The sequence below is a fragment of the Mustelus asterias genome, chromosome 7 (assembly GCF_964213995.1).
Source record: "Mustelus asterias chromosome 7, sMusAst1.hap1.1, whole genome shotgun sequence".
In the NCBI taxonomy this organism is placed as follows: Eukaryota; Metazoa; Chordata; class Chondrichthyes; order Carcharhiniformes; family Triakidae; genus Mustelus; species Mustelus asterias.
The window spans coordinates 51,733,131-51,797,451 of NC_135807.1; the positions used below are offsets into that span (position 1 = coordinate 51,733,131).

At 41.6% G+C, this 64,321-nt stretch overlaps 1 protein-coding gene across 4 annotated transcripts; it reads left to right on the forward strand.

Annotated features, from left to right (window-relative positions):
• The first annotated feature begins 22,524 nt into the window (after window positions 1-22,524).
• snx16 (sorting nexin 16) lies at window positions 22,525-54,410 on the forward strand. Of its 4 annotated transcripts, none has more exons than XM_078216052.1 (8): window positions 22,525-22,586; window positions 25,724-26,173; window positions 37,415-37,501; window positions 39,279-39,427; window positions 40,752-40,821; window positions 48,566-48,702; window positions 50,400-50,516; window positions 52,504-54,172. In XM_078216052.1, exons 2-8 carry the CDS (start codon window positions 25,802-25,804, stop codon window positions 52,607-52,609), a joined length of 1,038 nt encoding a protein of 345 aa, XP_078072178.1. In that variant the 5' UTR covers window positions 22,525-22,586; window positions 25,724-25,801; the 3' UTR covers window positions 52,610-54,172. The 4 variants fall into 4 exon arrangements, with proteins under 4 accessions (XP_078072178.1, XP_078072175.1, XP_078072176.1 ...); XM_078216049.1 differs by having other exon boundaries at window positions 22,529-22,627; window positions 52,504-54,410; XM_078216050.1 differs by having other exon boundaries at window positions 22,574-22,926; window positions 52,504-54,179.
• Window positions 54,411-64,321: the final 9,911 nt, after the last annotated feature.

Genomic DNA, 64,321 nt, shown 5'->3' on the forward strand with positions numbered 1-64,321 from the left:
GAACAGAGGAAAGTTCAAATTTTGGGCCATGGAAAATTACTATTTAAATCTGCATTATACATGCTTATAAATGTTCGTATGTTTTAGTTTAGAATATTCTAAATGTGGAAAACTATTTAAATGTGTATTATATTATTATAAAAGTTATATAAGTTTTTGTGTGTTTTAATTTAGATGATGGAAACTGAGAAGTTAATGGGAAGGTGAGAGGTCTGAATGTCTTGAATCATGATTTGGATACCTGCATGAGATTGATCAAAGGAGAGTTTACATTTTGGGCCGTGGAAAATCTAGATGTCTTTATCATTAGTATTCTTCTGCCTTGATTACTTCATTTATAATTCTAATATTTAACTGTTCTGTATATTTCAAATAAGGCATTTGTATAATTTCATATTTAAGTGTTTTGTTTCAATAAAGCATTAGTAGAATTTTGTAGTTTAATGGAAAATATTTATTAACAAAAAATGTTGTATATACAAAACTTTGATACAATGTTAACATTTAATAAACATTTTACTTTAGCAGCTGAACTAACATGTTCATTTGCCTCGTCTTTTCAAGTTTCTTACAAAATATATATTTCTCTAACAACAATCAATAAAACATCTATACATTAACACAACAATTCTCTAAACTAGGTGAGGGAGGGATGTCTCTAAACTAGGAGGTGAGAGAAGGATGACGAGGGGTCAGGAGGAGAAGGGATGAAAGGAGGAGGAGGAGGGGGGAAAAGCAGGGGGAAAGAGGGGGAAGGGTTTGGATTTTACACGTAACCTGACTCTTCCATGCCTACATCAAAGTCTGAAAAAGAACTTCAGTTAAGAATCAAGCAAAAAGCATGATGTTCTGGCGATGGTGGAACATGGCTCCAGATTTTCAAGCTGCACTGGATTCTGTAATACCTGTCAGAGAGATAGTTCACATCAGCTTAGAGGAGACTTGCAAATGTCATCTTAAGGGATACTCTTTCTTAAAGCATTTGAACTAGCCAAGTTGCATAAAGATCAATGCTGTATCAGGAAGACTCTTAAAATTGGGATAAACATTACAGGAGAATTGTATATGTTATCTTAAGGGATACACTTTCCCGAAGCATTTAAACTATTCAAGTTACACAAGAATCAATGTTGCATCAGGGAGACTCTTAAAATAGGATTAAAAACTGCTTAAAATATATTGCAAGATCCAAATGCTGAAATTAAATCCAGACACTAAAATCCACTTTGTTATATATGAAGGAACTTTTTTTACTGGAATTAGTTGTCATGACAAAGTTGTAAAACAAAATAAAAAAAATAATTCTTTCACTTTCTGTGCTTTACATATATGTTAAATATCTTTTTAAAATATGTACAATAAAAGCCACCCAAAGAATGTCTGCTGCCTCTGCGCGCTGCAGCTAGACCAAAAAATGAAAGTGCAAATAAATAAGGACAAAAACTCACCTAACAACAACGCAAGTGACAGAGGTTTTGGCACAATTGCAGCTCAGCGCTTCAATACCAGCAGCTTTCAGAACCTTGATCGGAGGTTCCCATGTACATGTGTGGCGCACAATGAACTTAACCCGGCATTCAGGTTGGAAGTTACACCCCATTGTTTCTTGCGCACTATACAGGCAAAACATGCCATTCATAGAGTAGATAGTGGAGAAGGAAAGGATAGCATGCAGAAGATAGTGTTGCAGTTACGGGTAGGGTGAAGAGAAAGATCAGCTTAATGTGTGTTAGGACCATTCAAAAGTCTAATGACAGCAGGGAAGAAGCTGGTGTGTGTTTTGAGTTTTGCATCTTTTTGCCGACGGAAGAAGGTGAAAGAAAGTATGTCCAGGGTGCGTGGGGTCCTTGATTACGCTGGCTGCTTTCCCAAGGCAAGCAGGAAGTGTATACTGAGTCAATGGATGGGAGGCTGGTTTGTGTGATGGGCTAGGCAACATTCACAACCCTTTGTAGTTTCCTGTGGTCTTGGTCAGAGCAGGAGCCATAACAAGCTGTGATACATCTGGATAGGTGCATCGGTAAAAATTGTTAAGAGTCGTAATGGACAGGCCAAATTTCCTTAGTCTTCTGAGAAAGTAGAGGCATTGGTGGGCTTTCTTGACTATAGCATCGGTGTGGAGGGTCCAGGACAGATTGCTGGTGATCTGAACATCTAGAAATGTGAAGCTCTCAACTATCTGCACTTAAACTGTTTAAATTGTGAATTAAATTAATTAAGGTGTGAGCAGAACGCTAAATGCTGCAAGCCTAAAATGAGCAAACTTCAAGCAAGATTAAAGATTAGGGGACTATTTTCTACAGTATAGACAAGCAAAAACAATACAACCTTTCTAGTCTCCCTCTATCTTGCAGCACAACTAGATTCTAATCTACTCTAAATGTTCTTATTCTTACTTCTAAACTCCAAATATCATCTTGAACATGTGCACTCATTTTGCAAATTCAGTCTTTCCCAGGATCTCAAACTATTGCAATTTTTTTACTTCCTTCAGCTTTTCCTTCCTCCTAAAATCTTCTAATTTTTAAAGCCCGAACTGGGTACTATTTAATCACAACACCTTAAGTAACCTTGCCTGCTTTACAATTTTTTTCAAACATGATGGTGGGAATGTTATATATTTCCTTTGGCCCTGCATTTGGTTTTGTAATGCAGCAACCCTTTTAAAACTGATACATGGGTTCAGGAAATATTTGATTCGATATTAAGCAAATTTCCTTAACAAATGTTTCCCCAAGATACTTAATTCCTGTTTCAAATGTTATCAATTCATCAGAGCCTAATGACTTCACAGGTTTGTATAGCGCAGTACTATAATGGACAATGGAATTACCCACTGACAAGAGGGCTCTTGAGTATATGCTCATCTTTGATGCTCTGGAACACTTTCAGCTGGCAGCAGATCGAGTACAGGTCTGTTTGAAACGTAGTATGTTGCTTCTTACATTAAAAAGCAAAAAAATCATGAATTATCAGTGAAGTTTCAATAGTGTCTAAAATGATAATTGTTTGCAAACTTGGTCAATAAGTGTCATTATTAACCCTCATCAAAGATTCTTCCCCCACTTCCCACCTCCACCAACGCCCACCCCCCCCCCCCACCCCACCCCCACCCCCCCCCCCAAGAGTACTCTGGCTGGGAAGTTAAGATGGTTATCTTATTTTCAGATTGTCTTAAATGTGGGGACATATTGTAGATCAGAAGCTGCATCAGCAATTCGTATACTAGGGGGCAAATCTTGTAAGATGAAGCTCTGCCCCTGAAGCCTCATCTTGCAAAATGTATCCTTATAAATCCAAAGGACAGCAAAGTGCTAAACAATGTACAGCACATACATACTTATCAAGAATACTATGACTTGAATGATAAAAGTTCATACATTTAAGGGCGATTTCCATGATATAAACATCCCAACCCTATAAACAAATCTTTGTACTCTTCTAGAATTGTTCTGTTGTCACCGTTTTTGCATGCTTTCACATGTTGTAAATCTTTGTTGGCACATTCAGGGTTACTGAGTCCACGTTTTAGACTTGCTTCAGCTGAAATGAGTAGCCTTTGTCTACCATCTATAATCTTGAAATCTAGAGCTTCCTTCTTGCCATTGAATTGGGCTTTCAGACTAATTGTCCTCTCAGTACGAGTATCATTCCATCAAATAGCCTCAACCTTACCTTTGAAGGTTTCATTTTCGGAGCCACTTATACAGTCATAGAGTCATAGAGGTTTACAGCATGGAAACTTGTCCATTTTTTTTTTAAACCCCTAAGCTAATCCCAATTGCCCACATTTGGCCCATATCCCTCTAAACCCAGTCTTACCCATGTAACTGTCTAAATGCTTTTTAAAACACAAAATTGTACCTGTCTTTACTACTACCTCTGGCAGCTTGTTCCAGACACTCACCACCATCTGTGTCAAAAAACTGCCCCTCTGGACCCTTTTTTATCTCTCCCCTCTCACCTTAAACCTATGCCCTCTAGTTTTAGACTCCCCTACCTTTGGGAAAAGATATTGACTATCTACCTCATCTATGCCCCTCATTATTTTATAGACCTCTATAAGATCACCCCTCAGCCTCCTACGTTCCAGAGAAAAAAGTCCCAGTCTATCCAGCCTCTCTTTATAATTCAAACCATCAAGTCCCGGTAGCATCCTAGTAACTCTTCTCTGCACTCTTTCTAGTTTAATAATATCCTTTCTATACTTCACATAAATCTGTGAAGATATTTGTGTTGCATGACGCACTGGAGTATATCTCACTCTTTGATATTCTCCCTGTCGTCATTGTTGTAACAGTCACTAACCATTTGTTACCTATGGACTTGACTGACCCAACCTGTTCTATTGTGTATAATTCTTTATCAGGCTCATCTACTGATATCTCTCCTATTGCCATCTATGTAGCCTTGTTTTGTTTCTTTCTAAACAAACACGTGCACAAAATGGTTTTGCTTCCAGTAGTTAAAACTGCTTTCCCCACACTAAGCAATCCTTCTTTTCCTGTGTATGTTGTTCTCTGCAGTATCTGCATCTTGCTCTTTGTCTGTAATTGGTCTATGCTTTTGGCGTGGACTGTCGCTTAGCAGATGTATCTCCTGGTCTGCCTGCCATATATGTGCTCCAGCTGACTTTTCACAACTTCTGTATTTCGACACATCAGTTTCTCATCATTCAGTAGACTTGCTCTCAGCAAGGAGTCTCTCACACCTAAGACTAATCTATCTTTAATCAGATCACCTTTTAGCTGTCCAAATTCACGTGATTTTGCCAACTGCATTACTGCTGTCATGTACTGTTCAATGCTCTTTTTCACTCTGAAGTCTAGTGTTGAATATGTATTGTTCATATGTAACGTTCACTCAGCATGCAAATTTTTGTTAAAGTAAAGTTTATTTATTAGTCACAAGTAAGGCTTACATTAACACTGCAATGAAGTTACTGTGAAATTCCCCTAGTTGCCACACTCCAACGCCTGTTCAGGTCAATGCACCTAACCAATGTGCATTCAAGGCTTTCAAAATCTTTGTTGTCTTTTTTCTTTGCTCACCTGTTAGGCTTAGAGTGGTGTGCACTTTGTAACAGTCCCTCCACAGCAGTGATAAAAGTGTGGCTATTCTTGCAGAGTTCAAGATTGCTCATTAAGTCTGTTGCAATCTCAGCTTTGCCATTGTCAGTGGAAAAACGATCAATTTTGCCATGTATCACTTTTCATTTTTACTGGAGAGGGGATTGGAACATTTACAGAGTTTGCCATGTTCACTCACCCACCATTTTTAGTAGCTTTCTGTAGATTTGTATTTTTCTGTGCGCCTTTCTGAACGGGGTCTCACTTGCTGCCTTTGGCTGTTTTCTTTTCTCCTTTTCAGCAGCTTGTTTACATATTTCCTGGGTTCTCTTTGTTGCACCTTTTCGAAGGTTCAAAAATCTCTCTTTTCTCTACTTCTGTGCTCCGTTTCATGTATGAATACAGCTTTACTTTTTCAGTGTGTACTCAGTGAGAGTCTTTATTGAACTGGTCATAAATGGTATCCTGCAGGCAGCCTGGTTCTTGGCAGAGTTCCCATGGCAATGACAAAACAGTAGTACACTGGTAATATACTTAGTAAGGTTGCATTTCCAAAACCAAAACAGTGAATAGCATATTTATCAATGATAAGGAGCACACATTATCTGCATGATAACCAAGAGCAGCAAAAGAAATCCTTGAGAACTATATGGAAAATCCATATGAAATTTAAACTATATAAATTATATAAATTTGAAAGTTGAAAAAGGCTCAGATAGTGTTCATAGACGACTTGTGTTTTATTCTCATGGTTTGTGACAGCATCTGCACCCCCAGATTGCTGTTTTGTAACCATTCACTGGTATTTGCTATTCATTATAAAATGTCAAACAGATTTATGGAACAAGAAAAAATAACAATTAGACACTGATAAACAATTAAAAACTACCACTGGAATGCTATCCATAGGGTACACCATTGCATTCATAAACATATACCCATTTGAGAAATAGAGCACCTGTTTATCAGCTTAACAAATATAACTTTAAAGATTAAATAAAAACAGAAGATGCTGGAAAAAATCAGCTGGTCTGAACTCAGGTCACAGACTTGAAATGTTAACTTTGTTTCTCTCTCTCCACAAATACAGCCAGATATGCTGAGTATTTTCTATATTTATTCAAATTTCCAGCATAAGCAGTATTTTGCTATAAAGATGAAGCCGCTAGCAGAGGGTGGTGACGTTAGGACACTGGTTTGCATATTCTAATACAAAACACATATTTACAGGGAAAATTTCTAGGTTCTACTTTGTCAATTTTGCTCACAGACTAAGCCTCTTATTATTAACAGTACCCTGCAAATTGCTTCTGAACCACATTTCATAAGCATTGCAATCTTCTCCCATTACACAGCTGTCTGAAAGTTCATGTGGAACATTCTATACTTCCAAAGAACGCCATCATGTCATTTGTTCTGGGAATGGTGACACTGGTGCTCTACAGTTGTGCTATAACGCTTCCCACAGAATCATAGATCATGAAACCACAGATGTCTTCTTACATAGAATGGTGGTGAAACTTTTGAAATGGATATAATGCATCCTCATGGAATATACTATCAACTTAAGCCTTCAATTTGCTCCTTGCAACATAAACTTATGTCTTATTCTAAAAGAACACATGTTCAGAAGACATAATAAAACCAGCCACACAACCTGCATGCTCAGTATGACAAGAGGGGATTTTGGGAAACTGAATGAGGTTAGGTGTAGGAATCACGTAGCTTGACCAGGAACCAATATAGGTCAATAAACACGGGGGTAAAAGGTGAATAGGACTTGGTGAGAGTTAAGATATGAGCAACAGAATTTGGAATAACCTCAATGGAATCTGGGAGTGCTTTTGAATAGTTGAGTCTAGACAGAAAGGCATGAAAGAGAGCTTCAGCAACAGATGCGCAGAGACAGGACTGAACCCAATTGATGTTATTGAGATGGAAATAGATGGTCTGAATGATGGTGCATACATGAGGTTGAAAACTCTTCTCTAGGTCAAATATGATATCAAAATTGTGAATTCACTGTTGTCAAGGAGAGAAATGGAAATGGTAGCTAGGGAATGGAATTTGGAGAGTAATCAAAAACAATGACTTCAGTCTTCCCAATATTTACTTGGAGGAAATTTTTACTCATCCAGTACCAATGTTGGATAAGCAATCTGATGATATAACAACAGTGGAGGAATTGAGAGATCTGATGGTGCAGCAGACTTGGATGCCATAATGCGAAAACTAACACTGTGCTTTCAAATGATGTCATCACAGAAATAGATGAGAAATAGGAGGGATAGATCATAGGGCTTTGGGGGACACCCAAGTAACAATGCAGGAACAGGAAGAGAAGCCATTGCAAGTGATTCTCTGGCTACAATTAGATAAATAAGAATGGAACTGGGTGGGGGCAGTCCCACCCAGCCGAATAACACTGGAGAGACCTTGGAAGAAGATGCTGTGGTCAACTATATCAAAGGCTGCAGACAGGTCAAGAAGGATGAGGAGGGATAGTTTATCCTTGTCACATCTACACAGGATGCCATTTATGACTTTGATCAAAGCTGTTTCCATACTGTTGCAGGGATAGAAACTTGATTGGAGGGATTAAACTAGGGAATTCCAGGAAAGATGGACATATATTTGGGAGGCAGCAACATCGAAGACCTGGAGAGGAAAGGGAAGTTGAAAATTTGAAGGTAGTTTGCACAGTGGTGGAGTCAAGTATTTTTAGGAAGATGACAGCAGATTTAAAGAGAGAGAGTCAACACTGAGGACAACCATTAACAATATCAGCTTTAGTTTACATGGGGAAGTTAGCTCAGTTGGTGCAAATTGGATTAAAGGAGCAAGAGATGGGTCACATGAACAAGATGAGCTCACAGAGGGCATAAGAGAACATAGGGGAGAAACTAGAGAAAAAATGTGAGCTAAGGGTTGAGGACAAGGAATTCGAAGTTTGGCCAAATCTACTCGTAATAGGGAGGAGTATATCAGAAGCAGCTGATTGTATGGTCTCAATCTTAGTAAGGAGTCTAACAACACCAGGTTAAAGTCCAATAGGTTTATTTGGTAGCAAACGCCACTAGCTTTCAGAGTGCTGCTCCTTCGTCAGGTGAGTGGGAGATCTGCTCATAAACAGCAAACAGGGCATATAAAGACACAAACTCAATTTACAGAATAATGAATAATGATTGGAATGCGAGTCTTTACAGCTAATCAAGTCTTAAAGGTACTTTATCATAATCTTTGGACTGTGGGAGGAAACCGGAGCACCCGGAGGAAACCCACACAGACACGAGGAGAATGTGCAAACTCCACACAGACAGTGACCCAAGCCGGGAATTGAACCCAGGTCCCTGGAGCTGTGAAGCAGCAGTGCTAACCACTGTGCTACCGTGCCGCCCCACGGAATTTTTATTAAGAATTTGTTAAGAATTTTATTATAACAAACCAACTAAAATCAACACTAACTTTACTTAGTAAGCAACTAATACACTAAACTACAGGAAAGGTATCAAAAAGCAGAACACTAAGGATTCTGGTAATCTGAAGTAAAAACAGAAAATGCTGGAAATACTCAGCAGATCATAGATGTATCTGTGGAGAGAAAGAGACATTTCTGGAAGAGAGGTGGCAGTGAATTAGGCATTAATCACAAAAGAGTTTTTAAAGTGCTGGAAATCTGAAATAAAAACAAAAAAAAAATAGCTGCCTTTCAATTAGTGTATTGGTTGTAACTGAGTCTTTTGGTTTCAAATGAATGCTTTCCTTTTTTCCATCATCTGCCTTGAGTACTTCTGCTATCTGCACTGACAACGCTCTTGCTTTCATTCTGACTGCATATTTATTCCAGACAGCCATTAACCTTTTGTTTTTACTCTAATATCCCTTTAACATTGGCAGTTCAAGCTTTTGAGACTTTGGACACCTCTTTAGCAGAAACAGTCATTTCCAAGCAGGATTGCAGATAATTACAGATTTTTGCACATCTCTTGATTTCATCTGCATATTTTCAGTTTTAACAACTTCACTGGGCTTTCCTAACATCACTAGAGATGGCCACACCTTTACTCCAGCTGGATAATTTCCGAATAGAAAGTCAACACTTTAATAGGTGACTTTGGCACAATCCCTACAATTACAATAATTAATTGAAATTAAACCACATTTTAAATGAACTCTATACAATGGAGTGGATTAACAACCTCTATTAATACCCTGTATCACTACATTTTTACATAGCAAATTTTCTGGAGAGAAATTCCCGACATTAATCACCATCATCATTTCAGCTAACTTCATATATCTTCAGCAGGTGGAGTCTGAGTCAATCTTTATCAGGGAAGCAAATGTCCTTATTTGTGTGATTGGCCACGACTAGAAAAGTTACCTTAATATGCCTCATGCCCGACTTTACCAAGTTTTCGCGCCGCAACTTGATGATAAAATTGGGCCCAGGGTCTTGCTTCTACACAGTGGTTAATCCCAAGTTGCAGAAGTTGTATCTCTTCATTTTAGAGATTCTGCTGGCACTGGTCATCCTTCCAGTCATGTATTCCAAGAACAGGCACTAATCAATCACTGTCTTTATGGTCACAAATATTGAGAGTTGTGCCTCTATCGGGGGATCGTAATTCTCTCAGGAACATGACACAGAGGGATCTGAGTTCAATCACTGTCTGTTCAAAGCATAGCAACAGCCACTGTCCAATCAATTCCTGTGTTTGTTCTATTGCTGTACATCCTGTTCTTTACTGCTCCCACAGTCCTTAGCCTGATACAGAGTGAGCCCATTTAACTATCAGGCGTTGCTGATGTCTTTATGAATATCCATCAGGGTATATGCTCATTTCTTCTTCCATGCACTTACCTGAATATCACATACTTTTGCAGTCAGTTACTATTGTCAATTCCTGCTCGTTCTTTCCATAATCTTAATCCTGGTGGTTTTATGAATAGTTGTGTTTGCAGGTCTTGAGTTCATTGTTGTTGTTTGATGAGGGTGTGCTCACTTATTAAGAACAAGAACAAAGAACAAAGAACAATACAGCACAGGAACAGGCCCTTCGGCCCTCCAAGCCCGCGCCGCTCCCCGGTCCAGGATTGAATCCTGAATCCAGGATCCCCGCCCAATTTTCCAGCCTATCTACATACTAATATCCTATCCATCGAGCTGTCCCTCACAGCTACGATGCTTTGTTCATCACAACCTATTAACTCACCCCCAACCCCCCATTCCAGACCATGTGATCTCCAGGGAGAGGCAAAAACCCAGAGTGAAAACCCCAGGGCCAATATGGGGAAAAAAAATCTGGGAAATTCCTCTCCGACCCCCTGAGGCGATCAAAACGAGTCCAGGAGATCACACTGGCCCTGATCGGAAAATGCTTCCCAACCCTATTCATTTCCACTTCCACGAACACCATATGAATTCCCTGCCCCCGAGACAGGTTCCCAACTATCCGCAGTCTCGCTCTGTACTGGCACCAGCAAGATGATCATAGAATGAAGCCTTGAAACGAGAAACAAAGAACAATTAGCCCGCGCCGCTCCCTGGTCCAAACTAGACCACTCTTTTGTATCCCTCCATTCCCACTCCGTTCATATAGCTGTCTAGATAAGTCTTAAACGTTCCCAGTGTGTCCGCCTCCACCACCTTGCCCGGCAACCCATTCCAGGCCCCCACGACCCTCTGTGTAAAATATGTCCTTCTGATATCTGTGTTAAACCTCCCCCCCTTCACCTTGAACCTATGACCCCTCGTGAACGTCACCACCGACCCGGGGAAAAGCTTCCCACCGTTCACCCTATCTATGCCTTTCATAATTTTATACACCTCTATTAAGTCTCCCCTCATCCTCCGTCTTTCCAAGGAGAACAACCCCAGTTTCCCCAATCTCTCCTCATAACCAAGCCCCTCCATACCAGGCAACATCCTGGTAAACCTCCTCTGTACTCTCTCCAAAGCCTCCACGTCCTTCTGGTAGTGTGGCGACCAGAACTGGACGCAGTATTCCAAATGCGGCCGAACCAACGTTCTATACATCTGCAACATCAGACCCCAACTTTTATACTCTACGCCCCGTCCTATAAAGGCAAGCATGCCATATGCCTTCTTCACCACCTTCTCCACCTGTGACGTCACCTTCAAAGATCTGTGGACTTGCACACCCAGGTCCCTCTGCGTCTCTACACCCTTTATGGTTCTTCCATTTATCGTGTAGCTCCTCCCTACAATATTTCCACCAAAATGCATCACTTCGCATTTATCAGGATTGAACTCCATCTGCCATTTCTTTGCCCAAATTTCCAGCCTATTTATATCCTTCTGTAGCCTCTGACAATGTTCCTCACTATCTGCAAGTCCTGCCAGTTTTGTGTCATCCGCAAACTTACTGATCACCCCAGTTACTCCTTCTTCCAGATCATTTATATAAATCACAAACAGCAGAGGTCCCAATACAGAGCCCTGCGGTACACCACTAGTCACAGGCCTCCAGCCAGAAAAAGACCCTTCCACTACCACCCTCTGTCTTCTATGACCAAGCCAGTTCTCCACCCATCTAGCCACCTCCCCCTTTATCCCATGAGATCCAACCTTTTTCACTAGCCTACCATGAGGGACTTTGTCAAACGCTTTACTAAAGTCCATATAGACAACATCCACGGCCCTTCCTTCGTCAACCATTTTGGTCACTTCTTCAAAAAACACCACCAGGTTAGTGAGGCATGACCTCCCTCTCACAAAACCATGCTGACTATCGTTAATGAGTTTATTCCTTTCTAAATGCGCATACATCCTATCTCTAAGAATCTTCTCCAACAACTTCCCCACCACGGACGTCAAGCTCACCGGCCTATAATTACCCGGGTTATCCTTCCTACCCTTCTTAAATAACGGGACCACATTGGCAATCCTCCAATCCTCTGGGACCTCACCTGCGTCCAGTGACGAGACAAAGATTTGCGTCAGAGGCCCAACGATTTCACCTCTCGTCTCCCTGAGCAGCCTTGGATAGATTCCATCAGGCCCTGGGGATTTGTCAGTCTTTATATTCTCTAACAAACCTAACACTTCCTCCTTTGTAATGGAGATTTTCTCCAACGGTTCAACACTCCCATTAAATTGTGCTTTTCAGCAAAGCAACTGAAGTAGTGACCATGTGGTCACATGACTAAAACTGACCATAGATAATGCCTGTTTTTACCCCAAGAACCAGGGAGAAACAAGTCTATCTGCAAATAACACAGCAAGAAATAGCAGCAAACATCTATGTCTTAAAACTAGAAACTGTAACATTGTAAGGTATCTAAGGCTGTGCATTTTCAAGGACACCGATACAAAAAATTGACCTCCTAATAATAAGACTACAACCAACCAAATTAATGACCTGCTGAAAAATCCACCTCTTTGAGGGAATCCTGCAACAATTTTGATATACAACTTTATTTTTGAATTCACCTAGCTACACATCAAGAGTGGAAAAGAACCATCTTTTCCCCGGGCCTGCACTGGAGATGAACCAATCATAAAACTTAGAAGTTATTCATTTGTTTGTAACTTGTAAAACTGCACTATTCTTGTTTAACTGTATTTTCCTCAAGTGTGTATATGTGGCTGTGTGGGTGATGCAGCATTATATTTTCAGTGTGAACATGTGAATAAATAATCCTTTTATTTGAACCCACAGAAAACATGCTGCTGGTTATGTAAACCGACCGTACACTCAAGGGTTAAGAAGCACCACATCTTCCTTTTCAAAACCACACTAATTACAGACAGTAAGGAAAGGGAACAGGGGTTTTAGTTCTCTGTCATCCCTGTCCATAGCACCATATATAAAAACAAGACAGACCAAGTCTAGGAAACTATAGGCCAATTAGCTTTGATAAGTGTAAGAAAAATAATACAATGTTTACTCAAAGATGTAATAGAAAAAATCTAGAAATCTAAAATATTATAAAGAATAATCAGCACGGATTTCAAAAAAGGAAGGTCATGCTTAACCACCCTTATTAAACTATTTGAAGAGGTAACAGAAAGAATAGATAAGAGTAATGCAGTACATGTAATACATTTGAGTTTCAAAAAACCTTCACAAAGGTACCACATAATAGATTCACGGCTAAGGTCAAAATATGAAAAATCAGTGGGCAGTAGCAGAATGGATAGCAAACTGACTACATAAAAAAGCTGGAGAAAAACAGAAGGTTGGGGTATTCAATGTATTCGAGGCGGCTAGATATAGCACTTGGGGCTAATGGGATCAAAGGTTTTGGGGGGGGAAAGTAGGATTAGGCTATTGAGTTGGACGATCAACCATGAGGTATACATGGGGAGGTAGTAAACGATCAACCATTAGGTATACATGGGGAGGTAGTAAATTGGATAAGATACTGGCTCAATGGAAGAAGCCAGAGAGTGGTTGTGGAGGATTGCTTCTCTGAGTGGAGGCCTGTGACCAGTGGTGTGCCGCAGGGATCGGTGTTGGGTCCATTGTTGTTTGTCATCTATATCAATGATCTGGATGATAATGTGGTCAATTGGATCAGCAAATTTGCTGATGATACAAAGATTGGAGGTGTAGTGGACAGTGAGGAAGGTTTTCAAAGCTTGCAGAGGGATTTGGACCAACTAGAAAAATGGGCTGAAAAATGGCAAATGGAATTTAACGCAGACAAGTGTGAGATATTGCACTTTGGAAGGACAAACCAAAGAAGAACGTGCAGGGTAAATGGTAGGACTCTGAAGAGTGCAGTTGAACAGAGGGATCTGGGAATACAGGTACCGAATTCCCTAAAAGTGACGTCACAGGTGGATAGGGTCGTAAAGAGTGCCTTTGGTACATTGGCCTTTATAAATCGGAGTATCGAGTATAAAAGTTGGAGTGTTATGGTAAGGTTATATAAGGCATTGGTGAGGCCGAATTTGGAGTATTGTGTACAGTTTTGGTCACCTAGTTACAGGAAGGATGTAAATAAGATTGAAAGAGTGCAGAGAAGGTTCACAACGATGTTGCCGGGACTTGAAAAGCTGAGTTACAGAGAGAGATTGAATAGGTTGGGACTTTATTCCCTGGAGCGCAGAAGATTGAGGGGAGATTTGATAGAGGTGTATAAAATTTTGATGGGTATAGATAGAGTGAATGCAAGCAGGCTTTTTCCGCTGAGGCTAGGGGAGAAAAGAACCAGAGGGCATGGGTTAAGGGTGAAAGGAGAAAAGTTTAAAGGGAATATTAGGGGGGGCTTCTTCACGCAGAGAGTGGTGGGAGGGTGGAATGAGCTGCCGGATAAAGTGGTAAATGCGGGGTCACTTTTAACATTTAAGAAAAACTTGGACGGGTTCATGGATGAGAGGGGTGTGGAGGGATATGGTCCAAGTGCAGGTCAGTGGGACTAGGCATAAAATGGTTCGGCACGGACAAGAAGGGCCAAAAGGCCTGTTTCTGAGCTGTAATTTTCTATGGTTCTATGATCGTGATGAATGGCAGAGCAGGCTTGAAGGGTCAAATGGCCTCCTCCTACCCCTATCTTCTATGTTTCTATCTTTCAGGTTTGAATTGATAAATGATGGGAAATAGTATTCCACAAGGACCAGTGCTGGGATCACTTTTGTTCATCATTTGGTTAAGTAATTTGGGCTTGGGAATCTGAAACACAATTTCAAAATCTATCAACGACACCAAATTGAAGGGGGCAGGGAAGGATAGTTAATACAAAGAGTGACCATGACTAAATAGAGGAATATATAAACACTTTTGCAGAATGGAATGTAAATATCAAATTAATTTCAAAATAGGCAAGTGTGAGGCTATACTGTCAGATAGAAAGAATAAGGAGGCTACTGTTATGTTGTGGCACACTAGCATGATCAAAAGGCAAACTGGCATGATCAAAAGGTACTTATTAATAAGAGAAACTTGGTACAGGAGTTTGCAGCCCTAGACTGCCTTGGAGCAGCAGCTCCAGTCCTTATATGTCTGCTCAATGATCCTGCCTCAGAGAGGACTCCAGCCTCTAGAGTGATCACTCACTCTCAATTGGTCCCTCAAGTCAGGTGATTCACTTCCGCTGTACTGTCTTAAAGAGACAGATACCACATACACAACAGCCACATATTGCATAGGTAATAAAAGTCCAAATATGGTAAAGAAATAAAGCGGTATGCAGACACAAATCACTAAAAGTATTGATGCAGGTTAATAAAACCAGTTAAAGCAAACAAAGGGGGCATGAGAAGTCCTTGGCGGGTCGGATCAAGGAAAACCCCAAGGCTTTTTACTCTTATGTGAGGAATAAAAGAATGACCAGGGTGAGGCTGGGGCCGTCAAGGACAGCAGTGGGAATTTGTGCATGGAGTCAGAAGAGATAGGAAAGGTGATGAATGAATACTTTTCTTCAGTGTTCACCAAGGAGAGGGGCCATGTTTTTGAAGAAGAGATGGTGTCACAGGCTGATAGGCTGGAGGAAGTAGATGTTCGGAGGGAAGATGTACTAGCAATTTTGAATAAACTGAAAGTTGATAAGTCCCCTGGGCCTGATGAAATATATCCTAGGATTCTTTGGGAGGCAAGGGATGAGATAGCAGAGCCTTTGGCATTGACCTTTGCGTCCTCACTGTCCACGGGGGTGGTGCCAGAGGACTGGAGAGTGGCGAATGTGGTTCCTCTGTTTAAGAAAGGGAATAGAAATGACCCTGGTAATTATAGGCCGGTTAGTCTTACTTCGGTGGTCGGTAAGTTGATGGAAAAGGTCCTTAGGGATAGGATTTACGACCATTTAGAAAGATGCAGCTTAATCTGGGATAGTCAGCACGGATTTGTGAAGGGCAAGTCTTGCCTCACAAATTTGATAGAATTTTTTGAGGAGGTAACTAAGTGTGTCGATGAAGGTAGTGCAGTTGATGTCATATACATGGATTTTAGTAAGGCGTTTGATAAAGTACCCCACGGTCGGCTTATGAAGAAAGTAAGGATGTGTGGGATAGAGGGAAGTTTGGCCGATTGGATAGGCAACTGGCTATCTAACAGAAGACAGAGGGTGGTGGTGGATGGAAAATTTTCGGACTGGAAACCGATTACCAGCGGAGTGCCACAGGGATCAGTGCTTGGTCCTCTGCTATTTGTAATTTTTATAAATGACTTGGAGGAGGGGGCTGAAGGGTGGATCAGTAAATTTGCTGATGACACCAAGATTGGTGGAGTAGTGCATGAGGTGGAGGGCTGTTGTAGGCTGCAAAGAGATATAGATAGGATGCAGAGCTGGGTTGAAAAATGGCAAATGGAGTTTAACCCTGACAAATGCGAGGTGATTCATTTTGGTAGGACAAATTTAAATGTGGATTACAGGGTCAAAGGTAGGGTTCTGAAGAATGTGAAGGAACAGAGAGATCTTGGGGTTCATATCCATAGATCTCTGAAGGTTGCCACTCAAGTGGATAGAGTCGTGAAGAAAGCCTATAGTGTGTTGGCGTTCATTAACAGGGGGTTTGAGTTTAAGAGCCGTGGGGTTATGCTGCAGCTGTACAGGACCTTGGTGAGACCACATTTGGAATATTGTGTGCAGTTCTGGTCACCTCACTACAAGAAGGATGTGGAGACACTGTAAAGAGTGCAAAGGAGATTTACCAGGATGCTGCCTGGTTTGGAGGGTAGGTCTTGTGAGGAAAGGTTGAGGGAACTTGGGCTTTTCTCTTTGGAGCGGAGGAGGTTGAGAGGAGACTTGATAGAGGTTTATAAGATGATGAGGGGGATAGATAGAGTGAACATTCAAAGACTATTTCCTCGGGTGAATGGAGCAGTAACTAGGGGGCATAACTATAGGGTTCATGGTGGGAGATATAGGAAGGATGTCCGAGGTAGGTTTTTTACTCAGAGAGTGGTTGGGGTGTGGAATGGACTGCCTGCAGGGATAGTGGAGTCAGAAACTTTAGGAACATTTAAGAAGCTATTGGATAGGCACATGGAGTACTTCGGGATGATAGGGAGGAAATAGCTTGATCTGGGTTTCGGACAAAGCTCGGCACAACATTGTGGGCCAAAGGGCCTGTTCTGTGCTGTACTGTTCTATGTTCTGTGTTCTAAATAATATGGGCTAGGGGGGATATAATTGAAAAATAGAGAAGTTATGTTAACTTACAAAGAACTTTGGTTAGACTACACTTGGAACATAACACACAGTTCTATTTTCCAGCTTAAAACAGAAACACTGGAGAAAGTTGCACAAAGATTCACAAGGTTGTTAGCAGAACTGAAAGAATACATTTATCAGGAAACACTAAACAGGCTAGGGCTTGTTTCTGAAGTAAAGGTTGAGGAGTCACTAGAGAGGCTTTTAATATGATGATGGGATTCTTTTCAGGTAGATGTAGAAAAAATCATTCCCACTTGTTGGAGAGTCCAAAACTAAATGTTGGTAAGGTAGCAACTAATAATTCAGCAGGAAAATCAAGTAAAATTTCTTTAATGAAAGAATGGTAAGGATGTGGAACTCAAAACCACATGGAACAGTTGAAACAAATAGCATATGCATTTAAAGGGAATTTAGATAAGCACTTGAGAAAGGAATGAATGGATACACTGATGATGTTAGAGAAAGTGGGGGGGTTGGTGGTTAATGTAGAACATAAATATCAGTTTGTATCAGTTGGACCAAATGGCTCATTTATGTGCTGTAGATTCTAAGTGAATATACATAGTTATTTGTCTAGCTGTTTGGCAGCAAAGTTAGGCATCACATGGCACAATCCAACCCCAGCTTAACCACAATTTATTATGGGATTTTTGTTTGTTAATTTGAGTCCCCAACATTCTGGTGCTTTAACCACAGCATCTTTTACCTCCAAGCACCCAACCCAGACAATACCTGTTTCCCCCAAATATCTTTATACATTTCCAATAATCTTACAATGAATAATTAAGAAGCTTGCAACCCCCATCATAGGGGTGGCACAGTGGTACAGCTTCAAGGACTCGGGTTCAATTCTGGCCTCATGTCACTGTCTGCATGTTTGCAGTTCTCCCTGTGACTGCATGGGTTTCCTCCAGCTGCTCCGCTTTCCTCCCACAGTCCAATGATGTGCAAATTAAGTAGATTGGCCATGCTAAATTGTCCCTTAGTGTCAGGGGGATTAGCAGGGTAAATACCTAGGGTTCTGGGGATAGGACCTGGGTGGGATTGTTGTCGGTGCAGCCTCGATGGGCCAAATGGCCTCCTTCCACACTATGAGATTCTGTGAGGATTCAAACATGCCTAGGTTCTATCGCCCGCCCACACTTTGGCAAATCAGACCACAAGGCTGTGCTCCTGCTCCTGGCTTACAAGCAAAAACTGAAGCGGGAGAATCCATCAAAGAAAGTCGTGCAATGTTAGTCTGAGAAATCGGATGATCTCCTACGGGGCTGCTTGGAGTCAGTGGACTGGACTGGTCAGTATTTAAAAATTTTGCGACCAGCCTGAACGAGGATGCCACTACAGTAACTGACTTTATTAGTAGGTGTGTAGAAGACTGTGCGCCAAAGAAGCAAATCCGTGTTTTCCCCAACCAGAAACCATGGATGAACAGAGATATCCACTGCTTGCTGAAGTCCAGGTCTGAGGCGTTCAAGTCAGGCAACACTGACCTATACAAGAAAGCCAGATATGATCTAAAGAGATTCATCAATGATGCCAAAAGACAGTACCGGACCAAGCTAGAGTCCCAGGCTAGCCACACCGACCCCCGCCGACTATGGCAAGGTCTGCAAGACATAACAGGCTACAAGATGAATGCATATAAAATCGCTGGCTCCAACGCACCCCTCCCTGATGAACTCAATGCATTCTACGCCCATTTTGAGCAAGAGGTCAACGAGAGCATGCCCTCCACCTTGGAAGCCCTGGATGAACCTGTATTTGAGTCACCATTGCAGATGTCAGAGCAGCTTTCTTGAAGGTCAACCCACGGAAAGCAATTGGCCCAGATGGGGTACCCCGAACGAACACTCAGATCCTGCGTGGATCAGCTGGCGGGGGTATTCACAGATATCTTCAACCTCTCTTTACAACAATCTGAGGTCCCTATCTACTTCAAGAAGACGACCATCATCCCAGTACCTAAGAAAAACCAAGCAGCGTGCCTTAATGACTATCGGCTGGTGACTCTGACATCCATTATTATGAAGTGCTTCGAAAGGTTAGTCATGGCACGAATCAATTACAGCCTCCCAGACTACCTGGATCCACCAGTTTGCCTACCGCTGCAACAGGTCCACAGCAGACACCATTTCCCTGGCCCTGCACTCAACCCTGGAACACCTAGATTACAAAGACACCTATGTCAGACTCCTATTTATTGACTACAGCTCAGCCTTCAACACTATTATTCCCACGAAACACATCTCCAAACTCCGTGGCCTGGGCTAGGCACCTCCCTCTGCGACTGGATTCTGAAGTTCCTAACTCACAGATCACAATTAGTAAGGATAGGCAACAATACCTCCTCCATAATCATCCTCAACACTGGTGCCCCACAAGGCTGTGTTCTCAACCCCCTACTACACTCCTTATACACCTATGACTGTATAGCCAAATTCCCCTCCAATTCGATTTTCAAGTTTGCTGACAACACCACCATAGTGGGTCGGATCTCAAACAATGACGAGACAGAGTACAGGAATGAGATAGAGAATCTGATGAACTGGTGCGGCAACAATAATCTCTCCCTCAATGTCAACAAAACGAAGGAGATTGTCATCGACTTCAAGAAGCGTAAAGGAGGACATGCCCCTGTCTATATCAAGGGGACGAAGTAGAAAGGGTCGAGAGCTTCAAATTTTTAGGTGTCCAGAGCACCAACAACCTGTCCTGATCCCCCCCATGCCAACACTATAGTTAAGAAAGCCCATCAATGTCTCTACTTTCTCAGACTAAGGAAATTTGGCATGTCAGCTACAACTCTCACCAACTTTTACAGATGCATCATAGAAAGCATTCATTCTGGTTGTACCACAGCTTGGTATGGCTCCTGCTCTGCCCAAGACCGCAAGGAACTACAAAAGGTCGTGAATGTAGCCCAATCCATCACGCAAACCAGCCTCCCATCCACTGACTCTGCCTGCCTCGGCAAAGCAGCCAGCATAATTAAGGACCCCACGCACCCCAGACATTCTCTCTTCCACCTTCTTCCTTCGGGAAAAAGATACAAAAGTCTGAGATCACGTACCAACCGACTCAAGAACAGCTTCTTCCCTGCTGCCGTCAGACTTTTGAATGGACTTACCTCGCATTAAGTTGATCTTTCTCTACACCCTAGCTACAACTGTAACACTACATTCTGCACTCTCTCATTTCCTTCTCTATGAACGGTATGTTTTGTCTGTATAGCACGCAAGAAACAATACTTTTCACTATGTTAATACATGTGACAATAATAAATCAAATCAAATCACATCAAAATGAATTGTTAGAGTGCAGAATGAAGCCATTTGGCCCATCATGTCAGCACTGGCTCTCAGAATGAGCATTAGGTACCAATGCCACACCTTCTCTCCGAAACTCCACACACAGTATTCACTGTTGACAAAAGCATGGATGTTAGGGAACTTGGGGAAATAAATAGTGATGTCTTGAGGAGTGTACATATCACAGAAAAGGAAGTGCTGGAAGTCTTAAAGCACATCAAGGTAGATAAATCCCCGGGATGAAGTGTATCCTAGGAAACTGTGGCAGGCTCGGGAGGAAATTGCGGGTCCCCTAGCAGAGATATTTGAATCATCGATAGTCACAGATGAGGTCCCTGAAGATTGGAGGGTGGAAAATGTTGTGCTTTTGTTTAAAAAGGGCTGCAGGGAAAAGCCTGGGAACTATAGGCCGGTGAGCCTCACATCTGGCGTGGGTAAGTTGTTAGAAGGTATTTTGAAAGACAGGATCTACAGGCATTTAGAGATGCAAGGACTGATTAGGGACAGGCAGCGTAGCTTTATAAGTGGAAAATCATGTCTCAGAAATTTGACTGAGTTTTTTGAAGGGGTAACCAAGAAGGTAGATGAGGGCACTGCAGTTGATGTTGTCTACATAGACTTTAGCAAGGCTTCTGACAAGATATCACATGGTAGGTTGTTGCATAAGGTTAAATCTCAGGGGATCCAGGGTGAGGTAGCCAAATGGATACAAAATTGACTTGATGACAGAAGACAGGGTGGCTGTAGAAGGTTGCTTTTCAAACTGGTGGACTGTGACCAGTGGTGTGCCTCAGGGTACAGTGCTTGGTCCACTGTTATTTGTCATTTATATTAGTGATTTGGATGAGAATTTAGTAGGCATGGTTAGTAAGTTTGCAGATGACACCAAGATTGGTGGCACAGTGAACAGTGAAGGTTATCTTGGATTGCAACAGGATCTTGATTAATTGGGCCAGTGGGCTGACGAATGGCAGATGGAGCTTAATTTAGATAAGGTGATGCATTTGGTCGATTGAACCAGGGCAGGACTTACCCAGTTAATGGTAGGGCGTTGGGGAGAGTTATCACCAAAAAGATCTCGGGGTACAGGTTCATAGCTCCTTGAAAGTGGAGTCACAGGTGGACAGAAGGTGGTGAAGAAGGCAATAGGCATGCTTGGTTTCATGGTTAGAACATTGAATACAGGAGTTGGGAACGTCTTGTTGAAGTTGTACAAGACATTGGTAAGGCCACACTTGGAATACTGTGTACAGTTCTGGTCACCCTATTATAGAAAGGATATTATTAAATGAGAAAGAGTGCAGAAAAGATTTACTAGCATGCTACTGGGACTTGATGGTTTGAGTTATAAGGAGAGGCTGGATAGACTGGGACTTTTTTCTCTGGAACGTAAGAGGCTTAGGGGTGATCTTATAGAGGTCTATAAAATAATGAGAGGCATAGATCAGCTGGATAGTCAGTATCTTTTCCCAAAGGTAGGGAAGTCTAAAACTAGACGGCATAGGTTTAAGGTGAGAGGGAAGAGATACAAAAGGGTTGAGAGGGGCAATTTTTTCACACAGAGGGTGGAATGTCTGGAACAAGCTACCAGAGATAGTAGGAGAGGCGGGTACAATTTTGTCTTTCAAAAAGCATTTAGAGAGTTACATGGGTATGATGGGTATAACAGAATATGGGGCAAACACAGGCAATTGGGACTAGTTTAGGGGCTAAAGAAAGGGGCGCCATGCACAAGTTGGGCTGAAGGGCCTGTTTCCATGCTGTAAACCTCTATGACTATGACATTCTTCCTATTTTTTTTGATATCCTCATGATGTTGCTCGCAGCTGTTGTCCAGGTTAATCTTCAATTGCTGGAGACTCCAAGGGGAGTGAACAGTTGGGCAATACTATCGTGTGGTTAATGAACACTTTTCTCCAAAAAGCAGTCAGCACTAATCCTTCGGGGCATGAGTTTAGCATTTCATCACCAATTGGTTGGTTCGTGGGGACCTACCTACGGGTCACATGGTGACTGGATCCGCCCGCTTTCCCAATGCACTGTTTGTGGAGCGGCCGCTGGCGACGTGTTGACGTTGAGGGGAGTAAGGAGCCCAGTGCTGTGGGGATTGTTGATCTGAAAGGGGTATGTGTGATTGGGGGTGGGTTGCTGCTTGTCTTCCCAGTGCGGGACTGAGGTAAAGAGGGTGCCTGCTGCTGGGGTTGTCGCAATGATTCGCCGTTGCTGAGGATCGGGCTCCGGCTGCAGCCTCGACCAGCGCGTGATTCTGTTTGCTTCCAGCGGAGGCTGCTGGCCGCGGGGGGAGTTGGGGGAGCGCCGCGCGCTGTTGTCGTTGCCCCCGCGCCAGGAGCCGCGCGCAGCTGCCGTTACCCAAGCCCGGGAGCCTCGCGCCGCTGATGTCGTCCCCGCTCCAGGAGTCTCAGGTGCTGCTGCTGTGGGCGCGCCCGGGGGGGAGGGGGGCACTTCCTTGCGGTTAACATTGTGTCCTTGTTGGGAGGTTGGCCACATGAAGCCGGTTGCTCGCTGCGCGAGGGGAAGCCGCAATGTTTCCAAACGCGCCAATAAGTTGGAGGTGGACTCGGAAGAAAAGAAACTGCTTTGCTCCAGGGAATTAATCCAGTTTATAATATCTGTCCGCCCGGCCTCCATTACCGCAGGACGGCATCCAAGCTCCTCCGATGTGAAGCAATCGGCATATAGCACTGAGAAATGCTGTGTGTTGTATACTAAATACACGCGGCTCTTAATGTGCGACCTAAATGGCTTAAATTTCATGTAGGCACACTTCACTAACAGCTCCAACTGCCCCAAGTTTCACAAGTTTGTCTAAACCGTTTGGGCGGGAACAAAATTAATCAGTCTCTTACTGGCGGGAGGAAAAGTTGAATTTTCCGTACTGAGACCCAAGAGAAGTGTCAGGTTTTGGCGAGTATGGAAATATTTACACAATTGTGTCAGGGCTTAATGCAGTGGTGGAGGTGATGGATGGTTTATAGCATTTGGTGCTTAGAGCTTCTCTGCTGGACAGCATGGTGAGAAATGCACCTGGTGCTGAGTCATGGGATTAGTATAGATTGGTTTGTGGTGGTCAACAGAGATATCGCAGGCAGGTGGACTAGTGTCTGTGCTTTTTGACCCTATGGCTCTATTTATGGATTTAAGATGTCAGTCTTCGCTCAATAGTAGCACACTCACATTTGGGTCAAAGGGTTCAAGCCCCACTCCCAGGACTTGAGTACAAAATCAAAACAGACACCATTGTAGGACTGGGCACAATCTTACCAGCCGTTGACGCCCTGCTGTCGCTACAGTGAGGACGAAGAATTTGCAGCTCAGTCAAATCTCTGTTCACTGCAGTGGGGCCAGAAAATTCTGCCCATCATCTTTCAAGTGTGTTAAGGTTGTCTGCCCACCTTGGGTAGAATCCTCCACGTTCTTGTCCTATTCCTAGTTCTGTAACCACCTGCAACCCTTGGATATATTTGTGCTCCTCCAATTAAGGCTTCTTTGCATCTCTGGTTTCCATCATCCTACCTGTAGCTGCCTTGCTCTCTACTGTAAGAGGTCTCACAATGCCAGGTTAAAGTCCAACAGGTTTATTTGGTATGGTGACACTCACCTGATGAAGGAACAGCTCTCTGAAAGCTTGTGATAACAAAAAAACCTGTTGGACTTTAACTTGGTGTTGTGAGACTTCTTACTGTGCCCACCCCAGTCCAATGCCGGCATCTCTACATCATTGCTTTCCACTGCCCAGGTGCCAACTTCTGGAACGCCTTCCCTAAATCCCATTTATTTCAAAGCAGAACAAGATAATTTTTACTGTTAACCAAACTAATATGTATCCCTCAACTAACTAACATCACTAAAATAGTGTCCAGTTATATTTCATTACTTTTTTTGGAGCATGCTGTGTACAATTGGTTGCTAAAATTCCTAAATTGCAACAAATACTAACTACAATTCGAAAGTACTTAATTGGCTGTAAAGAGCTGGGATGTCTGAGGTGGTGAAAGGCATTGTGTAAATAAATGTAAGATCTTTCTATCTTTAACTGAGAAGTAAAGCCTTGCAAGTTACCTGTCAACACTTGGGTCATGGGAGTGGTTATAATTCACTTTTGCGCCATGAACTATGGAGAACATGCACTTGAAAGTGAATGTTGGATAAGTCATGATCCTGCCTTGCTGTGATTGGCAACAGTGTTAAATAATGCATAAATTTATGTATGAAAGATGGCTTTTCAACAAGTGACTGGAAGGTCACCTGTGAATCAGTATCCTAGTGCAAGTGGCCTTCAGAAAAGGAGATGACGGACTGGCAGCAAAAATGCAGATGGCACTATTATTGTTACAGTGAAAATTACTGCAAGTCACGTGATATAAAATAGTCCATTATCACTTGGAATCACAACCCTTCACTATTGTCTTACTATATGTGCATAAGTTTATAATGACAATTGGAGCTCAAGTACAGATGCATGTGCACTAATTCAGTCACCACTTTAATGAACTACAATATTTATGTTTTACTGTTGATATATATCAATATAGACAACCAACCCACCCCCCTCTTGCATTTCTCCGATTGTCTAATGAATCCGACACCCTGATAAACTGCCAAGCCCAGTAGCTACTTGAAGCAATGTAATGCTACTTGCATGATGCTTCCTGGTATTTGCTCTAAAGTGGTGCATTTACCTCCTCATCTTGCTCGGGTGTGCCAGAGAGTAGTTTCAAATTTATGTTTTCAGCTCTTAAATATCATACACTTAAAGAACAAAGAAAATTACAGCACAGGAATAGGCCCTCCAAATCTTCACTGACCATGCTGCCCGACTGAACTAAAACCCCTTACCCTTCTGGGGACCATATCCCTCCATTCCCATCCTATTCATGTAAAACTTCTATAACCTCTTAGACAAAGGAGACCTTTCAGCCTTGAAAAATCTTTGTTCCTCAGCTCACCTATCTACCGCTTGTTTCTGCATCACTTCTAGTTTTCGAGTATGAAATTTAGTCGTGTTCCTATATGAAAAATGCCAAAATAACTTTGTTAATTTTAAGGCTATGTATGTATGGATGGTGGTTTAATCATGAGTTGTTTTAGCTCTCCATGAAATCAGTTCTGTTCCAGTGTATTCTGTTTGCCTTTCAGGTGCTCTTGTGTAATATTTCACTTTAAAAAAATAATTTGCATATCTTTTTCTTAATTTTATAGTTTGTAAGGCAAAATTGATTTGCCACCTCTTATGCCTGACGGGAAGAAACTAGTTCCAGCAAGTGTGCCAGTAGAAGGATGACCACTTCATTTGTTCCTGTGCCCATACCAGTAGGGAATTCCTCTTCTGGAACAACTACAAATAGAAGTCGCAGAAGTTCTTCACTTCAGTCTTTGGACAGTGTATCCAGTTCAAATTCATCAAAAAGTCAAGTTGGTAATTCTGATGGATTTAGAAAGACAGTTACCTCTGAGCACCTAGCTTCTACGAACTTGACAAATAATAGTCCTTTACTACGAACTAAGCTCAATGGTGCAAATTCATCTATTGAGTACTCTTCCAAACCTTTGGAGTCTGAGAAAGAGACTGAATCAACAAACTGGGAAGAGAGACCTGCTACACCTACTATGTTGGGATATGAAGTTATGGAAGAAAGGGCGAAATTCACTGTAAGCTAACTTTGACTTTTGTATCTGTGTGCTGATTTGATAGATATTCTTGTATCATTTGTGTACTTTGCATTGTGATTCAATTCATTTGGATTCACCAGGTTACTGTTGTCCCTTTTCCTGCTGACTTGTAAAACCTGCTTGTTTTGTTTTTGCTAGAGTGTCTTCAAAAATAATTAACATTGCTCTGACTTTATAGTTGGTAGTTCATCCAACACAGCAAGTCCCTAGGACTCCCCACCTACTTTGACCTCTAAGTGAAACATATCAAAGAAATAGGAACTGAAAGTACTGCTTACTCGGGCAGAGCAAAAACTTCTGCAGCTATGGTGGGTATCAGTGGATGAACCAAGTATGGGGGATTGATGAAGGGTGCTTATAGAATACATGTTTGATCTCCTATTTTTGAAAGGAAAGGAAGAAACTGCACCATATGCTGTGTTCTAATACTGTTACCCACTTAAAACTATAAAGTTGCCTCTTGTGCAACGATTATGTAAGTTGCTTAGCATGCTTGTCATTAGAGGAACTCATGAGAGGATTTTTACTCATTGCCATCAACTGAAAATGCCTGCAGTGGCAAAATAAATAGAGCATGTGGCAGAATGCAGTTTGACTTGTGTTCCCTAAATAATGTCTAACCATGTACCAGTGCTTCTCGAACTTTTTCCCAATATGACCCCATTTTAATGCTTGAAAACTGGTGCAGAGTCAGAGCAAAGAGGTGCAGGGGGTACTTGTTGAGCAGGAAGATGGCAGCAGTTTTGTCCATAACCGTTTTGAGGACTCTAACAGGGCCTAGGAGCTGAGGGTTGTGCATGTAGTGAAGCCTCGACACCAGTCCCAGAATTGTTCCCGTAGAGTCGCTGCTCGACAGTAACATTGTTACCTATGAGCTCAGAGCGTGGATCGATGTCTCTGGGACAGGACTGGATACTACAGGTGCCGGGATTCAGATGTTTCAGGAAGGACAGGGGGTGGAGTGGCACTGCTGATCAGGAATAGTGTCACAGCTGATGTATGCTGTGGAGGGATTGTCTACAGAGTCTCTGTGGGTGGAAGTTCAGAGTGGGAAGGGGTCGATCACTTTGCTGGGAGTTTTCTATAGGCCGCCCAATAGTGACAGGGAGGTGGAGGAGCAGATAGGGAAACAGATCCTGGAGAGTTGCAATAATAGCAGAGTTGTTGTGATGGGAGACTTTAATTTCCCAAACATAGATTGGAATATCCCTAGGGTAAGGGGATTGGGTGGGGAGGAGTTCGTTAGGTGTGTTCAGGAGGGTTTCCTGACACAGCATGTGGACAAGCCTACAAGAGGAGAGGCTGTACTTGATCTGATACTGACCAATGAGCCTGGACAGGTGTCAGATCTCTCAGTGGGAGAGCATCTTGGGGATAGCGATCATAGCTGTATTTCCTTTATACTTGCATTGGAAAAAGAGAGGATCAGGCAAGCTAGGAAAGCGTTTATATGGAGTAATGGGAAATATGAAGACATAAGGCAGCAAATTAGAGGAGTAAATTGGAAGGAGGTATTCTCGGGGAAATCTACTGAAGAGTGGTGGCAGATTTTCAAGGAATGTCTGTCTAGGGTTCTACAGGACAATGTTCCGAGCAGACAGGGAGGAGTTGGTAGGTTAAAGGAACCGTGGTGCACGAAAGCTGTGCGGGACCTCGTCGAGAAGAAAAGGAAAGCGTACAAAAGGTTCAGAGAGCTTGGTGAAGATGGGGATCTAGATGAATATACGGCTTGTAGGAAGGGACTAAAGAAGGAAATTAGGAGAGCCAGAAGGGGTCACAAGAAGGCCTTGGCAAGTAGAATTAAGGAAAACCCTAAGGCGTTCTATAAATATGTGAAGAGTAAAAGGATGAGACGTGAAGGAATAGGGCCTATAAACAGTGAAGGCGGGAAATATCAGTACGGAACCAGTAGAAATGGTAGAGGTGCTTAATGAGTATTTTGCCTCGGTTTTCACAGAGGAGAAGGACATGGGTGGATGTACTGCGGGCTTGCGGTGGACTGAAAAGATTGAGTATGTGGACTTTAACAAAGAGGTTGTGCTGGAATCTTTGAATGGCATCAAGATAGATAAGTCGCCGGGTCCGGATGGGATGTACCCCAGGTTACTGTGGGAAACGAGAGAAGAGATTGCAGAGCCTCTGGTGATGATCTTTGCGTCGTCGATGGAGATGGGAGAGGTGCCGGAGGATTGGAGGATTGCGGGTGTGGTTCCTATTTTCAAGAAGGGGAATAGGGATAGCCCAGGAAATTACTGACTGGTGAGTCTAAGCTGATGGAGAAGATCCTGAGGGACAAGATTTAGGAGCATTTGGTATGCTCAAGTATACTCAGCATGGCTTTGTCAAAGGCAGATCGTGCCTTATGAGTCTGGTGGAGTTCTTCGAAAATGTGACTAAGCACATTGACGAAGGGAAAGCGGTAGATGTGGTTTATATGGATTTTAGCAAGGCGTTCGATAAGGTCCCCCATGCAAGGCTTCTAGAAAAAGTGAGAGGGCATGGGATCCAAGGGGCTGCTGCCCTGTGGATCCAGAGCTGGCTTGCCCAAAGGAGGCAGAGAGTGTGTATAGATGGGTCTTTTTCTAAATGGAGGTCGGTCACCAGTGGTGTGCCCCAGGGATCTGTTCTGGGACCCTTGCTGTTTGTCATTTTCATAAATGACCTGGATGAGGAAGTGGAGGGATGGGTTGGCAAGTTTGTCCACGACACAAAGATTGGTGGGGTTGTGGATAGTCTGGAGGGATGTCAGAAGTTACAGAGGGACATAGATAGGATGCAAGACTGCGGAGAAGTGGCAGATGGACTTCAACCCAGATAAATGCGTAGTGGTCCATTTTGGCAGGTCAAATGGGATGAAGGAGTACAATATAAAGGGAAAGACTCTTAGTACTGTGGAGGATCAGAAGGACCCTGGGGTCCGGGTCCATAGGACTCTTAAAATCGGCCCCGCAGGTGGAGGACGTGGTTAAGAAGGCATATGGTGTGCTGGCCTTTATCAATCGAGGGATTGAGTTTAGGAGTCCGGGGATAATGATGCAGCTATATAAGACCCTCGTCAGACCCCACTTGGAGTACTGTGCTCAGTTCTGGTTGCCTCATTACAGGAAGGATGTGGAAAAGATTGAAAGGGTGCAGAGGCGATTTACAAGGATGTTGCCTGGATTGAGTGGCATGCCTTATGAGGATAGGCTGAGGGAGCTCGGTCTTTTCTCCTTGGAGAGACGTAGGATGAGAGGAGACCTAATAGAGGTATATAAGATGTTGAGAGGCATAGATTGGGTGGACTCTCAGAGGCTTTTTCCCAGGGTGGAAATGGCTGCTACAAGAGGACACAGGTTTAAGGTGCTGGGGGGTAGGTACAGGGGAAATGTTAGGGGGAAGTTTTTCACACATAGGGTGGTGGGCGAGTGGAATCGGCTGCCATCAGTGGTGGTGGAGGCAAACTCAGTAGGGTCTTTTAAGAGACTCCTGGATGAGTACATGGGACTTAATAGGATGGAGGGTTATAGGTAGGCCTAGAAGGTAGGGATATGTTTGGCACAACTTGTGGGGCCGAAGGGCCTGTTTTGTGCTGTAGTTTTCTATGTTTCTATGAGCTTGCAATCCTAAATGACTGTCCCATCCAATGTGGTCCCAGCATATAGACCTTCACTAGTCATTTGAAACTAAAGAAATCATACAGATGGAAATTTCTTGCTGGCACAACTTGCCCTATATTTCCTTAATTCACTCTGTTGTATAAATTGTACACTTTTAAGACTGCAGCTGATAATGCTGAGGAAGTCTCGGCTGAAAATTTAAAAAATGTATTGTAGAATCTAGGATGGATAGCGACTGAATATAATAGCACAGGACTACATTGATAATTTTAAAAATTTGACAAATTAAATTTTTTATTAAAAAAGATAAAACCCAAGAAGATAAAGATTGACAGTTTAGAAAATCTTACAAAACAACCCCAAACGTGCTTCATCAAAGGTACACAAAGCTATATTTTCTGGCAACAGTTCTTATAGATTCTTAAACATTAAAATCCAGGAAATATTACCAAAGCTGAGAAATTGCTTTTGCTTTAAACAGAAGTACAATCCACAACTTAAAAATAAATCCATGCTGATGTGGTTTTCCACAGTGAAACTCAAAACCAACTGTTTCTCTGGACAAATATCTTCCTGGCCGAAACCCAAATTGGTTTTCTTCAATTAAAAGATTTTAACTGCACATTCCAAACACACAGGAGGTGGTTTTCAGCAGGACTTTGCACACCAGTTTGCTACTGCTGAAACCCTATTCTCATGAATACCCATTGTACCCGTTTCATCTTAGTTCTTCATTATCTTCAGATATCCCTTTGAAAACTCAGGTTCCCAAATATTGAAACCTTTATGTGGGTTTCACCACTATTTTTGGGTCCATAAATTTTTAAAACACCTGCTTCTATTTACTCATGAATGTCCTGTAAAACACCACTGTTCTTTGGCATCTTTGAAACTCCTGTGAAATACAATAGCTGCAGATCATTTCACATTTTTATGCCCAAATGCAAATTATAAATCTACTCTTGTTTACTTGCAAGTTTAAACCCACCATTAGGCCTCATTACCAAATTCATCCCTTAGACGCTGAAGATAATATGACTCCAACAACCTCCTTTGGTTAACATTGGACATACACTCACACACAGCTTTATGCTTGCCTCCACAGAATGTATACATAAGCATAGAAATAAATATTAAAAATATGCACATCATCACAACACACCCTACAAACCAGAACAATTGCCTCTAATTGTAGAGGCTCGATACATCTACTGAACTGCACAAGTAAATATAAAAGGCATAGTTATGTGTGTAGAGGGAACTCTTGTGCAAGTTACTTTAGTGTGAATTAACTCCACAGATTTTCATTTGAATAATAACTATTGTGATGCCAGCCCAGTTTTAGACGATAAAGCTCTAAGTGTAATACTTAAGAGTATAATTTGAGTCATGTATTTGCCTTTCAATCTGTAAGCAAGGCAGACCGGTGTAGGTCTCAATTTGAATTTATAATAAAATTAGAGTTAACCATGTTTATAGAACATAAATGGTCTGAAACATAATAGGAACAGAAAGTGCTGGAATAACAGTAGGTCTGGTAACATCTGTGGAGAGAAAAACACATCCTAATGACCCTCAAGAAAAAAACCCTTCATCTCAGATCTCTTTATTCTTAATTTGTGTCACTTAAGTTGTAATCTTCCCCACAACTAGAAACATCCTTCCAATATCTATCCTGTCAAGTCCCCTCTGGATCTTTCTTGTTTCAATAAGGATCACCTCTCATTCTTCCAAACTTTAATAGGTATTGTCCCAACCTGTTCAAACTTTTATTTAAACAGACTCCTTAGATTAAATGGGAATTGGAGATTTGCTGGAAAAAAAGTTAAAATGTTGCAGGGAATGAGCAGAAGACTGGAATTAGACTAGGTTTGTGTAGAAAAATGCCAGTGCAGACTTGATATGTCCATCGATCTGTTTCTGAGGCATAATGTTTCAATTCTATACTTTAGAAATCTGCAATTCATTTTTTTCTCCTTTCTACTCTAATATGCAGACCAACTCTAAAAATAATTAAGTATGGTTAAGGTCTGACATCTTTTGGAAAGTAAGCAAATTAGGTAGCAGTGCCACTGTGCAGATGTATCCTGTTATGTAAATCTTTCTTAGTTTCAGTTACTGATCAGGATTTAATTTGAACTGTTTATTTTTTTTAAAGTATTTTTGTGTCCCATGGCCCATCATTTGTGTCATGATCCCAGCCGAAACTACTGGACAGTCAGGTCCCAGAGCGAATCCCCGGCTCAATAGGTCGTAACTTTTCTTTTTTGTTTAGAAACATGCATGAACAGAGTTGCAGGACTGCCGATTAACTTTTAACAAAATAATAAAACATTATTAAACAAGAAAAAATTAACTATAATGCACTCCTCCCCACTCCCACTGCACCTTTTATAGATGTGTACAGATTTCTAAGGATTACACAAGTTACAAAAAAATATTAAACTCTAACATTCTCGGTAGGTACACAATCCATGTAAACCAAAAGGCGAAATGTGATCAGATACACCACACTCTGAAACCAAGTGACAGATGCCACCCAATACAATTTCCCTAAATTTCTCATCAACTTCCCTCAGATGCTTAGTGCACTTTGAGCCAACTGATCTCGCTGGAATCTGATTTCTACGCAAGTGTTTCTCAACTCCACTCTTGAGGAAAAAAAGCCTTAGAATCTTCTCCCAAGCAACACTTTATCTCAGATGCTTTCACCAAATAACCATTCCAGGATTTTAGTGTCTCCTTTCAGTATTCCTGTGCCTAGGATTGCACGTTCTTTCAAGCTTCATTACTATCTCCCCAGTATTCAGCCATGCCAACAGAAACCACTGCTTCAAAGGGTATATTAAGACCACAGAATCCCTACAGTGCAGAAGAGGCCATTCAGTCCATCAACTCTGCACTAATTATCTGACAGAGTATATTACCTTGGCCCTCTTCTCCTGCCCTAGCCCACATTTTCCCGGCTAATCCATCTAACCATATCTTTGGACACGAAGGGATAATTTAGCATAGCCAATCCACCTAACCTGCACATCTTTGGACTGTGGGGGAAACCAGAGGAAACCCATGCAGACACTGGAAGAATGTGCAAGCGCAACACAGTCACCCAAAGTTGGAATTAAACTCAAGTCCCTGGAGCTGTGAGGCAGTAGTGCTAACCACCATGTCACCAAACCTTTGACTTACGTCACATGTCTGGTTTCTGGACTTTCTTTTATTCATTTGGGAAGTCTGCTCCCTGCAGCACTCTTGTCCTGTCCAGCTTGTCCTGGCTCCAGCTTCAAAACTAAACTCAAGTTCTTTCTAACCTGGAGTCTTCCATGGTTGCTAAGTAGCAACCTAGTTTACTTTCAAAGTCTGTTTACTTTCAGAATGCAGGCACAGTTTAAAGTGATTAAAACCGACAGACATGCAGGCATCTTTTGACCCTTGTACAGAAACACAAAATTAAACTTGTTTACACGATACATTGTTTCTAATACCCACAAATACAAATATGGATTATTTAAAACTACGTGTTTTCTGACTGTAGTTCTGAATTTTTTATTTTTGGTTTTAATTTCAGTTGAAGTTATGGTACATGTTTTCAGGTAACCAGTGTTGCATGTTAACTTGATATGGATATGGTGCTACTAACTCCCTTTTGATTTGGAGATATTGGGAACTGGAGAAACCACTGTTGAATTTGAATGAGTGGAGGATAAAACCTGTAAAGCCATTTGAGAAACTTTGCAACTTTAGCGTCATTTTTAATGTTCTCTTAGAAGTTAGTGATAATGTAGAGACAAAATAACTTGTACGTGATTTTAAAATGGTGTAAGGTTTGATCTAATTACATTAGGTTTTGTCATGGAATAAATGGGTCTTTTTCCAATTGGCAGACAGTGATTTATGAGATACCGCAGGGATTTGTGCCAGGACCCCAACTGTTAACGTTATTATCTCCAAATTGGCAGATGATACAAAGTTGGGTGGGATGGTGAGCTGTGAAGTGAATGCAGGGATGCTTCAGCGTTATTTCAACAGGTTGAGTGAGCAGGCATATGCATGGCAGATGCAGTATAATGTGGATAAATGTGAAGTAATCCACTTCGGTAGCAAAAATAAGAAGGCAGGTTATTATTTGAATGGGTGTAAATTGAGAGAGGTGGATACTCAGCAACACCTTGGTGTCCTCGTGCTGAAAGTAAGCGCACAGTTGCAGCAGACAGTAAAGAAGGCAAATGTTATGATGGCCTTCATAGCATGAGAATTTGAGTATAGGAATAGGAATGTTTAGGGCATTCGTGAGATCATAGCTGGAATATTGTGTGCATTTTGCTGTCGTTTATCTGAGGAAAGATGATCTTGCTACAGAGGGAGTGCAGCAAAGGTTTATCAGGCTGATTACTGGGATGGCAGAACTGTTACATGAGGAGAGACCTAAATCAGTTAGGATTATATTCATTTGGAGTTTAGAAGAGTGAGAGGGGATTTCATAACTTGTAAAATTCTAACAGGATTAGACAGGGTATATTCAGAAAGAATGTTTCCAATGGTGGGGGAGTCCAGAACTGGGGGTCATAGTTTGATGATAAGGGGTAAACTTTTTAGGACTGAGGTGAAGAGAAATTTTTTTCACCCAGAGATGGTGATCTGTAGAATTCACTAATCACAATGTAGTTGAGGCCAAAACATTGTAAGATTTTAAGAAGGAATTAGATCTAGTTCTTGGTACTAAAGGGATCAAAAGATATGAGAGGATGGCAAGATCAGGATATTGAATTTGATGATCAGCCATGAGCATAATGAAGGACAGAGCAGGCTCGAAGAGCTGAATGACCTATGCCTGTTTCTATTTTCTATGTATGTATGTCATCTCTACAATTGTATGAATTTGTATTTTTTTAATAATAGTAACTTTATATTGTACCTTGAAGGTGGAAAAAGTCCCAAGATGGTTCATAGAAAAATGAGGAAGGTTGTTGATTTAAAAGATTAGAAAGTCAATGAAAATTGGTTTTAAGAACAGTCTTGAGGAGGAGAGGCGGGGCTAGCAATTCTAGGGAGTGAGATCTAGGTGGCTGAAGGCCTAGGTCTGAATAATAATGTCAGTCAGGGGAACTCAGCTCGGTGGGGGCTGGTGGAGGTTATACAAAAAGGTGTAAAGAAATTTAAACATAGAAATTTTATATTTGATACATTTGGAGATGGACAAAAAGGGAAAGAATGGTTTGATTTGTGATGAATATGGAGCACCTGAAAGCCACTTACAATGTTCTGATGTGAACTGCATTGGTGTGTTATATACTTGTACTGACATATGTAGCAGGTGAAATTGAGGTGATAATCAGAAATATGAGTCCACATTGTAACTAAGGCAAGGAAATTGTTAATTTCAGCTTCTGGAGACCTAAAAAAGGTACAAATGATGTGAAATATTTTTGAAACATTTCCAGAGGGTAGGTGCAGATGTGGGAATCTCTGAATGTTTGTGTGTCAGTTGAGTGTAATTTTCAGCTGCTGGAAGCAAAGGGCACTAGTAAACAGGTTGAATACTGGGAGAAAACATTAAAAATAGGAGCAGGAGTAGGACAGTGAAGTTTTCCTCATCTCAGTCCTAAATAGCCTATCCTGAGACTGTGATCCCTCATTCTAGACCCTTCTCTCCAGCCAGAGGAAACATCATTTCTGCATCTAATCTGTCTAGCCCTGTCAGAATTTTATATGTTTCAATGAGACCGCGACTCATTCTTCCAAGTTCTTGTAAATACGGGCTTAGTCGACCCAATCTCTTCTCATATGACAATCCTGCCATCCCAGGAGTCAGTCTGGTGAGCCTTTGCTGCATTCCCTCTATGCAAGTATATCCTCTCTTGGGTAAGGAGACTAAAACTGTGCATGATACTCTGAAACTGTAGTTTTTTTCAGCTGTTGAGCAAGGCAAGCTCAGAGTTTGTCCTAATGATTATGCTGGTATTCAGTGCTTGGTTTCTGAGTTTCGTTACTTATGGTTAGGTGATATTGGTGCTGGCATTCACTGCACTTCTGCAAACCTGTGATGTGATAAAGCACTGACCATGACTATAGTCGAATGCAGAAGAATGTGCCCAGCATTGCATTTACAGCTGTGTTGTAATTCTGTCTGTATATTCTGCATTTCTCTGCAAGTGGTGATCTATTGAAAGTGTTAATTTATAGAAAAATATATATTATGATCTCAGAAAATTAGTCCCAAGTTTCTAATCATAGAAATATTGCATATTGAAAAGCTGTATTAACTAAATCCTACAGTGGTGATTTCAGTCTCGGGTTAAAAGAGAAATCAACCAGAGTTTCTGCTTCCAATATCGGCGGGATTGCATTTAATTGCATTGTTCCTATGTAATAATCAAATAATTCTCCATGAGTTCTAATAAAGGGTTATCCAGACTTGAAACGTTAGCTCTATTCTCTCTCCACAGATGGTGTCAGACCTGCTGAGATTATCCAGCATTTTCTGTTTTTGTTTTAGTTCTCCATTGTTCCTGGATTTTGATTTGCATATGGTATTGTTATTTGGATAAATTACCAGACAGATTCTAGCAAGAGTCTTCATCTTTGGGACAGAAAGACCATTTGGAAAGGGAAAAAATATTTGTCTTATTCAGAATGAAAGTTCAAGATCTTTTTGTCTCAGAGGTTTAACTAGTTGACTCAGAAGTTTTAACTAGGTAAGACAATGAAGCAAACAGACCAGGAAGTTTCACAAATTAGATTCCTTGACTCAGTCTGTTTGCTTAACGTGGTCATGGCAACATTAGAAATGTTGTACGATTTTTTTTTTAAGGTTGAATGTTTCAACAGATCCGGCTCCACATCAGTGTTCACCCATCAATTCCTTCTGGAATTTGATTGTCTGTATCTCAGCTGAGGACAGGCTTGGACATGGCTGTTTTTAAAGTTTATTTATTAGTGTCACAAGTAGGCTTACGCTAACATTGCAATTAAGTTACTGTGAAAGTCCCCTTGTTGCCACACTCTGGCACCTGTTCGGGTACACTGAGGGAGAATTTAGCATGGCTAATGCATCTAATCAGCACATCTTTTGGATTGTGGGAGGAAACCGGAGCACCCAGAGGAAACCCATGCAGACAAAAGGGAGAACGTGCAGACTCCACACAAACAGTGACCCAAGCCGGGAATCAAACCCGGGTCCCCAGCGTTGTGAAGCAGCAGTGCTAACCACTGTGCCACCCATACTGTTTTGTCATACAGTCAGAGACAACATTGGCTTACAAACAAATAGAAATAAATTACTTCAGAATGCTGGAATCCATAGAAACATACAATCATTAAATCAACATATTTAGGACTGTGGCTAGGCAAAGATTGTTAAAACAAAATTGGGAACATGGAGTCTTTATTTATAGGCTATCTTTTTTTTCCTGTAAATAAAAAGGAATATGACCAAAAGTTTCTTTTTAAGGACAGTGAACTGTTCGGCTGTAAAATATATCCTTGTAACCTCTAGAAATGACCATGTGGACATTATTTCATGATCATGTGGACATATTAAACAGTTAAATTAAGCACTTCTTTAAAAAAACATACAGCACAATTTTGTATGCATACTATTCTGTTATCTTGTTAATCATAGGTTTACAAGATACTTGTCAAAAATCATCTAGATGAGAGCTGGGTGGTTTTTAGGAGGTACACAGACTTTTCACGCCTGAATGACAAGGTTTGTAACTTTATTATTGTTCTTAATAGAAAAATGATGTTAAAGTAGCACTAAAGACATAAACTGTATTAATGTTAAAATGGAGATGAAATATTTCTGCATACGTGCATACACTCAAACCTGTACCCCTCACCTGCAAAGCATTTATTTCACCCTAACTGAATATATGAAATGCCTGGGTAAATGTTTTTTAAAAATCCCAAAATAGAAACTTTGTTTTTCAGCTGCGCTCATGAGGTTTCTTTTTTAATGATTTAAATATTGACAGCTCATTCGATATATGGACTGTCTCATATGTTACTGAGCCAAACAAACTGAACAGCCATACGTACAGTCTGCTGAGTTTGGCTTCCATCAGGGCCAGTGAGCAGGTTATTGCTGAGTAAGTGTTGTTTGATAGTAGTGTCAGCAATACTTCGTTACTTTACTGCTGCAACACAATAAGTGCATAGCATCAGACTAGGCTGTATATTTACCCATTGAGCTAGATAAATAAGGATGGGCAATAAATGCCGCCCAGCAGCATTGCCCACCTGCTGGAAATGCATATTTTATAAATCAGATGTTCTAAAGGTTTTTTGCCCTAGGTTTTCAAAATGATTCTATAGATTAAAGATAAATTGTTCTCTTGCAAATGATTAGGACATAATTAGGAAGGTAAATGTAATGTTATTGTCTATTGCAAGGGGAATGAAATATAAAAGCAGAGAAGTTTTACTACAGTTGTCCATGTTGAGATCACATCTGAAGTAGTGTACAGTTTTGGCCTCCTTGTGAAAGGATATAAAAGCATTAGAAGCAGTTTGAAGACAATTCACTGGACTGATTTCCTTCTTTATGAGGAAAGGTTAGACGGGTTGGGCCTGCACCCATTCGAGTTTGGAAAAATGAGATGTGATCCTATTAAAACATATAAATTCCCAAGGACAATTAGCAGGGATTAACACTGAGAGGATGTTTCTTTTTTTAAAATTCTTTCACTGGATGCGGGTCTTGGTTTTAGGCCAGCATTTACAGTCCATCTCTAATTTCCCTTGACAAGGTGGCGGTGAACTGCCTTCTTGAATCACTATAGTCCATGTGGTATAGGTACACTCTCAGTTCTGTTGGGAAGTGAGTCCCAGGATTTTGATCCAGCGACAGACTCTCACTCGGGAATAGTTTAAAAATAAGGGCTATCCCATTTAAGATAGAGATGATGAGAATTTCTTGAGAGTTGTTCGATGAACTCTCTTCCCCAGGAAGCACTGGAGGCTGGTTCATTGAATGTTTCTACGGCTGAGTTAGATGGACTCTTGACTAACTAGGGAGTCAAAGGGTATAGGCTCTAGACAGGATAGTGGAGTTGAGATTACAATTGGGTCAGCCATGATTTAATCTGATGGTGGAACTGGCTCGAAGGGCCAAATGGCCTCCTCATAATTCATATTTTTGTATAAATGGCTCCTTTTTGACATGAGTTGATTACATTTTCATTTTTATTAAGTGATATGATCTTACTCTGGCTCTAGCATGGTCAATGCACTTATCCTGCACAGTTGAGAGCACCCTGAAGAAACCCACGCAGACATGGGGAGAACGTGCAAACTCCACAAAGACAGTCACTCAAGGCCAGAATTGAACCTGGGTCCCTGATGCTGTGAGACAGCAATGCTTGCCACTGTGCTGTCCTGCAAAAAATTGTTACGGCTGATGTACTAGCAAGGATATGTTGCTGCCAAGGAAATTCCATTTTAACCAATAAACCAAAAAATGACATTCTTCAAATTTTTTCCAGTTGAAGGAGATGTTTCCGGGTTTTCGTCTGGCACTTCCTCCCAAACGTTGGTTCAAGGATAATTATGACCCTAACTTTCTAGAAGACAGACAACTAGGACTGCAGGCATTTCTGCAAAATCTCGTAGCGCACAAAGATATTGCTAACAGGTATGTAAGCTTTCCAGACATCATGCCTAATGTGCATAGTTTGTCCTACATTACAACAGTGACTAGACTACAAAAGTACTTTGCAACTCATATTTATATTGTTTTTTTTTAAGTAAGCGTTTACTGAGTAATCAGATTAATTTATTTGTATTTATCTCCAGGAAAACACTTCAATTGTCTAGAAGCCCAATTTTAATTCAGGAACTGAAGATGTCTTCCTGTAGGGCCATTTTAAAAAAAAATGTCTGTCAAAAATATTCTACAGACTCGTAGAATATTTTGAAGGGAACACTAATTCCCTTAAATGTCGGGCTATGAATTTGAATATTTGCCCCCAAGAAAGCAGTGGTGGTTAAGAACAGAGTGAGTTCAACTTCTTTGTTGGAACTTGTTGAGCCTGGAATAATAAAACATGCATGGCATGTTCTGTTGTTATAAACCCAGTGCCAATGCCGTTTGTAGCACCATAGTTGTTGATTCAAGTTCTAACAGTGGCTAACATTTTAATTTGAGTTTTTGTTTGGTTATAGCATTTTTGTCTTTTGTGATGAAATTGGGGGAACCTTAAGATAAAGGCAAAATACTGCGGATGCTGGAATTTGATACAAAAACAGAAAATGCTGGAAAATCTTAGCAGGTCTGACAGCATCTGTGGAGAAAGAATAGTTTTGAGTCTGGATGACCCTGTCAGACCTGTTGAGATTTTCCAGCATTTTCTGTTTTGGTTGTGGCAACCTTGGTTTTCTTTCAGCCCTGAGACTATTTCAGGCCCAGTTGTAAGGTATGGATGCACCTTACTTTTGCATTCTGTACTTGCCAATGAGAAGTTATAGAAGTGGAAATCATCATGCTTTGCAGTAAATTAACATGCACTAAGCTGCTAAATGGTTTTAAGTAGATCTATATACTTTCTATTTTACATGGAATTTCTTAATTGTTTGCTCATGATATTCTAAGCAAGTAGAAATTTTAACATATATTACCATGGGTTCTTACTGGCTAAACATACATCAGAAATATAGGTGAACTTCAGAATGAAAAAAGTAATTGGTGCTGAGAAAGCGTCATTGTAGAGATTGAAATGGAGAATATCAAGCGGGGAAACTAGCAATGCTGAGTGAAAATGTAAATAGTCATTTTTGACAAAACAGAATTTAAGAGGGATTCATTTGAAGGAATAGAGTCCACAGTAATACTTTTGAGGTTACTATTCCTTTTAAATGAGTCTTGGCTCCAATTTCTCTGTACAAAATATATGGAACTTCTTGGAAACTGATCTGCAGCAAAATCCGTCTTCTCTCCTAAAGTAACCTTGTCTTTTCAGCACTTCAGTGAGAGAGTTTTTATGTCTGGATGATCCACCAGGCCCCTTTGACAGCCTGGAAGAGAGTAGGGTAAGTTTTTACTTTCATTTTACTGCATAGAAAATTAATACAGCAAAAGAACAAATAGTTATATGCACAGTAGCCTCATTGTTTTTGTAGACATTGAAACATTTACTGAAGAAAGCAGGAATGCAAGGCATGGGTGAAGTTAATTAATGCAATTTAATGTTCAATATGTCTACACAAGATGACCTTTTTATGTTGTTGAACATACATTTTTTCAGACGTTGCTCGACATTACTGAGCCTGTACCAGTAGTTAATCTTTTATTTGTAATTCCACCTATAATATTTTGTAGATGCTGTGTGAGCTGGATGAATATAATGCATTTGTGTTTTGGAAGAATAATCTTTACTTTATATCTCTAAATCTATCTTTCCGTGCACGGTCCTCAGAAGCTTGTAAGACCTCTTTACTGTTGTCACAGAATTGTTGCAACTCAGAGCTGATTGTTTTCTGGTGCTAACTTGTGTTGGTTTTGACCAATGTTTTGTATCTAAAAGTTGGGATAGATTCTTGGTCTTAATTTTCAAAATTTTAAACAATTCAGAACTTCACAATTGCAATTGTTGTCCTTTATGCCATTTTCTATATTTGAAAGAATGTAAAACTAATTTACTCAAGAATTTGAAGAATGCTCAATTGGTTTCAGCATGACCTTTAATTTTGTCAATTTGGTATTTCCGATCACATTATCTACATCCTGCTATAACTACAAAGGATACCGCTTAATTGCCATATCCTTGAAAGAAGTATATGTAGCCTAATTGAGTTAACAGTTTCTAGAGATGCTATGTGCTGGACAAGCATGAGAATGTCATAATGTTGCAATTAAGTGGTGCCACACTTTCTGATCTCTTCCCACGTTGTATAAAACCCTGAGATATGTGGTGTTTCTTCAGTTCATTTTTGTTAAAGTAGGTTTTCTTTGCTCCTTAAATATTTCATTGTTAAAGTTTGGGAAATGTTCTCCAGCCAAGCATATGGAAGAAATTTGTGCTCTTTAGGCCAAATGCTAAAACTAACAATCCTCTGCTCCTTAGGTAGCCATACAGAGAGCATATAAAGCAGATAAAACCACCAAGCAAGGATATACAGCATAGAGATTGGAATGCTCGCATTTAACAATTTCCTGAGAAATCTACTAACTCTGGGGAGAAACCAAAGAGAACATAGCATTCTTTGCTTTTCTTCACCATGGTTTTCATGCTGAGAAAGGATTGTCTGAACACTATTTTATGTCTTTGTTGAATCTGTAAGACATGATCACATCTTTAATTGGACAAGCCAGTACTGCACTGGAATTGGGGAAATCCGTTCATCTGTTTTACTTCTGTCTAGCGATGAGAAGAAATAATTCAACCAAATGGATGGGGGATAAAAATAATTAAATGGTGCCTTTCATGACCTCCAGACGTCCCAAAACACTTCATAGTCAATTAAGAACTTTTGAAATGATCACAGTTGTACTTTGGGAAACATGGTAGCCAATTTGTACAGCTAGGTCCCACACAAAGTGATTAAGTCAATTTTTCTTTGAAATAATGCTACAAGATCTTCCACGTCCATCTGAGCGGCAGAGATCGCATCCGAAATACAGAACTCATGTGCTCACTGACCTACATTGTCTTGCAGCTCAGAAGCATCTTGGATGTTAAAATTCTAATCAAAGCAAAATACTGTGGATGCTGGAAAGCTGAAATACAAACAGAAAATGCTGGATAAACTCAGCAGGTCTGGCAGCATCTGTGGAGAGAGAAACACAGTTAATGTTTTGAGTCCATATGACCCTTCTACAGAACAAAATTTTAATCTATTTTCCAGTCCTCCCTATCTCTGATCTCCTCTAGCACTATACTTCTCTACTTCTGACCTCTTGCGTATCTCCGATTTTCATCGTTCCACCATCAGCATTCAGTACATTCAGCTGCTGAGTTCATAAACTCGTATTCTTTCTCTAAAACCCTCTTCTGATAAGACACTGCTTAAATCCAATTCCTTTCTTGACTTGAATGCAAAGCCTTCTAACTGCGACAAGATTGCTACCACTGATCCACTTCCAACCTTAAAATTGACCAAGTCAGAAGGGTTCAGTGAGACCATAGGATCTTTGAATTGTATATCACACACCATCTTGATTTTGTATTTGCTCAGTTGACTGTTTTGCTCCATTCCCTTTACTTGTGAACAACTGCGCATCTTCCCGCATTATACTGAATTTGCCGAATCATTTAATCTAAATCTATATTTCTTTGCAGACTCTTGGTATTCTTCTCGCAACTTTCTTTCCAATCTATCTTCATATCGTCAGAAAATGTAGCTACAATAGTCAGTCCCTTCATCCAAGTCAATAATATCGTTCAAGCCGCTGCACTAATCCCTGTTCTACTCCACTAGCTACAAATAATTATTGCCATCTGAAAAAAGATGAATTTATCCCAGTTTTGTTTCCTCTGTGGGCAATTCTCTATTCATGCTAACATGTCCCCATATGCTCTTTAATAGTAACCTTTTATATCACAGGTTATTGAATGTCATTTAGAAATCCAAATTCAATACGTTTTCTGTTTCCCCATTATCTACCCTGTTTGTTACATCCTCAAATAACTCAAATTTGGCAAACACAAGATCCCTTTCACAAAACCATGTTGACTCTGTATATGGTGGCACAGTCGTTAGCACTGCTGTCTCACAGCGCCAGGGGCCCGGATTCAATTCCGGCCAAGGGTCACTGCTGTGTGGAGTTTGCACGTTCTCTCCATGTCTGCGAGGGTTTCGTTCGGATGCTTCGGTTTCCCCCCACACTCCAAAGGTGTGGGGGTTAGGTTAATTGGCCATGCTAAATTGCCACTTAGTGTCAAGGGAACTTGAGGTTCTGTATTATAGGGATTCTATGATTATGATTTTCTGAATGTCCTGCTACTACCTCTTTAATAATGGATTCTAGCATTTCCCCAATGAGAGACATGAAGCTAACCAGTCTATGATTTCCTGCTTTCTGTCTCCCTTCTTTCTTAAATATTACATTTGTAGCTTTCCAATCTGCTGAGACTTTTCTGGTGTTAGAATCAGATGAGGTAGAATGGCTCCCTTTTCTTTTACCACTCCTGGTTTGTCCAGAGCAAGGTTTTTTTTTTAAAAGGATATTCGTCATTTCAGTGCATGTTTAACTGTTTACCTGCTGCAATCATGAAACACACAACACAGGTTTTTTTCTTGCATTTTAACAGAGAACAGCCTTTATTGTATTTAACCCAGTCTAATTCAAATAAAATAGGCTTTTGCATGCACGCATACTCAATAGATTAGAGCGGGGAAGGATAGATTAAGCAAGTTACAGTCCAGTAAAAATTAAATAGTTTGCTATGGTTGGTATAAACCGGGTAGATGCTGGATGATCCGGGTACAAAAGGTGTCATATGTCAGGAGTGCAGGAGTTCTCCCTGGAGTGCGTGCAGACATACAGCATTTAAGAGCTGCTCAGGTTTAACAATAACCCTTTTGTTCTAAGTCATTGGTTGCCAGTCATTGCAACCCAATATGTCTGCATGGTGTTAGGAGTTGGCAAATTGGAACAGGGGATTTTGACACATCATTCTGCTCTTATTGAACAAGAACATCAGGGACAAAATTTGAAAAAGTAGCAGATTGACTGTAGTGCCAGTCTATCAGACAAATCCAAGAAGGTACAGGCGTACACTTTATTAAACTTAGCTGTCCCTGAGGCCGTCGAAAAATTTGAATCTTTTGATTTTCAAACAGGGGAGGCGAAGAACGGCCCCAAGGTATTGTCAGTAAAAAAAACATTATATTGGATAGACACAAGTTTAAAACTACCAAGCAAAAATGTGATGAATCAGTTCACTCCAACATTGCGACTCAAAATTCTAACCAAAAATATGCATTTGGCGCCCTCACGAATGAGCTTGCGAGATATGGTATTGTGTGTGGGGTCTATAGTGATGTTGTGCACAAGCAGCTTCTTCGTGAAAAATATCTAACATTGCAATCAGCCATCAGCATCTGTATGCTGAATGCGCAGTCAGAAAGAACCAGCAAAGAATTACGGTGGCGGGAAACAAATGCTTTCACAGCACGGGGCAAGCCCTGTCCCAACTGTGGCAGCCGTCACTCTCAGAATTACATGTTAGGCATTTAGTAAAAGTTGCAACAAATGTGGCAAATGGAATCATTTTGCAAAATGCTGCAGATCTAGACTACAGCAATCTGCCTATGCCACCAGCCCAATTGCAGCCAGTCACTCCTCCAGGATTTGGAACAAAATGCAACATACTGCCCAGGCAATTGCTAGGGGAAATAGACCCATATGCTGCGCCAGATCCTAATATTGAGGGACCTTGTGTATAGCAGTCAAACTATCTGCACAGAAGGTGTGGCTACTCTACTTTGCACTCTGGGGAGCTTCCAGTTTCATATCGCTGATCAAAACATAAAACCACTGTTGGATCTTCGGGACAGCATCACACTGAGGCTAATCTACTTTGTACACACTAGATTCCAGAAGTGATAGGATATAAAGACCTATTCAACTGCAACCTCATTGGGAAGCCACCTGTAATGCACTATATGAGGCTAGATGACTCTGCACTGTTAGCAGTCTTTTCTCCAAAGAGAGTATTCTTGGCTATTAAACAGAAGGTAGTCGATGAACTGGACCAGATGACAACACTGGGTGTCGTCGCCCCCATAGACGAGGTCACAGAGTGGGTTTCAGCAATAGTGGCTTCAAGAAAGAAAGATGGCACGGTCAGGATTTGCATTGGCACAGCTAAGATTTGAATTGGCTCAGTCCATCTAAACAAGGCACTGCTCGGACCTCATCATCCTATGAAGATGGTTGAACAGGTTATAGCTGACATGCCCATGCTTGAGCCTTTCAGCATCTTGGATGTGAAATGCAGGTTCTGGCAAATCCCATTGAAAGTAGAATCCTAAACATACTATATTCATATCTCTGGTAGGCAGGTACTGTTTTTTCTGCATGCCCTATTAGATCTCCATTGGCAGTGAGGTTTTCCAACAGTGCATGGAGCAACTCTTTACAGGACAACCCTGCAAAATCATTGTCAATGACATCTTGGTCTGGGGTCATACAATGCAAGTTTTTGGGGTCACACAATGCTTGTTTTTGTTTAGTCCTCAACAGAATTCGAACCATATACTTAAAGTTCAATCCTTTTAAGTGCAGATTTTGGGTCAGCCAGGTTCCCTATGTGGATCACTTACGCGCAGCTAATGGTGTGAAGCCAGACCCAGACAAGACAATGGCTCTACGACAGATGTCCATTCCTGAGGACAAGCATGCTTTGCAGCAGTTCCTTGGTACAATGAATTATACTTCCAGTTCATTCCTTGCTACAGTGAGGTCACCGGACCCCTTCGTAAGCTCCTCCATCAAGATGTCAAATGGTGCTGGCAGGAGCACAAACTCAAGCAAGGACTTAGCCCCTCTGGTGCTACAATATGTTTGAGCACCTATACTCCATCAGCAGATGTCTCCTAGCATGGACTTGGTGCAGTCTGCAACCAGAATGGCAGACCAGTAGCCTTTGCATCAAAGGCACTCGCAGACACTGAGACTCATAATGCTCAGATTGAGAAGGAACTGCTTGCCCTAGTTTTTGCTAGTCAGAAATTGCATGATTTCGTATATGGTAAGTGTTGAAACTGATCATCAGCCACTCATAACTAAGAAGCCTCTTCACACTTTGTCTGCACGGTTGGAACACATGATCCTCAAGCTGCAATGCTGCAGCCTCAGTGTCATCTACCAATGCAGTAAGGAGCTGTTGGAAGTTGTCAGGATGGCCGAGTGGTCTAAGGTGCCAGACTCGAGGAGTGTGATTCCTTGCCTTGTGTACATCGGGTGAATTCTGGTCCCTTTCTAGGAGTGTGGGTTCAAATCTCAGTCCTGACATTTCTATTGCAAGTGGCACAGTGGTTAGCGCTGCTGCCTCTCAGCACCAGAGACCTGGGTTTGATTCCCGGCTTGGGTCACTGTGCGGAGTTTGCACTTTCTTCCCATGACTGTCTGGGTTTCCTCCGGGTGCTCCGGTTTCTTCCCACAGTCTGAAAGTCATGCTGGTTAGGTACACTGGCCATGCTATATTCTCCCTTAGTGTACCTGAACGGGCACCGGAGAGTGGTGACAGTAACTTCATTGCAGTGTTAATATAAGCCTACTTGTGACACTAATAATAAATGTTTTTTTACCTGGCTGATGCCCTTCCCGGAGCCTTTCTGTCTACCACTGATGAGACAAGTCATGAGGAGGACATCGACATCATGACTATGGATGTGTTTTCCTCTTGTCGAATCCAAGAACTCAGATGCCCTACAGGTGGATCTCATATGCAGACAGCTTCACAATGTTATCATGAAAGATTGGTTCCAGTCCTCAAGGGAACTTCTGCATGAGCTGCGTACATTCTCCTCCATGAGAGATGAACTAACTATATAAGCTGATCCATGCTTCTCCAGAGGTAATATGCCCAGCCGCTCCACCAAGAGCACACAAGACAGGAAGGATAGAGCAAAGGCACCTATACTGGCCCTTGATGTATGCGATCATGGAGAAAGAAGTATCCGGTGCACCATGTAATGCACTCGAGTCACATCAAACCAAAAAGCCACCAACTACATGAGGTCCCAGACCTTCCGTGGTCACTCAAGGCGGCTGATATCTTCGAATGGTATGGTAAACAACACTTGGTCCTAGTTGACTCATACTCTGGTTGGTTTGAAATCAACCACCTGCTGGTCATGAAGGGCAATACTATCAAGCTGAAGAGACACTTGCCAAACACTGCACGCCTCGGAGGATAATGATGGACAATGTACAGTTCATCTCTAGTGCATTCAGGGACTTGGCACACACATGGGACTTTGAGCATATCACAGCCCCAACGGTCTGCAGAACAGGCGATACATTCAGCCAAGCACCTACTTGAGAAATGTGTCCGAGATCACATGTATTTCTATGCTGCCATGACAGAGTCTATCTTCATCAGCACAGCCCCGTTCTCCAGGCGCACCAAGACCACAATCCCATTGCCAGAGCCCTCTTACAACTAACCAGCAAAACCAAATGAGCGGTGCCTTCATGGAGGGCTGCCTAAGGAGAAAGAGATATTATGATCAAAAGACAATGGGCGATCTTACAAAAGAAATTCCATATGCCACACAAGCATGAAAACGGGAGAGAATTGCACCCATTTTTTTGGGCGAGCTCCCAGACACAATTGAATGGCACTGAGATAAAAAGAGAGCCCAAGTGTGATTCTTGCCAGCACGGGGTGGGGGAGCCTATTCACGTCAGGACGCTAGCTGCTGAGCTCTAAGAACACCATTGTACAGGCATCCTGATCTCCCAGTGCACAGTGTACAGAGTGTACACAATGCACTGGGAGATCTGTCACTACCCCCACCCTGATATTTTTTTAAATAATAGTAAAATGATTCTAGATGCTGGAACTACCCATGGCTGGTATCTAGGAAAGAGAGGGGTTATTAATATGGGTGTAATTCCTTCGGAAACTGGTTGACCTAACCTGTTTAATTTTTCCAACATTTTTATCTGCAAATTAAAGTCTTATCGTACTTTTGAAAGTTGCAATACGTTTATAACATAGTTATGATTATTTAGGGCATCATTCCATAGTCACTTTATATTGAACAATTTGGCTCAATGAAAGAACCAGCATATTACATTTAGTTATGGTTTTCCACCCAGGCTTTCTGTGAAACATTGGAAGAAACGAACTACAGACTGCAGAAAGAACTTTCTGACAAACAGAAGGAAATTGAGGCTTTGAAGAAATTACTAGAAGAAAAGCATCTTCATATAGACGTTTTGGAAAATAGAATCAGGTATTTGGCTATACCATTTATTTGTGGAGTTTCTTTTGATTTGCTAAAATGAATGCCCCAAGTGTGATGTTGCTTAATCAATGACTTGAGTTTTAACAATTCATCCATTCCAATGGCAGTTACCATAAGGTTGTTCTGTTGAGTTATATTATTTAATTGCCTCCTCCCTTTGAAATATTCAGATGACTGCTGTCGTTGGGACATGATGTTTGAGATAAAATCTAGTCAGCCAATGGACTGATCTCTGGCCAGCTAGATTAGAAGGAAAATAAGGGGACAATTGCAATTCTTGGTCTGTCCCAGCACTAGTTAAAAGAGGCTTTGGTGACAATTTTGGAGCATTATTCACATGGCCTCTTGGCAGAAAGATTACACAAAAAGCTTGCCCAAAAATTACAAAAACACAGCTTTAAAATTAATTTTGCTAGGGCTATCACCTGGAATACTTTTTAAATAATTTTATTGATTTTCAAAAAGAAAAGGAGCAGACAAACAAAGTACAAAACAATACAATGACGCAGCTCCCCTTCACCCCATAAACAAATAAAAACTGGAAAAAACACAATTTAAATTAACAATTAACAGTGTTAAGGTTCTTGAGATGTGAAAACACTTTGGAATGTTTCACTGGACCATTCAACCTCCTAACGTTCCATGTAATTAGTCTGATTGAGAGCCCCATGCCACCCTGACTCCCTGAGCTAGTCATATGATGCTGTCATTCCCTATAGCCAGAGTATGGTCCGAGATGAGAAACTGGTCCGAGATGAGAAACTGGTCCACAGATCCACATTCAACAGGTTCATCTTCAGAAATCCTGAGTGTAAACAACAATGACCAGGTATTAAAAAGGCATAATTTCAAGTCCTTACTCCCAAAAAATCTACCGAGGATTACCCAGTCAAGAATTAAGTATGCGCCACTGAAGGAAAGAACCTGCCTCACCTGGTGTGTCAAAGAAGTGATCTTCTGCATAGAAAATGAAAAGTAACTTGAAAAAAATAGTCAGGAGAAGTGCCATGTATGCTTCCTCTATATTCCTCAAGTCCCCGGAATACTTTTTCATAGCAAACTAATACTGCAAAGTAGATATTACAAAAGCTAAGGAGAGGTAGTTTGTCAGACACAAGATAATTCTGGGCTGTTGGAAAATTATCAGCAGTGCTTTGGACATCGCAATAGGAAATTGTCCACTGAAGTGCCAGATAATGTAACTGCTTATTTGTGAAATGTAAACTATGCTGGTCTGTGTATAAAGAACATTATACTGCAGTTGACTGTCTAATTATTTTCCTGGTATTGCATTGTATGAACTTAATTTCAAACTTGAATGTGTGTGCTGTTTCTGCTTCCTGGATACTCTTTCCTGCCTAGCTGCAACTTTCCTGATATAGCCATTGAATGTCATATAGGTTGTTCAACCATAAATGTCACCATAACCTAACGTCCTCATGTAGCATTGTCACAGCAGAGCAAACCTCTCTGGCAGCAATGTAAAGAACATTTGATCAGTTTCTGTTGAGAGTTTTAAGATTGCCAATTCTTGTTGCAAGTATTCTTTTTTTTCCTCATTTTCTTGACACTAAGACTGTAATAGAGCCACAAAATGTGGCTTTATTACAGTGTGAATATATGCATGTGTGTGTTGTACAATTTTGTATTAAAATGTGGCTTTGCATTCTTGGACTGTTTTGTAGGGAAATATCCTTGGAGCAAGAGAAAACACGTAGACCGTCTGGACAAGAGAGTGAATGTAGTGGAGAAGTTGAGTCTTCTGCAGTAGAAGCTGACCAAGCTGTAATAGAGGATAACAGGTAGATTTGAAGCCACATAGACTAAAACATGGGGGATAATGTGCAATTTTTTAAAAGGATTATAATAAACACACCACCAATTTATTTATTACCTATGAGAACTGCGTCTGGAGACTGTTCCAGCTTCAATTACTTTATTTTATCCATTAGTTTTCTTCCTTCATGCACAAGAACACAATAAATAGAAGCAGGAGTAGGCAGTTCTATCCCTCGAGCCTGCTCTGCCATTTAAGGTTGATCTGATTGTCACCTTAACTCCAACTACCTGTTTGCGCCCCCCATAAGACTTGACCTGCCTGTCCATCAAAAATCTCAACCTTGAATATATTCAATGACCCAACCTCTACTTCTCCCTAGGGAAAAGAATTCCAAAGACCATCAACCTTCTGAACAAAAAAAGCAAGATGATATACATTTGCGTATCTTGAGTCTGAATGGTAGAAAGGGCCAAGGAACTAAACGTCCTATTCATTTTAAATGCTTGTAGGTCTCTCTTCAGTAATTATTTTACTTCTCTACAGTTTTAGTGTCATCTACCTTTTTCCAATGAAGGCTCTTACAAATTATTAATTTCGTCATGCCTCATCTGTTATTTATCTACTTTTGAGGGATTCATTTTCTTTGCCATCTCTTCCTTGGTTTACTTTGCTGTTACTGTTAATACCGATGGTAGTCATGATGTTGAGATGCCGGCGTTGGACTGGGGTAAATACAGTAAGAAGTTTAACAACACCAGGTTAAAGTCCAACAGGTTTATTTTGTAGCAAAAGCCAGCTACCAAATAAACCTGTTGGACTTTAACCTGGTGTTGTTAAACTTCTTACTATTAATACCAGCAGCAAGTTTTTCTTTCATGCTCCAGGAAAATGATAAACAACAAATGTGATGCATTTTGTTCCTTTTTCTAACCCTGCACCTGTTTATGCCTGTTCCCTTCGATCTTCCCTTTTATTTGCATTCTCCCTCTGTTTAAATCTGACCTCAGAAACCTTTGTAGACCCCATAGTGCATCATGATGGAAGTACCCTAATTGCTTTTTATGGGTATAGGTCCTGTAATCTATTTGAACGGGTTATGCTGTTGATCAGCCAATTTCTCCTTGTTTTTCCAGACAATCCCTTCCTTAGTGTCTAAAGGTTAGTCTTGTTTAAATCAAGAATCTTTTCTTCTGACATCTCTTTCACTCCTTTAAGCTCAAACGAAGTTCAGCATCTTATCACTGTTGATGCTTCTCGATACCAGATTGTCTGTTTATTCTGGTTTCTGACCCATAACTGCCATTTGTGGATTGAAGCTTTTCTGCTTTAGAAAGCTCCATTAAAGTATGTAATAATTCTAATTATTTTCAATTTTTATTCCACAACAAACATCTTTTGTTCTTATAGGCCTTGCTGATCTGTGTAACTATCTTGACACAGTTTCTAATGCACATAATCTGAGACTGACTGAGATTTAAATATTTAACATGCTTAGCAATATTAATCAAGGACCATAAAGGCATTTGGTAATGGAGGGAAAGTAAAATGTCACATGATGGGGCAGCTACTTTTCTGGCCTATTTCTGTACATTACAAGTGAGTACACAAAGTATGTAATTGGTTGTTTATAAAGCAATTTGAATCTCCTGAGGGTGCAAATGATGCCGTATTAATGCCACTCCTGTCTTTCTTTCTTGAAGGTCTGCTGGGAAAGCACCCTGGAAATTGAAAAGTATCATATGGGGACTAATTTAAGATAGCTTTGGTGTGTGGCCTAAGGTGGATAGATGAAAAGATAAATCTGGAGACCATATAAATGGGGAACAGCACTAGTGAGCCTCAGCACTCCGAACTTGCACTCCTTTATTTACACCACCACCACTACGCCAGTCTGGATTTTTATTTAATTCTCTTGCTCAATTGGGTAGCTGGTGATCTCAATTTTATTTAAATGAAAGTAAAATATAAATGCAAGATGTTTAATTTTTTAAAACTTTTATTTGTTTTAGTTCTGGAATGGAGTCTGATAAAGAACAAGCTACAGCCTCCTGGAACAGCCCTGTAACTGAAACATCTTTGTTTGTGGAAGAAGCCCAAGCTGCAGAAGAAGACTGATGGAACACCCATTTGTTAATGCTGATAATTATTCTTGGTAATAAATTGCAATAGCTGTAGCTGGAATACAGCTCAAAGCTATGAATCAATATGGTTTTGACAATTTGTGTCTGTTTTTAGGATTCATCTTTCCTGAAGTAACCAAGGAAATTGCTCTTCCTATAAATAAATATTTCAGTATATTTTTGCCTGATGCAATGAAGTAGATTTTATTAATTCAGCTTTACTAGGCTGTGAATTTTGCAAATTTGTGCTCTTAATTGTAGGTCCAAACTACTACTATGCAGACAAATTGGGCCATTGATTCTATGGTGGAGCCATTCAATTTTATTTGTACAATTTGTTTTCTGTAAGCTGCACTCAATTTCCATCTAGAAGTACATACATGAATAATTTGGCTAAAATGCACTACTGGTAAATTCAAGCATGATGCGGCCATTTCACTAACCAAGCTGTATTTGCCTAGTGACATGAAAGCCAATTTTTTCCCTGCCATTAATTAAACCGAACTTTAAATGTTCCACGTGATGTTTACTTTTGAATGTCATTCGGTTTCTCCAAAACAAAACTAATGGCTTGAATGGGCATCAATGCAGCTTGGGTGAGAGCAATTGAGCTTTGTTTAAGATGCATAAATTCATTTTATCTAATGGGCACAAAGGCAGCACTTAATCTCATTTAGTTCTGTTCTCAAAATTTGTCTGTTAAAGAGATTTTTGTTTAGATCAGAAGCAAAAATATACCTGTTAATTTTGTCAATTCTACAAACTAGCTAAAGTGATAATCTCAATGGGGTCTTTGCTGATTTTGGCTGGCCAGTAGTGTATGACAGTAATTTACAGTTTACCAGCTGTGACTAGAAAGAAAACACAAATGTTCACTAAACTGTGGTATAGACCATGCATTTGAATTTTTGTCAAGTTTCATTGGCAAAGGATGTTTTAGTTTTTGAAATGCTTTTTTATCTTATTACAATCAAATTGTGATGTTGGTTCATCAAAGTTACATGCTTGATTGCTCCAAGTGCCTTGTTTTTCTAGATTTGCAAAAGATGTAACATGTCAGTTTTTACTTCACCTATATCTGTTACTGAGAGTCTGGCAAGTGGGTTATGAAGTTTGGAAGACATAGAATTTTGAGTATTTATTCCAAAACTGCCTGATTTCATATTCGGAATCTCTTAATTTATGCTAGTAATTCAGATTGAGATAGAACAAAGAACAATACAGCATATATTGCCCCTAAAGATGATATTTAACAGATCAGATGCTTTAACTTTCCACTAGAAGCCTTGCATAGGTGTTTTGTCATATGTAAGTATGCATTATTTGTGTGCTGTGCCAAATTTATGGAGAGTTTATGCACGACTTAAATTGCAGCATATTACCACGGGTCTACCCCGCCACACTAAGAACCTTTGCATAGAAACAAATACAACTTGCTGAAATGGGGGAATATATTGGTTTTAATTTGCATGGTTTCATTTGTGGAAAAATGTTTTTTTTAAATAAAGTTTTTTCCCCATTTGTCATTTAGAACTGTGTTCTTCTTGACATTTGATGCAAAAAGCAATGATTTGATTTGTGTATTTTCTTCTAAACAGGATCATCAGCTGACAGGGCTCCAACCCATTGCCATGATAAATGATAATTTAACCTAAATCCACTTTACTATTATGAGGTGTGCTTCTAACTTGGTAAAAATATTTTACATTTCTGTACAGACTAGTTTTGAATATTTGTTGGCAGTCAGCCTTGTGCCCAATGTAGGGCTGCACCTTACTGATTAAAATGTAGTCTACAAAGCCATGGTTGGCTTTATGCTTTAAAAATAACATTAAAATCTTAAAGTTAGGAAGGAGCTAGTCCCTAATGTATAGAGATGTAGCTAAGTTTATTCTATGAAGAAGCATAGAAAATAGGAGACCATTCGGCATTCGAGCCTGCTCTGCCATTCATTGTGATCATGGCTGATCATCTAACTCAATAGCCTGATCCCATCTTCTCCTCTATCCTTTGATCCCCTTCACCTCAAGTGCTACATATTGAAAATATTCAATGCTTTGGCCTCAACTATTTTCCTGTGAAAGAGAATTCCGTAGACAGACCACTCTGGATGAAGAAATTTCTCCTCATCTCTGTCCTAAACGGTCTGTATCCTCAAAATGTGACCCCCTGGTTCTGGATACCCTCACCATCGGGAACATCCTTCTTGCATCTACCTTGTCGAGTCCTGTTAGAATTTTATGGGCTTCTATGAGATCCCCCTTCATTAACTCTAGTGAAAACAATCCTAACCAACTCAATCTCTCCTCACACGTCAGTCCGCCATCCCAGGAATCAGTCTGGTAAACTTTTCTGCACTCCCTCTAGAGCAAGAACATCCTTCCTCAGATAAAGAGTGGTTCACTCCAGCGGGGTTTAGTATAGCTCCCCACTTGTGGGGAGCTGATGGCCTGACCCTGCTGCAGTGAAGGGGGGACAATTGAGGCCTCCCGGAAAGTGGGGTGCCCCTTGGGCATTGCCACCTTGGCAGTGCCAGCCTGGAACCCTGGCACTGCCCAAGGAGCAAAGTGCCAATGACCGGAGGCACCTTTGCACTGCGCACCAGGCCACAGGCAGGGGCAGGGCCTCTGGGGGGAGCCATCAGTGGGGGTTGGGGGGGTCTGGCTGCCACTCTGCATTTGGGCTGATTGATGGAGGGAGGCCAGAGATCGGAGCTGGCCCTCTGGGTGGAGGAGGGGAGGGACATCGGGGCCGGCCTGGGCATGTTCGGGGAGGCCAGCGATGTGTGGTTGCAGGGCTCGCCAGCGATTGGGAGGCTGACCATGCAGGGCTACTGCGCATGCACCAATCTTGGCGTTGACAGATCGGCATATGCACAGTGGTCCATTCGGCGCTATGCTGCTGGTCTGTCCAGCAGGAATAGGCCCCACCCCCAGATTTTCAGCGTGATTCACACTGAGGCATTCTGCAGCACACAGAGTGGGAGATTGTTTTGAAACTCCCACTGGAAAAAAACTGCAGAATTTACTCCAGTTTTACGTGAATTTGACACTTCATCTAGTTCCTTCATCTAAATCATTAATATATAGTAAATAGTTGGGTCCCAGTACTGATCCCTGTAGTACCCCACTGTCACTGCCTGCCATTTGGAAAAAGACTTGTTTATTCCTACTCTTTCCTATCTGCCAACCAATTTTCTCTATGTCTGAATACACTATCCACAAACCCATGTACTTTAATTTTATATGCTAATCTCATGTTGGATTTTGTGAAAAGCCTTCTGAAAGTTCAAATAAACCACATCTACTGGCTCCCCCTTATCAACTCGACTAGTTACATCCTCAAAGAATTCCAGTAGATTTGTCAAGCATGATTTCCTTTTCATAAATCCAGGCTGTCTCTGTCCAATCCTGCCACTGTTTTCCAAGTGTTTTGCTATAAGATCTTTTATAGATTCTAGAATTTCCCCCCAATAATGACGACAGGCTTACTGGTCTATAATTCCGTGTTTTCTCTCTATCTCCCTTTTTAAATAGTGGGGTTACATTAGCTACCATCCAAAACATAGGAACTGTTCCAGAGTCGATAGAATCTTAGATGATCACCAATGCATCCACTATTTCTCGGGCCACTTGCTTAAATATCCTGGTGTTGTACCTGTTAATTCTCAGATACTTTCAACCAGTTTACTTACTCCAAGGTTTTACCCCGGTGCCCTTATTTGCAAGATGGACAAAGGACAAACACAAGTAAAGGTTCAACAAGTTTATTAATAATAACACTATTAACCCTTAAATTACCCACATAAAACAAGAGGATACCCCAGCAGATTCAAGTATACTACCCGTAAAGATGGTTTGGTTGAACTGCAGGTCTGATTCTGAGTTCCTCTGGTCCATCGTCATGAAGGTGAGTCCCGATGGCCGCTTCTTCATTCCTTCCTTCTCTGGTCAGTCTTCCGAATGGTCACAGCCGTCTCCCCTGTCGAGTCTTCGCTCCTGTGTGACTCGAAGTGTGTCCCTTTATCCCCCAGCCTGCTTGCCTTTCCAGAAACTTCTCTGGCTTCCGGTCAATGAGGTCCCAGGAGGGGGTTCCTATAGCCAGTGGGTTTCTTGATGTCTGCCTGACAGGACACCAGGGTCTGCCCCCCAGGTGTCTATCTCCATGTTGTTGAACTTGTTATCAGATAAGGTATCTACAGGAACTCTTGGTGACAGAAAGTCTGGCTCGATCTGCACTTCTAACAATAGGCCGATGCATTTCAATGAGGTGCCATGATCTCCTAAGTCTCAAGTAGAGTGTAATGACCTTTGAGTGGTTGATGGGTGAGGCCCAGACACGTTTGTGTAATGTACAATTGGTCTGCCTGAGGTTTGACTGTGTTTGATTTCAATATGCCCAATTCTTTAATTTAGGATATCCAATTTTATCAGCCTTAAAACTAGGCCCTGTTTATATCACCACATTCCCTCCTCTTGATCCAATGAGCGTCAGCGAACCGGATCTCTCAATTCTCACCAAACCATCTCAACAAGCAAGTACCTAGAGTCTGGGGTTGACGGTATCATCTCTAACCCACAATAGTACCAACAAATTTAAATGAAGTGAAATAATTTTTAAAAAACAATAAGAAACAATACATCAATCGGGTATATACAAAACAAAGCAATAAACAGTACAAAATGAAGTAAAATAATTTAAAAAAACAAGAAACAATATGTCAATCAGGTATATACAAAACAAAGCAATAAACAGTAAGCCGGAGCATCTGATTGTTGTTGGAAGAAAACGTGGTTGGAAAACTTCCAAGTTGCTTCTGTAAATCAACCATATACTGGTAACACTGAGCATAGTAGGTCAACTGGGCATCAACATAGTCATGCAGGCAACGAAGGTGACGAGCATGTGTACTGCTAATTTCTTCAAGCAAAAGTCTTGTGATCTCTGGCGATCAAATTCACTTTGTTGGTAATTCGCATTTCCTGTTATGCTGCTGAACGGGCCTCTGAGACCTTTGCCTTCTTCAGCCTTTTGCTGCATCTAAATCAAGTCTTTTATTCTGCAAGAGTTTACGTTCTTTAGATATTGTTATGTAGTCCCCTTCCAGAAAGTTTCTAAGGGGTGCCAAAAGGTTGACCTCTGACAAGTGTACTTCCATCGGGCGTGGGGTGAACCACATATATCCGGGGTATCGTAGGCTGATCTTCTGGTCTTTGGTTGATGTGGTGTCTGTGGTTCGGTCTGAGACGAGGAGCCCCAGATAACGGAAGTATGTAGTTCATTCCGGGGAAGATCAAGGTAGCACCTGTTAATTCTTATTAATATCGGATTCTCTTTTCCTTTTCTTTACTAGAATGTCGTATGACTTTTTTTTTTTAAATCAAAGAAATAAGTAAAGGAATAATAAAGGCCCAATAGTGTCATATGAAGGGTTGGTCGGCAATCAGTGTTGATGGGGTTGAGTGGGGTAAGGAGTTTGCAGAGCGTGAAAATAAAATGTTGGGTATGTGGCATGTGTCCTTGTTGTCGGAGGACTATGGCACAGTATAACAATAGATTCTTCATCCCACAACCAAACTGGTGTGTCGGAAAATTATGACGCAGGATAACGTGGGCAGATAAGAAACCCTTTTCAATTGGGTGGTGCATGGAGTGGACGGATAAAGCTATTTACAATCTGGACTGTGATGTCCTGATTCTTTCTTAGTGGAGGGAACCTTTGGTAGCGAGTGCCAGGTCAAATGGTTCTGGGAGTCCCGGTACCAGGGACGCCACAGGGGGTAAGGTTTGCGGGTTCCCCATCCTTTCCGTCGGGGTCCCATGGGCCGGGGTTTGGCTGATTCCCCTGGCTCCTCCCTCCTTTTGTTTTGGCAAAAATGGCTCCTTGGGGTCTTTTAATGCCGGAACCTGGCATTCATGGGGCTCCCCGCCGTAGGTTAGGTTGTCTGCCAGGAATGTGGGGGTTATAGTTGCTTGTCAGGCCGGTCCTTCAAGGGGCATGGGTCAGGGTCCATCGTCGGGGAACTGCTGAGATGGTCGTGTGGGGTAGTTGGGTGGTGCCCTACAGTTCCGGGTGAAATGGTTGGGTTGCCCGCAGGTATAACACTGTGCTTGTGGGGGTGCATATCTGGGGTTGGTTTTATCTTGTTCCCTGTACCGGGGTTGGGAATATATCAGGGTTCTGCGCAGGGCTGCAGTTTTCTGTATCGATGATTGGCAGGGGTATAAGGGGGTGAGTTCCCCTGTCCCCACCTCCCCCTTCATTACGCCAAACTGGGGCTGGGTCTGTGTGGATTGGGTTCATCTTTCTGTGTTTTGTGGGCTTGGGGGTGTCTGTCTGACTTCCTGTTCCCACACACGAGTCATTTTGCGGATGGCCCAGGCTTGTGTGTGTGTGTATTATCATCGGGATCAAAATTCTCACAGGCTTTCCGACTCCCTTTGGTGGCGTGTGCTATCAGGGTCCGGATCCATGTGGGCTGGTGGTGTGCATTTAATTGGACTCGATTTAATTGGCCGAAAACTGCAACAAATTGGTTCCATAGTCGGCCTGCATAGGCTGTCGGGTGTTCCCCTCGCTTTTGTTGGCAGTTGTTTAAACCTTGTACCGGGTCATCCCTATTGTAGCCTATGGCGGCCAGAATGGCTGCCTTCATTTCTGGTAGGGTTCCCCCGGCCACGTTCTGGGGTTCGGGTAGGGCGGAACGGATGGCAGGACTTAAACATAACAGAATAAGTTTAACCTCTTCTGCCTCGTCTAGGCCGTTTAAAACACAATATTGGGTGACCTGGTCAAAGAGAGCATGTGGATCCCCGGAGGGTTCAAATACTCCAATCACTTTAGCTATGTCAGTGAGCTGTGTCATGGTGTATGGAGTTACATAAAAGTCACATTGTGGTTCTGTCCATCCTGTCATTGGGTGGTGACCAGATTCATCGGTACAGGAACCGGATTAGTGACTGGGCTTATTGGGATGGTAAAAGGACGAGGAGCTGAGACTGAGCTTCCCCAGATGAGGGCCGGATTAGGTGGTGCCGTTGGTTCCACTACTGGGAAGGGAGGTGGGGGTCCCCAGTCGGCAGTGATGCTAGCTGTTGCATAATGGCAGGCATCCTCTTCTAAATCCCCCCACTCTACCCCTGGGTCACTATCCCCTGTTTCGGTTGTGTATGCACACATTGCACCCCTTTTTATGGCTAGTTGTGCTTTTAAATCTTTAATCTCGCGCAGGCATTTGGAGTGGTCTGTTGCGCAGGCTGTATTTATTTTTCCTGCTTGGTGCAAAACTTTTACTGCAGCCTGTAGGTCACTGCATTTACGTTTAACTTCCTCTACCTGTTGCAGCGCAGCCTCTCTCATGGACAGCACGCTGTGTCTTTTGGTAGGCTTTATCACATTGAGCCTGGAATTGGCTCATGTGTATCATATTGATTTGGTTCCTTTCCTCTCGTGTGTTTACCTCCACTTCAAATTGTTGTATGCGCACGGTCTTCCATCAGGCGCACTTAAATGTGAGGATGGTTAGGTACACTGCCATAAGTAGGATTCCTATTACGGCCAGTTGTGACAGAATGCGGACCCTTGGGTGGATTTGGACATTTGAACCCCAATCCCAGAGGTCCTCCCATTCAGCATGACTGGCCATAATTATTTCCTTTTAGGATTCGTCACTTGAGTATAGGTAAGGGATCAGAGTAGGGGTCCGAGTAGGGGTCCGGTTTTCACTAAATTCCCTCCCGTAGATTTTACCTAAATTCCCTAGACTGTTCTAGTTCTTACACAGTTTGTCCACCTTGTGTTACAGACACTGGGTTTATGGCCCAATTTACTGGTTGAATCTGTATTAGTCCTTCACTCACTTAAGACTGGCCGTCACGTGGGGCAGCTGCCCTCTTAATTCAGGCTCAGATGGAGTGCTGGAGAATACCGGGTTGAAGGTTCGACTTCAATAAGAAGTGATACGATGCTCTGAAGTCCCATCTGGGGTGCCACTGTTGTACCTGTTAATTCTCAGATACTTTCAACCAGTTTACTTACTCCAAGGTTTTACCCCGGTGCCCTTATTTGCAAGATGGACGAAGGACAAACACAAGTAAAAGTTCAATAAGTTTATTACTAATAACACTATTAACCCTTAAATTACCCACATAAAACAAGAGGATACCCCAGCAGATTCAAGTATACTACCCGTAAAGATGGTTTGGTTGAACTGCAGGTCCGATTCTCTGAGTCCCTCTGGTCCGTCGTCACAAAGGTGAGTCCCGATGGCTGCTTCTTCCTTCCTTTCTTCTCTGGTCAGTCTTCCGAATGGTCACAGCCGTCTCCCCTGTCGAGTCTTCGCTCCTGTGTGACTCGAAGTGTGTCTCTTTATCCCCCAGCCTGCTTGCCTTTCCAGAAACTTCTCTGGCTTCCGGCCAATGAGGTCCCAGGAGGGGGTTCCACTAGCCAGTGGGTTTCTTGATGTCTGCCTGACAGGACACTAGGGTCCGCCCCCCAGGTGTCCATCTCCATGTTGTTGAACTTGTTATCAGATAAGGTATCTGCAGGAACTCTTGGTGACAAAGTCTGGCTCGATCTGCACTTCTAACAATAGGCCGATGTATTTCAATGAGGTGCCATGATCTGCTAAGTCTCAAGTAGAGTGTAACGACCTTTGATGGGTCAGGCCCAGACTCGTTTGTGTATTGTACAATTGGTCTGCCTGAGGTTTGACTGTGATTTCAATGTGCCCAATTCTTTAATTTAGGATATCCAATTTTATCAGCCTTAAAACTAGGCCCTGTTTATATATCACCACACTGGGTTGTAGATTATCAGACCCTGAGGATTTATCGGCCTTCAATCCCATCAGTTTCCCCAACAGCATTGGGGATTCTGAATATATGTGGGTGCTTCCTACAATTAATTCTTCCCTCAACTTAAAAAACTTTAAAAAAATTTGCAGAGGTTCAAATAGTATATAATGTGCTTCAGTTTTACTGCTCACTAGGGTCTCACTGATGCAGCTTATATCTGAAAAGAGACAAGAGGAGGAAAATACTCATCTGTTTTATGTGCGTATTGCTCACTTAAATTTCTGGAAATAACCACTGAGGTTACTTACAACATAACAGATAAAGATAACTCGTCATGATTATAGCTCTGCTCTTGTCCTTGGGTCGATGGTATGCGTTTAAATCCCACTCTGGTTTTTGAGCAAATATAGAGTGACATTCCAATGAGATACTGAAAAGACTCAGATGTTGATTGGAGATCTGATCTGTTCCAATCCTAGCCAGTACTCATTCCTCTATCCATTGATAACAGCAGAAACAGATTAATGTACCGCTATACTTCTTCATGTCTTATTTAAATGGAAAATTATACACTGCTTAACTATCATTGGGACATTTCTGAGATGAGTCCTTGAATTTGCTGGTGCACTTCAAATTCTTGCCTGTTTGTCCTGCAACTCCACCCCTGCCAAGTACCAAATAATTCTAATCAAATTCACAGTGGCGTCCTCTGCAACGGTTACGAACATTGGCTAGTCCCTGGGGATCTGCTTAGGAATCAGTAGCATTTTTTTGTGTGATTCGAGGTGCTTACTGAGTGAATAAAGCATCAAGATTCCACAGTTTGGAACAGAGAATAAACTTTAAAAGTTCAGAAAGATAAACCAATTTACAATATCTATCTTATGCTCTTAACACTCAAGCCAAGTATGAGATAAGTGTGATCTAATAGGCAAACTGTTCCAAACACTCACTACACACATGACTGATGCCACCAAAACCTATTCCCTGCATTTCTCAACAACCCACCCAACCCACATGGTCAATTCACCAATCTCATCAAAACTTCATCTTTCTCACGAAGGTTTCCAACCTCCACATTGAAGAAATAACATTGGAATTTTCTCCAAACATCACCCCCATTCAGACGACTTGACAACAACCCATCTTGCAGGTTACAATCTTGCCTGCCGAGATTGCTTTCCTCTGCATCATGCAAGCTTCATCTTCCAATCATAATTTCAGATCTTTGGCTATGCCAAGAACACTATGCTCCAAAGAGGTATATTTACCCCAATGGCCCACAACACAGATTCACCAGCTTTCATCTGCCTTCTCAGAACTTCAGGGCTTCTTTTGCGCCAACTTCATTTCCTGCAATTCTTTCTCTACTCCTTTCAATTAGCTTAACGGGACCTATTTCTGTTCCCTATTTTTGACTCTTACGTAGTAATTCCTATTGGAATTTCTCACCATCCTTCTGTCTTTCTCCCTGGGATACCTACTAAATAATGATGCTCCATATCAGTTCATCTGACCTACAGTTTCACACCGTTCTCCTTTCTACGCAAGCCCGGTCCTCAGCCTGAAGAACAAAAAATACTGGACTGTGCATATGTGGCCAGTTCCCAGCCAGCGTATATGTCAGAGACCCAAGGTTCACCAAGTTACTGGCCTCCACTATTCTGTTTCTGACTTGCCTGCTCCCTTTGACATAGATGACCACATTATTCTCCCAAGAACACCACTTAACCATTATCCAGCTGAAAACTACCCTTATTTGAATCTATCATCATCACCTGTCTAGGCATAGCAATGGCCCCTTTTCCCACCCCTGTACCATTACCCATTTCTCATCATTATGCTACTCTTAGGTGACATGTGAAGACATAAGTTTCAATTACAGGCTAACAATATCCAGTTCAACCTCATCCACAGCCTGTGTTGTCAGACTGTCATAGATCATAGAATCCCTACAGTGCAGGAGACGGCTATTGGACCCATCAATCCTGCACCAACATCAATCCCACCCAGCTCCTATCTCCATGACCCCACTTATTTACCCTGCTAATCCCCCTAACACTAAGGGGCAATTTAGCATGGCCAATTAACCTAACCCGCACATCTTTGGAGTGTGGGTGGAAACCCTCACAGACATGGGGAGAATGTGCAAACTTCATACAGTCACCCGAGATATGAATTGAACCCAGATCCCTGGCGCTGAGGCAGCAATGCTACCCACTGTGCCATCCTGTTGTCCAGTCCTGAATGAGCAAAATTTCTTGCAAATAAACAGCAGGAAGACCATGCCATTGTCAAAAGCTCCTATGACAAACTGCTTTTCCTCACCCTTGATTCCACACTAGCCACTGTCTCAAGCTGAATCACATTGTTTGTAACCTTGGCAATCTACTTGCTAAGTAGACTGCCAAGGTTACAAGCTATGAGCTATTTTCTAATCCTATAATCTCTCCATTACAAGGACTGTCTTCTTCCACTCCATATCAGTTTTTACCTCTGCCTCAGCTTGTTTAGTGTTGAAATGCTCATCTATGTTTTTCTTACTTCCAGATGCAACTATCGACTCTTGTCAACCTCCCACTTTCCACCCTCCACAGATTTTAGCTCAACAAGCAATCCACTACCTACATTATGGTTTGCAATAAGTCTCATTCACCTATCACTTGTTGATCTACATTGCCTACTGGTCCACCATCACAATTTTTGAAACACATCCTTCTGTTCAAATTCCCATATGGCCTTATCATGCTCCATCTCAGTAACCATTTCTAGCCCAAAAACTCAGAGCTCTGCATGCCTCCAATTCTGACTTCCTGTGCCTCCACATTACTTTTGCCCCACCATTGACAGCTGGGCCACAAGCTCTGGAATTCCCTCTACATCTCCATTTTAAGACACTCCTTAAAAACAG

What these genes read in the sequence shown, in the direction of transcription:
- snx16 (XM_078216052.1), top strand. Translation starts at nt 25,802, where the DNA reads ATGACCACTTCATTTGTTCCTGTGCCCATACCAGTAGGGAATTCCTCT. An exon ending in CACAAAGATATTGCTAACAG is followed by an intron (nt 39,428 to 40,751) that starts GTATGTAAGCTT and finishes TTGTCTTTTCAG; the next exon opens with CACTTCAGTGAGAGAGTTTT. An exon ending in GTTTTGGAAAATAGAATCAG is followed by an intron (nt 48,703 to 50,399) that starts GTATTTGGCTAT and finishes ACTGTTTTGTAG; the next exon opens with GGAAATATCCTTGGAGCAAG.